This window comes from Peromyscus californicus, unplaced genomic scaffold (genome assembly GCF_007827085.1).
Source record: "Peromyscus californicus insignis strain IS unplaced genomic scaffold, ASM782708v3 Scaffold_4__1_contigs__length_199733344, whole genome shotgun sequence".
Lineage (NCBI taxonomy): Eukaryota > Metazoa > Chordata > Mammalia > Rodentia > Cricetidae > Peromyscus > Peromyscus californicus.
Genome location: NW_026294562.1, coordinates 84,767,394 through 84,836,258, shown reverse-complemented (window position 1 = coordinate 84,836,258; position 68,865 = coordinate 84,767,394). Strand labels below are relative to the sequence as shown.

Here is a 68,865-nt window from a genome sequence, read left to right as displayed (position 1 = left end):
TTTCTCTGGTACGGGCCTGAAATCCATTAATCTCTGCGACTAGAGAGGGAAGTAAGGTCACTTTTGCTTTTTATATTTAATTTCGGCTAAAAGTCTTTATCCTTGCTTCTACCTGATTTGAAAGCCTAACTGATTTCAAAACGATAGAATTTAAGAAGTAATTCTGGGCTGCAGCTCAATTGGTGAAGTGCTGGCCCAGCGTGCGTGAAGCCCTGGGTTTGGTCCCCAGGACCACATGAACTGGGTGCAGAGGTGCACACGTGTAATCTCAGCGCTAGGAGGCAGGAGGAGCTGGAGTTCAGGCTAATACTGAGCTATAGAACAAGGTGGATACTGACCAGAGATGTGAGACTCTGCTCACACTCATGTCCTTGTGTGCAAGCCTGTAAAGCACCCCACTGGGAGGATGAGGTGAGAACAGGAATGCGTAGGGGGGTGGGGGGGAGTGAGGGGAGATGGGGAGGTGGAGGGGGTGAGCTCAGCTTAGGAGGGAAGGTTCCTGCCTCTCAGAAACTTCTCATCTTGCTAATTTAGGTCTCCCGTCCATCTAAAATACCCGCTTTATCTTTAATGAGAAGGTCTCCCACAGGTGCTTTGTCTCAGTATTTTCCTCTCTCTCTCTCTCTTTTTTTTTTTTTTATATATATCACTTGAAAGTTAGAAAAATGAGGTCATCTCAGCTTCTGGTTTTGGTTTTGTTTGTTTTTTTGGTTTTGGTGTTGGTGTTTTGTTTTGTTTTAGAAACAAGGTTTTACTATGTAGTCCTGGCTGGCCTGGAACTCACTGTGTGCACCAGAGAGACAGGTCTTCAACTTGGGATCCTCCTGCTTCAGCCTCAGGAGTGAGTGGGATGACAGGTTGGCCAGGCCCAGCTGGTTGTCTTAGCTAATCTGTTTACCTTGGCCATTCTCAAACTCTTGGTGGGTTAGAAAGAGTGGTGATTTTGTCCCTGGAGGCTAGCTGGCAGTGCTTGAGACATGTTTTTGCCTGTTAAAATGGGGATTAGGTCCTTCTGGTGTTTGGTGGGAGAGGCTGCAGATACTGCTAAGCATCCACTGCACAGGCTTCCTCTCCACAACAAAGACTTGCATGACCCACATCAGTTGTACTGATATAGAGAAAACAGGATTTAACTGCACCTCATGCTGCAATTCTTGTGTCTGTGTGTCTGTGCATGTGAGTGCAGGTACCTGAAGACACCAGAAGCGAGCACTGGATGCCCTAGAGCTGCATTTACAGGCAGTTGTGAACCTCCTGACTGGGAACCAACTCAGGTTTCCTGCAAGAATAGTATGAGCTCTTTTTTTTTTTTTTAATTTATTTATTTATTATGTATACAGTGTCCTGCCTGCAGGCCAGAAGAGGGCACCAAATATCATTACAGATGGTTGTGAGCCACCATGTGGGTGCTGGGAATGGAACTCAGGACCTCTGGAAGAACAATCAGTGCTCTTAACCTCTGAGCCATCTCTCCAGCCCCTAGTATGAGCTCTTAACCATGAGCCATCTCTCCAGTTCTGAGTCTTGTCTGTCTGTTTCCTTCATGTGAGTTGCATAGGAAAGTAACTGACTGTCCTCTACAGGAAAGGAAGAGAGGTCAGTTGTGGGAAATCCTGATTGTCCTGGGAAGACCACGTAAAAATGAATAGACTACTAACCCACAGTGGTGGTAAATCAGTATGGCAACTTGGGGAACAGCTGAGTCATCCCCAGTGAGATGGAATATGCTCCATCCAAACAGCCCTGGAAGCCAGAGTTTGCTCCCTTCCTTACAGACATTTGCACAGCCCAAGGAGACTCATCTGGGGTGTACAGAGGTCACTGTGTAGAGTTGTGAAAATTGGGAGACAGCCCTGTGACCCAGAAGGAGGAGCAGGGATGAGTACAACAAAACATGATAACAAAATGAAATATATGAAGCCATTGAGACCAATAAGTTCTTATAGTGTGGCTTCCTAGCCTTAGCTGCTAGAACTAACAGCGGCCTTAGCTGCTAGAACTAACAGCGAGGGTGGATTTCCAACCCGGCTTACATTAAGCTAAAACATAGGTCATGGTGTTTTACATACGTGTAACACATATAATTTCTATTATATAGAGAATGAAATGTTTAAATACTGTTCACAAATAATGTACATCATGCAGTCATCCCCCAGTACCTGTGGAGGACTGGCTCTAGGACCCAGCTGACACCAAATGTGCAGATATTCACATCCCTTATATAAAATATCAGCATTTGCATAGAAGCTAGGTATATCCTGTATAATTTAAACCCTCTCTGAATTACTCATAGCACATAATACAATGTAAATGCTATATAAATGTTCTTACACTATACCTGAATAATAGTGATGAGTCTCTGCAGGCTTAGTCATGTGTGATTTCTCTCTTCAAATACTTTCCTTCAGTCAGTGGATACAGCCCCCACTCCTACCCCCAGGTGCAGAGGTCTGGCTGTAGTGCTTAATGCTTTTTCTTTCTAGTCTCCAGAATTCAGTGCAGTCTCCTGTTTTTTTGTTTTTTGTTTTGTTTTGTTTTGAAGTTTTTAAGAGAAAATAAACCCAGAAGGTATCTGAGCTTGCCTCGCACATACACACATGCTCCGTATCACAGGCTCTCCCCCTCATTTTGGGGCCCTTCATCTCTGCCTACAGTCAGGAAGCTTGGAATATTCAGGTGAGGCCAGCATCAGATTAGCGCCACTTATATCTACTTGTCACCCAGTTCCTAGAAGAAGCCATCCTAGCATCGCAGATGAAGGTAACCAAGAAGAACGCGTCACACATTTCAAGAGAAAGATTCTGCATGTTTTCACCATAAAGAAACAACTGACATTTAAGATGATGTTATGCTGTTGCTCTGAGTTGATCATTATCCAGTGCATACACAACCCCAGACATCATGTACCCCATGACTATATAAAATACGATATGTCAGTCAACAAAGTAAATTAATTTACAGACACCTGCTTCCTGGAAGCCGTGACGTCAGCAGCTCCCGACGAGATCTGTAGACTACGTTGTATTGGGCACAATTCCTATAAAATTCCTATAATTGTAGACACAGTGAGATAAGTAAGGGCTGAGAGGCAAGTTTCCATGGAGCTGAATATGATCAGTTAGTGGATTCTCCTTTCTCTTTAGGAAGGACATATAAAAATATTTTTATTTTGTACTTTCATTTTATGTGTGTTGGTGTTTTGCCTGCATTTATGTCTGGGCACCGTGTGCATGCTGTGCATTGGATCCGTTGGAACTGGAGTTACAGATGCTTGAGCTGCCATGTGGGTGCTGGTTATCGAATCCAGTTCTCTGCAAGAGCAGCTGGCGCGCTTAACTGCTGAGCCACCTCTCTAGTTTTCTCTTCAGGAAAGATTTTTTATTGGCACATAGTCATTGTTCTCAGTGATGGGTTTGGTAAGACATTGTACCAAATATATCATGTACTTTTACCATATTCACCACCATTCTCTCCTTTTTTTCCCCTTCTCCTTCTTCTAAGCCTCTTCCTTCCCCAGATCATCTTGCTTCTACTTCCATGCAGTGTGTGTGTGTGTGTGTGTGTGTGTGTGTGTGTGTGTGTGTGTGTGTGTGTGTAATTTTGTGTGTCTACATAAAACTCAAAACCTACAAATGGGAGAAAAATGTGATCTATCTACCTACCTATCTATTGAGAAAAGGTCTTACTATGTATTCCTGACTGGCTTGGAACTTGCTATGTAGACCAGGCTGGCCTTAACCTCACAGAGATCCTCCTGCCTCTGCCTCCTAAGTGCTGGGATTAAAGGTGTGTACCACTATGCTTTTATTTTCTTTTTAAATATTTATTTGTTTGTTTGCTTGCTTGTTTGCTTGAGACAGAGTCTCTCTACATAACCCTGGCTATCCTGGAACTCACTATGTAGATCAGGCTGGCCTAGAACTCACAGAGATCCACCTGCCTCTGCCTTCTGAGTGCTAGGATTAAATACCCAGATATTCCTTTCTTTATAAACATTTTCTTAATGTATGTAAGTGGTTTTGCCTACATGTATGTACGTGCACCAGGTGCATGCCTGGTGCCCACAGAGGCCAGAAAAGGACATCAGATCCCCTGGACCTGGGGTTATAAGTGATTGTAAGTTACCATGTAGGTCCTGGGAACTGGACCTGGGTCCTCTGGAAGAGCAGCAAGTGCTCTTAACCACAGAGCCATCTCTTTAACTCAGTGCTAGTTCTTTTGAGTCTGACTTCTTTTGCTTAATATGATGACCTCTGGTTGCATACATTTCTCTGTGGTTAGAAGAATTTCATTCATCATCAAGGCTGTATAAAACCATTGTAGAGATTCACACATCAGTGACCTAGAGGGAACCTTGGTGTCCCTTCAACTTTAGGCTCCTGAGATTGTCAGTCCCTGAGTGCTTTATATGTGACCTTGGCTGATGGTGTCACTCTGTTACCTGATCCCTCTGGAAGGTTCTCATAACTCTTGATTAGAAACTGATCCTCAGCAGCATGGCTGTCTTGCCAAGTTGACCTGCTTTCTGCTCACCTACCTCCCCTGCTCCTGTAACCTACCCTGTTTCTTTTAGTCTGGGCTAATAAGAAGCTTAAAGCAAATTTTAGTTCTAGGCTGGGCAAGGTGGTGCATGCCTATAATCCCAGTACTCAGGAGATGGAGGCAGAAAGGTCAGGAGTTCAAGGCTAGGCTTGACTGCATACTGTCTAGAAGCTAATCTGGATTACATATGACCCCATTTTACAAAACACACAAACAATTCTCTGTTGTTGTCACTATGACTACTTAGGAATTGTGTGGGATCACTTGTCTTCTGTCTCTTACAAGGGACTACCTACTTCTTTAATCATATCCTGGTCTAGTCCACGGCTCCTAATTCTTGTAGAAGTTGCCCAGGGCTCCATTATACATAAGCACCAACGTTGCTCACCAGGGACTTCTGTTCCCTGAAGGCTGCCTGGGGATGGTGCTAAGATGTTACTATTGGTGTCAGGTGGGTGTGCAAGCAGTTAGGTGCCCAGTCTAGCCAGCAAATGGGAACTAATGTCCTTCCTACCTGACGCCAAGTACTAGTGTTCCTAACCACTTTCATTTTAGTACCACATCAACAGTTAAGTCAGATAATACGTCCTGTCTTCACCTAGATTTTGTTTTTACTCATTCAGATTTTCTATGAATTAGATGCAAGAAAGTCAGAAGCATCTGTGAGCCCAAAACATTGGTGTATTATTTTATGGGTATAACTTCTGGTTTTGGTTTTCCTGGTATTTTCTTTCTTTCTTTCTTTCTTTCTTTCTTTCTTTCTTTCTTTCTTTCTTTCTTTCTTTCTTTCTTTCTTTCTTTCTCTTTCTTCCTTCCTTCCTTCCTTCCTTTCTTTCTTTCCTTCCTTCCTTCCTTCCTTCCTTCCTTCCTTCTTTTTTTTTGTTTTGAGAAAGTCTTGCTGGCTAGCCAAGGCTAACCTCAAACTCACAGTGTAGCCGAGGTTAGCCTGAAGCTTGTGATTTTCCTGTTTCTGCTACCATATCAAGCATCACAGTCCCCACACCTCCAGCCTTCATTTTCATTTTCAGTTTAAGAGTAATATATTGACAAATATGTACACAGGTCTTAAGTGTACAACTCAGCGGACATCTACACACACACACACACACACACACACACACACACACACACACACACACATACATCTCTATACCTCTAGGCATCCACTACCCAAGAATACAAGATCATAACCCAGCTCCTTAGGGATACCCTCGTGGAAGATCCGGCTCATTGTCGGGCTCTTTCCTTCTCGGTGTCCAGTATTCCCACTAAAATCAGCACATGTTACTCTTCTGCTCTTGAACTGGGATGGATTTATACAGCATATGCTCTGTTGTGTTCGACCCTTTTATCTGTGGAAGTCATCCACACTACCTCATGTACCAAAAGTTCAGTCTTCTTTATTACTGCATAGTGTTTCATGCTGTGAGCACACCATAATTCATTCTCTCTTTCTGCTCTGGAATGACATCTGAGTTTTCAATTTTTGAGGTGCCTTGATAAAAAGTTTCTATGACTTGTCATTTTTGGGTGGATATATTTATTTCTCGGCCTACATATATCTTTTTATTTCCTGAATATACTAGTCCTTACTTGGATGTAAGTTGAGACCTTGGCCTTATGTAGCGCTTGGGAGTTCCTAGCATAGACATGGTAATTGCTACAAGGCAACAAATGAGTTCCAAACCATGTTAGGAGAGATAATTTGCAGCAAAGCACAGCAGTAGGTCTTCATGGCACTCCAGTGTGTATAAATGTCCCTGCTTGCAAAGGTCATATTGTAGTCGAGATTCTTCTGTTTCATTGGCCAACAATCAGCAACTCGACCCTAAATTATGTCAAAAAGGGAAGGCAATGACGCAGGCATGTGGTGTTCACCTGCCTTGAGGTGTGCCTGGATCCAGCGGCTGCACGCACATCACCAGCACTCTTCTTTCTACATTTCTCTTGGCCCTGCTCTCTCTCTGTGGGCATCACTTTTAGCAAGCCTTCCCATTGGTGACTAGTGGAAGCTTCAGGCTGAAATTGCCTGGCTATGATTCCAGCAACACAAAGCTCCTAGGATTGACTCTCTAGTTCTGCTTGGGTGATTTGCCCTCTCCCTGGTCACATGATCTGGAAGAAGACAATCTCCACATCCAGCCCACAGGGGCTTGGTGTAGGGAGGGGTGCTACCCAAGGAGATGTGTTTCCACAGCAGAGAGCAACGGACACCAGGAAGGAAGAAAGGGGAGGAAAGCTGATTGATTCCTTGGTGCTGAGCAGAATCGAGTCAGCCCGTAAACGTTCCGAAGGCACAGTTGAGGGGAGAGAGTTAATATTTTCTTAAGCTTTGGTTATTCAAAGCTGAACCCATGTCATTTACACAGCAATAAACTTGTATAAGTTTGCCAAGCTTTAAAAATCTTATACTTCCTTCTTCGAAGGCATCCGCGTTTACCTAATCGTTCAGGCGTCAAACAGCAGAGGTGTGTTTGTGCTTTACTTTCCTTACTTCCCCCTGCAGGCTTAGCAACAAACCCTGTTGGCTCTTCTTGTGAACTTTCTCCTCTGTGTATTATTTTCTTCTTTACCCCCACTGACACCCCAACAGTAGCTCCAAGCTGAGCTGCTTACCTCCTTGGAAGAAGAGCATCTTCTCCTCAGCAAGCCCAGCCTAGATCCTTCAGAACTAATGGGATATGTGAGTCCACGCATTACTGAGCCAAAATCCTGTATCCAAAGAAATGGTGGATGCTGATTGGTAGGCTGGGGTTGCATGATCATTGTGTATTGTTGTACAATGCAGAGTTTCTGTATCACCTGCGCAAAGTGGGAGTGGGGAGAATTTCTAGGGGAAATCGAGGCATTGTTTCTAGAGAAGGGACATCTAGAGAAAACCTTGTCACTTGATTAGAGAGTGCTCCCCATCTGAAGAGCTCATAGAACTGATAAAGTCACATTTTCAAACAATAACGGATCCCAGCTGGTGTCCTCATCCTAGCCTTCTGTCTCGGTTCTGTAAACTAGTCTTCCTTTGCGCACGCAAGCTGATTTGTGCCTTTAACCCTAGAAACACAAGAGCAATCAAAAATGTTCAAGGTTAGATGCAGTGGTGCACACCTGTAACCCCAGCATTGGGAGACTGAGGCTAGAGGATTGTGAATTCCAGACCAGCCTGGGCTACACAGGGAGACTTGTTTCAAACAAACAAACAGCTCAAAGATGTTCTGGTTCCGAGGGCTGGGACGAAGCTCAGTTGGTAGAGTACTTGTCTAACTTGCACGAAGCCCCGCATGGCTTAAACGAGGCATGTTAGCACAAGTCTGTAATCCTTGACCTTGAGCACAAGGTCATCCTCTGCTACATAGTGTGCTCAAGGCCAGCCTGGGCTACATGAGACTCTGTCTTAAAAAATTATTTTGTTTTTTCTAATCTCTGGTTAAGGACCCCCCCCCCCCCCATCATACAGGCTAATTATTAAAGATACAACTGTGGTTATAGGTATCAATATCTTGAGAAAAGACACAGGTTTATTCTCTCCTCCATAGTAGTCTGAGCTCTGTGCTTTGCTCAGGGGAGTTGCCCACAACTCAACTCCCCATATATTATGCTATTGTTCCTACAGAGAGCACTGTCGTCCTCATGACCCAAGACCACCGTTCAACAGCTCTGTGCCGGCACACAGAAAGTAGAAAGCTGAGAAACAGGGGAATGACTTCAGTCCTCTAACAGTACGACCTGGAAGTTGTAGATAATGCTTCTGCTGGCCTGCCATTGAGCACTTTCAGAGCCTCCTCATAGGAGTGGGGAGGCTGCAAAATGGAGTCACTGTTCTTGGCACCTAAGCAGCTAATCATTAGACATTGGAAGAAACCCAGCAATTTATGCACGGGAGGAAGAAAAATAACTGACCTTTCCCTTCCTTTTTGGTTTTTTAGGTTAATAAAAAGGTCCCCGAGTTGCTCCAGAGGCGGTGATGCTTTAACACAACTGGCTGAAGACTCTACAGCATCATGTCTTCCTTTCACAGGAACAGCAGCTACAAGGGACGTGCTGACTACCCTGGCTATTCAGGGTCTCAAAACCATACACAGGATCATTTAGAATTTCCAGGTTCTCTGGACAATCCAGGCTTCCACCGTCCCAGGAACAACCCATATTCTTCGGGCTCTAGAACAAATCCAGACTACCCCAGCTCTCTAGCGGAAGCAGATTATCCTGGATCTCTGAGTAACACAGACTATCACAGCACCAGGAGTCCTTCATTCTCTGCACATTCCAGAACAAGGCCAGACTATCAGGAGTCTTTTCCTAAGCCAGACTATAATGACTTCCAGAACGATCCCTACGGCACAGGCTCATCCCCAGAGCCTCACTACCCCGGCTCTCAGCGCCATCCTGGTTTTGCAGGAGTCAGAAGGAGCATGAACTATGCAGGTTCCAGAACCAATCTAGGTTATTTGGGATCCTTGGAAGAACCAGACTACCCTGGGGCTCAGGGCAACTCTGACCATCCTGGCCCCAGAGCCAATTCCAACCTGCCAGGCTCCAGAAGAGATGTAGGTTATGCTGGTTCCAGAATCAATTCTTACCCAAACACCTTGGAGGAACCTGATTACCCAGGTGCTGAGAATCAGCCAAACTCTCCCCACTTTTATGGAGAACCAGACTATCCTGGTGCTGAGAACTCAAAGAATGCTCCAGACTTTTGGGGAGAACCTGATTATCCAGGTGCTGAAGAAGATCATGGTTATGGCTCTTCCAAACTGGGAGTCATCAGGAGGTAAGTTCAAGTCTATCCCCCACATTGGGGTAATCATCAAGGCAGTGGGAGTTGGTCCACTGGTTTCTGTTAGGGACATATATTGATTACCTTTGTGTCTAAAATGCCCAATGCAAACAAACAATGCCAACAATTCAAGCCCATGATGTCTTGGTACTATGCTCTTGGGCAGAACGTCATGTCCACAGGAATATGTGGCAGAGGAGAGCTGTTCCCATCCTGGTGTGAGTGTGTGTGGGGGGGTGGCAAAGAGAGTGAAACTGGGTGGATGGTTGGAGGTGAAGGGACAAAATTCCTCCCCCAAGGACCCACTTGCAGTGAGCTACTTCCTCCAGTCAGAGCTCATCTCCCAAAGTTTCCAGAAACCCCCAAATAGTGCCACTAGCTGAGGATCAAGCATTCAGCTCACCAGTCAGTGTAGGATAAAGGATTTTAACTTCTGGCATTTTTGGTCACTGTTATCTGGTATGGCTTTAGACCTTGACAGCATTATCTGGGTGCCACAGCTGGGCCAAACCTAATTTTCCTAGGCTCACTTTTCCAGAGGTCATGTTAACAACATACTTATTTTTTTGGTTAGTTTATTGTTGTTGTTAACCTATACATTTTGCCACATGACATTTTAACTGATACATGTCTTACTTTACATGTACCATTTCAATTATAATATTTATAAATTTGAGTTCTTAAAAATGGCTCTCTTAGAAGTGGTTCTACATTTCCATAATGTAAGCACTTGGGAGGCTGAGGCAGGAGGATTGTGACTTAAGGCCAGACTGGGTTATATAGTGAGACCCTTTCTTAAAACAAAGAAGGAAGAAAAAAAAGAAGGGAGAGGGGGTGGAGGGAACGAGGGAGGGAGGAAGAAAGGAAGGAAGGGAGGAAAGGAGGAAGAGAGGGAGAGGAGGGAGGGGGAGGAGAGGGAAGAAAACAGAAATAACAAGACTCCAGTGGCGTGCATTTATCTCCAGGAGCAAGGACACAGGACTTGATATGCAGCGATCAGATAAATGTCGTTAGGACCTAGATAGTGGATCTTCAGGACCAGGCCACAGATGTTACCTCTGGCCGCCTGAGTCACCGTTCCAAGAGCCACCCTGATCCCATCAGCCCTCTTTTCATCGTTCACGGATCCTCCTAACCTGGGAGCCAGGCTGTTCCCCTTCACTTATGGACTGAGGAACAGGAAGCTACACAGTGCCAACACAAGAGCAAGGTGCCAGCCCCAGAGCAGCTGGTCCTGCTCCTGTCCCCTCTCTACCTCAGAGCTGGGCTCCAAGTCACCTGACTTTAACTGTTCACTAGAATTGCTCTGCTAACTGGAGTCCTGTAAAAATAACAAAAGGAGGGTTAGAGCGATGGCTCAGCAGTGAAGCCACTGTAACAACAACAACAACAACAAATCAGACATAAACAAATTAAAGGAGAAAAGATGTATTTGGGCTCATGGTTTCAAAAGTTTCAGCCCATCGTGGAGCAGAGAGTGTGGTGAAGTAGAAGGCTTCACGTCATGGTAGCCAAGAAGCAGAGAGACAGGGAGAAGAAAAGAGAGGGGGGGACCGAGGGAGTGGGGGGATGGACGGGGAGGGAGGGAGAGAATACACATTCAGGTTTGTTTTTCTTGGTTCCGCTTTGATTTCATTTGGGGTCCCCTTATGGGCAGTGCTGCCCTCATTCAGGGAGGGTCTCCCCCCCTTAGATAATCCTCTCTGGAATGACCCTCATAGACATGGAGGTGTGCTTTATGAATTTCCTAGGCCTTTTCAATCCAGTCAAGGTGATAATAAGATGGACCAGCACAGATAGCCATCCTTTGGGTTCAGCAGAACATATTCAATGGGATCCCTATTTCCTGCAGGAGGAATGGCCCCTTGGGCATGCTAGGGAGAGAGAATGAAGACTACCCTGAAGGCATTGAAATGGCGTCCATGGTGATGGCAGGTCCACAGGGCCACTCTCCTAGAAATGGCTATGGTAAGTATGTGTTAAGGTGGCATTAGTGTCCCAGGAAGAAAGCAAAGGCAATGAATTAAGGCATGCCACAGCTGTGACATTGGCTCCTCCTCCCCTCACACGCCCTCCTTACGTGTAGAAACTAGAACCTGGTGTGCAGGAAGCCAGGTGCATCACTGAGAATCAAAGAGGAAGAGGGGAGGAGAGGGGAGAGGAGGAGAGGGGAGGGGAGGGAGGGGGCGAAGACAGAAAGGAGGCGGGGGAGGAAGAAGTGGAAGAGAGGGGGAAATGGAAGGCAGCAGAGAAGGACCATCTAAGAACAGCACAGGATGCTGGTGCTTGACACTCAGGCAGAAGGTTGATAGGCTGGAGCAGGTGCTGGGAATGGTTTTGAAGGCAGCAGAGGGGAAGGGATGGGGTGCATCTCTCTGTGAGTAGATGCTCCTGGACTTATGCTCTGTGTGAAAATACCACAAGTCAAAACTCATCGAATCCACTGTGGAACCTCCTCATTTAGCACCATGCTGCGCTGAAGAATGCTCTGAGCTGTTTCCCTTGGTGATGTGTGGGCTGCAGTTCACTGCCGCTACTCAGCATCATGGGCCAGGCAAATCTCTAGAGAGGACATTTTCAAGTTTAACAGGGTGAGGTGGGACACTTGTAATCCCAGCACTCTGTGGGGGTGGGCGGTGGGCAGGAGGATCAGGAGTTCAAAGTCACTCTCAATTACATAGTTTGAGGCCAGCCTGGGCTACAAGAGACTCTGTCTCAAAAATTAAAAAATAAATATAAAAAAAGGAAGGAAAAGAGAATGTTACATTTCAATTTTTTTTTTATGATGCTGAGTATTGAACCCAGGGCCTCACATATACTAGGAAAATATCCAGTTTCCTATATTGCTGAGCACATTCCCAGCCTTTAAAGTAACAAATTTGAAATCTGGGTGTGGTGGCTCACACCTTTGATTTCATCACTCCGAGGGCAGAGGCAGGTGGATCTCTGTGAGTCTGAGACCAGCCTGGTCTACATATTGAATTCCACAACAGCCAGGGCTACATAGAGAGACCCTGTCTCAAAGCACAATAAACAAACAGCTACAGTTCTGAAAGCTGATTTCTACTGAGTCCCTCCCGCATAAAGCTGAACAATCACAAGTGGAGTCGTGGTAATCCGGGGGCATCTGTACTACTGAGAACACTGACTGTCAAGAACTACGTCTGCAAAGGGCAGGGACACTAATTGTTCTGCCCAAGAATATCATAAACATGTGTACTTTGCATTCTCAGGAGGAGGGCAAGGGAGTTGATAGGTGCAGGGGGATCTTACTGTTTGGATGTCCTAAGCACAGGCACACACACAGCACGAGGCAGGTATCAAACACAGTTGTGACAATAAAATTTCACAGGAAGGACAGTGAGGGGGGAAAGATCTCCAACTTTGCTTAAGGGACAAACTGAGGCTCAGAAAGAAAATGCCAATGTCACTCAACCACTAATTTGGCAGCCAAGAGGAATCCAGGCTTACCCAGACCGTGACTCCCTGTTTCCCATGAAGTGCTGCTGGGTAGAGTCAGGGCAGACATGGGTGGATGTCTCACCATCCGGCTCTAGAGAACACTGGAAATTAAAATTCTTCAAAGACAAGTTAAGGACTTGGGGGAAGGTTTGATGGGTAAATTGCTTGCTGTGCAACCAAGAGGACGTGAGTTCAGATCCCCAGCAGCCATGTACAAACCAGGCATGGTGATGTACCTCCAGCAATGGGAGCGGGGCACAGGCAGATTCCTAGAGCTCCACAGCCAGCCGGGCTAGCTGAATAGATGAGCTCCAAGCTCAGAGAGACCCTGCCTCAAAGAATAGGGTGGAGGGGTGATTGAGGAAGACATCTGATGTCAATCTCTGAGCTTCACACACACACACACACACACACACACACACACACACACACACACACACTTAAAATGAAAAAAAAAAAGTCAATGGTGGCTTTCTACTCTGGGATCCTCTATAGGACAAAGGTCCCAGAGCCAGCCAACCCCTTCCCAGTGTCCCTCCATTGTGGTAAGCTATTCACTTCTGAAGAACTCAGAACCATCTGTGAGTCCTCCAAGGCTCTCGGTGATTTTCCTAGTGTCATGGTGCCTGGCAAACAGTGTATGTGGGAGAAATGCTAATTGAACTAGTAACAACTGTACCGAGTTGTATCTGCTACCTTTTGTGACAGGAATGCTCCATAACTAACAAACCCCCAAACCTAGAGGGTTGTTTTTTCATTTGATATTTTGGTGTTTTGTTTGTTTGTTTTGAGACAGGGTCTCACTATGTAGCTCTGGCTGTCCTAGAACTCACTTTGTAGTCCAGAGATCTGTATGTAGTTGGCATTTTCTTTGGGCTACCAACCAGCTCCCAAATAAAGACACAGAGACTTATTAATTATGAATGCTCTTTTAACATAATTTTACCTGTTTCTAGTCATCTACCTGCTGCCCAGGTGAGATGCAGGGCCTGCTCTCTTGAGTACTGGCCCTGGTGAGGGGCAGGATCAGCTCTCCCAAGTTCTGCAGGTAGTAAGAGGGGCGGAGGGGGCATCTTTCCCTCACCCACACCAGCACATGGCAGATGAGGGGAGCAGGGCCAGCTCACCCACACTCCTGAGAACAGGGTCAGCTCTGCTGTGTTGCCCAGGTGAGGTATAGGACCTGCTGTCCCTGTAGCTGCAGCTGGTGAGAGGCCAGGCCAGTTCTCCCTGGTGCTGCAGCCAGTGAGGGGAGGGACCAACTCTGCAGCAATGTCTCTTGGCCTTCAGTGGTAACAGGAGCCATGGACACCAACACAGACTGGGGCTGCAGCAGGGCCACAAACCCAGACATGGGCCTGTGCAGCAAGCAGCTCAGGCCCACATATCACCATGGCCCCAGGTGGTAAGCAGGCCTCCCACCTCAGCCTGCTCCTCACCACCTTCACCTTTTCAGATCTGCCTCTCTCCACAGGGCATGAACCATTCTCATTCTCTCTCTCTCTCTCTCTCTCTCTCTCTCTCTCTCTCTCTCTCTCTCAACCCACCATATATTTACTCACCATAATAGTGCCCAACCTTGTTGTGCCAGGCAGGCCCGTGTTTTCTCCCCATGGCAGGCCGCCAGGGGGAGGTGTGTGGGTCTCCCCCTGCTCCGTTTTAATGGCTTATTTCAGTGTCACATGTCTTAACAGATGGTTCCACCAGCAATCCTGTGTGAAAGTCAGATTGTTATCCCCATTTTACAGATTGTGACACTGAGGCTCAGAGGTGTTAAATGCCTGGGGCAAACAGCTGGCAGATAACAGGGCTGAGAATTACTCCCAAGCAAGGGGTTCTAGAACCTCTGACGGTGTCCCCTTCAAAAGTGCCCTTATTCTATGTTGAGTCTGCCTTTCATCTTTAATGCAGATTGCATAAACATATATTGGAATGTGACACTGTCCTACAGATGCAGAGAGTGGACTCTGTCCCAAGGAAAATCAGACCACACTTACTCCATGTGCGGTCACAAAACATTACAGCTTCAAGGAACCTTTGTGCTCACTTTTACAAGCAGTTTCAATGTGACCTATAACTTATTAACAAGTATAATCAGTTATAAAGTGAAATAGGCTTAAAATGTAAGTATATAAACTTAAGTCTATATGAAATACATTTTCATGAAATGTATTCAGTTACATAAGCATGTCTTAGTGCTAGATCACAAGTATTAATTTTACAAAATATTTTTTTGATATATATATAAGTGTTTTGTCTGCATGTATGTCTGTACACCATATTTGTGCAGTGCCCTCAGAGGCAAAAAGTGGGCACCAAATCCCCTAGAACTGGAGTTACAGGTGGTTGTGAGCTGCCATGTGTATTCTGGGATGCTGGGAACCAGACTCAGGTCCTCTGGAAGGGCAGCCAGTGCTCTTAACCACTGAGCCATCTCTCCAGCCCCTAACTAGTTATAATTGTATGGTTTTTGTATTTTAATCCTATTTTCTACCCAAGTTCTTAACCTCTGATCTTGTAGGACCTCAAAAGCAAAGTCTTAGTATGAGTCACCCTTCCTAGCCACTGTGAGTACATTCAGCCATCATGTGTTCCTCAGTGTCCAGTGGAGAAGGACTGACTAGCTATGTTCCCCTCCCCATTCCAGTGAATTCTGCTTACGAGAGAGGAAGTAGCCCTGCCTGTACAGATGGAAACCTGCTGCTATGTGAACGTGATTGGTACACATCACCCCAAGGTAAGTCTTATGAATCATCCCCAAAAAGTCATCCTTGGGAAAGGACTGGGCTCAGGGCAACCCAGGTACTGGAGATGGCCATGTCTTCAATGCTCTTGGCCTTCTAATGGATGCTAAGAACATCTTAATGCAACGTTAAGAACTTGATGCTTCATTTATCCCTAGGGTTTTCTCCCTGCCTCCCTCCCTCCACCTCTCCCTACCCACCTTCTTTCCCTCTTTTGCTGTGGGGATGAACCTGGGGTCTTATGAATGGGAAACACACACTTCATCCTTGAACCAGAGCCTCAGTGCTTAGTTTCCTGTTAGATGATGCATGCTTCCCAGCTAAGCATTAAGGGTATCTTCATTAGGAACCTTCTGGTTGTGGGCTGGGGAGATGGCCCAGTGGGTCAAGGCCTGCTGTGCAGCAGTGAAGACTTGAGTTTGAATTCCAAGAACTCACACACACACACACACACACACACACACACACACACACACACACACACACACACACAGAAGAAGCTGGCTATGATGTCAAGTGCCTGGAACTCAGTGCTGTGCTGTGGGGCAGAGACAGGTGGATCCTGGGAGCTCACTGGGTAACCAGTCTAGCCCAAATGACAAACTTCTGGTTCTGTTGAGACACCATATCTCAAAAAATAAGATGGAGAGTGACAGAGGAAAGGCATCCTAGCATCAGCCTCTGGCCTCCACACATGCCCACTCACACGGGTGAGTGCGCCCATGCACACACAGTTGCATACTTATTCACATACACACACATTTAAAAAAATCTTCTGGTTATAACGGAAACCCAGGTCAGATGGGCATTAGCGGGGAATTTATTGGCTTATGGAGGAAGGGTGTAGGAAAACTTTGCTGAATATAGAAACCACGGCCTTAGAGTCCGAAGCCAAGGCTGGGTCTGTTGGGCTTATTACTCATCCATCTCTCACCTTTGCTTGGCTCAGCCTCTCTTTAAACTTGACCTTCAAAGACGGCCACCAGACCCACAGATGCCCCTCAACATAGTTATCCTTTAGAGGGAAGGCTTTTCTTTCCTGTTAGCTGTCCAGTGCTATGAGGATCACATGCCCACACTGAAATCAATAATTTTTATCATAAGATAGGGCCATCTGTCTCATGGACAATGTTTGTGTTTCTGGGGCCAAAGTCCACTGATTAAAAAACTGGGAGATAATAAAGCAACTTGCATAATGTTGAGATGTGGAAGTATGTAGACCAGTGAAAGACAGAAAGCTTTGTTTTCTTTTCCTTATTTGTATATGTTTGTGTATATGATGTGAATATGTATATGAGCGTTTGGATGTGGTGTACGTGTGAGTGTGTATGTGTGTGTGTGTGTATGTGTGTGTGTGTGTGTGTACGTGTGTGTGCATGCACACACTTATGGAAGTCAGGGATTGACATCTTCCTCTATTGCTTCAACTTACATTTTGAGGCAAAGACCCCCACTCTTTAAAACTACATTTTGGCCAGATGTTGCCGCACATACCTTTAGTCCCAGTACTTTGGAGGCAGTGGTAGGTATGTCTGTGTGGGTTCAAAGCCAGTCTAGTCTACATTGCAAGTTCCAGGCTGGTCAGGGCAACATATTGAAACCTTGTCACAAAAGTAAATAATAATGTTTTTATGTATTTATTTACTTGTGTGTGTGTGTGTGTGTGTGTGTGTGTGTGTGTGTGTGTGTGTGTGTACACATATGGGGGTCAGAGGACAAACTTGGGGGAGTTGGTTCTCTCCTTCTACATTGTTGATGCCCAGGACTGAACTCAGGTCATCAAGCTGGGCTGAAAGCCACTTTAATTGCTGAGGTATGTTCCCTGGCCTCATCGAAGAGAGTTTTTGGGATTCCTAGATCCTATCTCTGCCTCCCAAGCCCTAGACTTACAGGAGGCAAGCATACTTAGCATTTAGCATGGATATTGGGATTTGAACTCAAGTCTTCAGGCTTACCTGATTGCATACATTGAATGATCTCTCCTGAAAGATTGAAGGTTTTGAAGAATTAGGAAACTCTAAATGTCCTGTTGTGTGGCAATGAGGGTTTTACTTGCAGACAGAGACCAATCCGCCCCATGGAAGCCATCAGAGAGACATCAAAGAATGCCATCACAACGGCAAGCCTGTGAATAAAGAGGACCAAACACACAGGGTTATTGCAGTACAAACTGAGGGACCCCCGCCCCCTCCCCCGCCCTGTGACTTAAAGCTATTTCTTTCTGTTAGTGCCATATCCTCCCAGCAGTCTCCAGACTCACCCTTCCAGAACTTTCTTAAGCTAAAGTGTAACTTTTACAAGAGACAGACACAGCAGCCTGGCAGGATGCTGTCAGTGAAGCAGAGATTGGCTTTAACTATTGGGGAAAGAATGCCATGACCATTAGACTGCTCTGTCTAGCCAGCATGAGGGTGGAAGAAGAGACCCTCAGAAGCAGAGAGGGGTGAAGAAATAGAAGACACAGCTTTTAATCTCCCTGCTTTCTGATTTTCAAATCACGTATCAGTTCATTAATAATGTGTCACTCTTATGGATTCTGGTAACTCCCTGGCACAGAGCAAGCGCTAGTAAGTACTCGCTAATTTATGAATGAGTGATGAATGAATACACGTTAGCACCTGTTCCAGGAGGGGGCAAAGGAGAAACACTCAAGCTCTGCTTTTCTGGGTTCAGACCACCTCAGCTGGACCTTTAGCTCCACTGCTTTCTGACATCTTAGCCTTAGGCAAAATCCTCCCCATTGAGCCTCAGTTTTCTTAGCTATGAAATGGGGCAGTTGTGAAAACTGAATATCGTACTCTGAAGTATCTGCCCTTGGTTAGGGCAGGTCTGGGTGACGCCACTGACCACTGTGGGAGGAGATAGGAAGTTCTTGTCTAGTGCTGACATTAAATAGGAGTCAGTGGAGCAAGTGTTTCCAATCCATCTCTCTGCCCTCAGTTTGGTCCACCGGAAAATGAGCAAATTGGTCCAGGTTACTTTTAAGTCGGGTCTGTACAGTAATTCTGTTCACATCTCTGTCACTGAGGCCGAACAATGGCTTAGTGACAAAGAACTTATTTTTCTTGAGGAATAGGAGGAGTGGAGGGAGCAGTTCAATAGGGAAGCTATCCCATGATGTCCTCAAGGACTGAGTCTCCCTCACTCTGCCCATCATCCTTAGCAAATGAATGTCGACTTAATCGTTTTCAAAACCAAAGGCACAAAGGCAGAAGGGTGGTGAAGAGCAAAAGCCAAGCAAACCAACTTTTTTAAAGCCCAGTCCTAAAAGCTGCTTTCTCATTGGCTAAAACCGGGTCACATGGCTACCCTTTTCTGCAAAGGAAGCTGGGAGAATCTTAACTGAGCACGGTGTCTGAACAGGAGCTGAGGCTTCTGCCAGCACAAGGAGGATGGCTATTAGAAGGCAGACCTGAGATGGTCAAGAGAGAATAATAATTATGAACTCACCTGGGTTCATATAGAAATACATTTAGTTATTGGTGTGTGCAGTCTCCTGTGTGGAAATCAAGGAGAAACTTGCAGAGATCGGTTCTGTCCTTCCACCGTGTGGGGATTAAACACAGGTCATTAGTTTTGGCAGCATGCACCTTGACTCACTGAGCCGTCTCGCTGCCCTAAAATGTGCATATCAGATGATGATTGTAAAACTGAGAAGAAAGCCTTGTCCTGTGATTACAAGTCATTTAGAAGACTCCCCACCTTCTGTTTCTAGAACCCCATTGTCTTTAATGAAGGGTTCTGTTTATAATTTATCACTTAGCTACCGAGGCAGAATTCTCTGTAGGGAAACATGTCTCCTCCTGAGGAAGCCCTCAGGGGATAGAGGCAGGAAGTCATATTGTAATTTGTGTGGTGCTCCTTGTGAATGGGGTATCCTTTCTCCAATGTCCCTGGCGGGCTCAACCATGCCAGTGTGAGTGCTTATGAGGCCTTTGATGGCCAATCCTGTGAAGCACAAGACTCATCAGAGGCCAGAAATGCTGTCAGATGACCAAGTAAATGAAATCATCATAGAAGTGGAGAATGTTCCATCGGGAGTCCAAAGACAAAAATCAAATCAGATTTTTCTAAGAAAGTCATCAGCAAACTCCACCTTTGACATGGTTTCATCATCAGTGGTGGACACCATAGACAGTCAGATCTTCAGCAATGGGAATGACAGAAAGCACCGGTTGTTGAGGTTTTCATCTCTGAATGAATCAATTTCTCAGAGCCATCATGGCCCAGAGTGCCTGGGCATGGATGAAACCTGTAGTTTCCATGAAACTGTTCAAGGTAGGGAACACTTGGGAAAAGTTATGGAAGTAGCTTTAAGGATGTCTACAGGTTATTGTTGTTTGTGTGTGTGTGTGTGTGTACGTGTACGTGTACATATGCATGTATGCATGTGTGGAGGTCAGAGGACAGCTTTGTGAAGTCAATCCTCTCTTACCTTTCCCTGGGGTCCAGCTTCTGGGGATTGAACTCAGGGCATCAGGCTTTCACAGCAAGGGCTTTTACCTGCTGAGTCATGCTGGCCTCTGCACTCTATTTTTTGAGACAGGGTCTTTCCCTGAATCTTCAGCCCCCGGAGTCAGCTAGACTGGCTGGCTAGTGAACCCCAGGGCCCCTTCTGTGTCTGCCTCCCCATCTCTGGGGTGATGAGTGTGTGGTGCTGTGCCCAGGTTTTTGCATGGCTTCTGGGGGTCCAAAGTCAGATACTCACACTCCTATGGCAAGCACTTGACCCACTAAGCCATCTCTCTAGCCTTTAAAAAGTTTTTAAAATATCAAGTCATTTTCAAGGGCACCGTCAGTAATCTAAAGGATGTTGGAGATGAAGAGTGTCACTTTGAGACCTGCCTACTGAGAGCTTCTTTGCCAGACAACCTTACCTCTTGTGCCTGAAGTTCAACCATCAAGTTTAGCTTTGTGAGGCACTGAATTTAGTTACATTTTTCTCACACTCTGCACCTTTGAGGCAGGGCTTAATGAGGAGGAGACTGAGGCTCAGGAAACGTCATTGTCACTTTGGATTCATGGGACAAGACAAGATGCCTCATGGCTAAGTTCATCCTGAGCCCTGATCTTAGCTGAGACCTTCTAGTCTCTGAGCTCCTGAGGCCAACACAAATGCCATTTCTCTTTCACCCCATAATACTTCAGACATAGGCCTGGGGCTGGGGCTCAGTTGGTGGAGTGTTTGCCTAGCATTTCAAAATCCCTGGGCTCTACCCCAGCACCATATGCTCAGGACATGGTGGTATATATCCATGGTCCTGGCACTCATGAGGTAAAGGAAGGAGGCTCAGAGTTCAGTGTCAGCTTCAGCTATGTAGGAAGTTTGAGAGCAGCTTGAGTTTCATGAGATCTTATACAAGAAATTCTTTTAATATTTTTGTTCTAGGTATAAAGTCTAGCCTGTGCCAGTAATTCCTAGGAGAAGGGGAGATGTACCCACACCCAACCCTTTACTAATGGTCAGGGCATCCTTGCTCACACTGCCTGCCCCTCCCCTGTTACTCTGCATTGTCCTTCCCCTCCCCTCCGTCTTACCTATCCTGCACAGGGAAGGCAAAAGCTCCTCTTTTTCACCAGAGTAAGTCGTTGCCTGTTGAGGAGCCCCCTTCCACCTCTATGAGCCCAGGGCTTCCTCTGAAGTTTTCTGGCTCCATGTTGTGTCTGAGCCTGAGGAGCAGCCTACACCTGCACCTCAGCAGGGCATCCAGCCAGCCAGTCCTACTCAGTGTTAGCAGATGGTCACAGCAGCTCGGAGCTACACCTGACACACGCTATCCAGAGGAAGAAAGGTGGTCTTTTGCCTGCTCCTTTTTTTTTTTTGTAGAAAAAAGAAATCCTTTCCAAGAAACTTTTCAGTTTCATCAGTACATCACACACCTCTAAGTCCCCTGCAAAGGGGATAAGGCCACTGGATTGCCTTAGACTCACTGAGACCCATCCTGTGTGCCTGGAGATGGTGTTTGCAGGGGAATCTCAGGTCTTGTGAGGGAAATGGGGCACAGTCTGAACTCAGCTGGAGTTCACAGTGAGTTAACAAAAGGGACAGCTTGGAGGCTTGAGACCAACAGCTTGACCATGTGGCTGAAAACAGGACGTGAGTTTGAGGGAGATTAAGAAGAGTTAAGAGCCATTGCAGCTGTCAGGGACCCAGAAAAAGGAAGGCACTGAGGCCTGGATTTCAGAAGCAAAGGAAACCATGTAGGACAAGCAAGTAAGAGATGTGAAGCAGGTAAGATCTGTTACTTTGCTCAGTGATTTTTTTTTTCTTTTTTTGATCTTGGGAAAAACAGAAGTATTGGATTAGAATAATCTAAATGTTTGTTTTGATTTTGAGCACACATGTATGCGCGCGCGCGCGCACACACACACACACACACACACACACACACACACACACACGTCTATTTGTGGCTTTTTTTTTTTTGAGACAGGGTCCCACTATGTAGCTCTAGCTGACCTGAAAGTCACTATGTAGAGCAGACTGGCCTTGAACTTACAGGGATCCACCTGCCTCTGCCTCCTGAGTGTGGGGATTAAAAGTTTTCACCCCTTCGACAAACCCCAATTGTGATTTTTGGAATCCCTGAGTCTATGTTATCACCTTTATCAGTCTATATGGTGCTGTGTGTCCATTGTTTGGCACTGGGAGACTGAGGGAACAGAACCACCAGCTCCAGGCCAATGTGGGCTATAGAGAGAGCAAGAGTCTGTCTCCAAATAAATCATGCTCTAGTTTCAATACCATAACTGACTGATTGATTAATTTGTTTATGGGAGTGTGCAAGACAGACTCTCACTGGGTCGCTTAGAAAAGAAGGCCTTTATTTGGGACTACGGTTCATGGGGTTAAGAGTCAGCTGTGGCAGGGAAGCATGACAGTAAGCAGCAGGCATGGCGACTGGGACAGGAAGCTGAGTGCTCACATCTGGAGCTGAGAGCAGGAAGTAGAGAGTGCTAACTGAGAATGGCTCAAGTCTTTCAGCTCTCAAAGCCTCCACCCACTCCATGGTGCACTTCCTTCAACAGGGCCACACCTCCTCAGCCTCCCCAAACAGTGTCACCAACTGGAGAACAAACATTCAAATGCCTGAAACTATGGGGAAGATCTCACTCAAACCTAGATTGGCCTTGAACTCACTATGGAGCCCAGGCTAGCTTGGCCATGAACTCACTGTGGAGCCCAGGCTAGCTTGGCCTTGAACTCACTGTGGAGCCCAGGCTAGCTTGGCCATGAACTCACTTTGGAGCCCAGGATAGCTCTGGGCTTTCTACCTTGCCTCCGCTTCCCAGTTCTGGGATTGTAGGCATGCACTGCCAAGTCTTGCTCCAGTTTCAGCTTTTAAAATGTTAAGACTGGGCCGGGCGGTGGTGGCGCACGCCTTTAATCCCAGCACTCGGGAGGCAGAGCCAGGCGGATCTCTGTGAGTTCGAGGCCAGCCTGGGCTACCAAGTGAGTTCCAGGAAAAGGTGCAAAGCTACACGGAGAAACCCTGTCTCGAAAAACCAAAAAAAAAAAAAAAAAAAAAAATGTTAAGACTGTGCTAAAGAAATAAGAGTCAGAACTCTGTTCATTTTCTTCTGCAGGACAAAAACTAATTGCATCCCTGGTTCCCATGACATCCAGAGACAGAATCAAAACCATCAGGAACCAGCCGAGGACCATGAAAGAGAAGAGAGAGCTTAGGTGCGGCCTTTGTTCTTACCCGGGAGACTCCGTCTACTGCTTTTATCCCATCTCAAAAAGATAAGAAATGAATAATACAGGAGTCAGTTCTTCTGTAAGAGAAAGCTTTACAGGGTGGAAACCTCCACCCCCACCCTGTAGGGTTTCTTATGTATAATTATCTGGCCTCAAATTCAGGATCCTCCTGCAACAGCCTTCAATGTGCAGAAATAAAGGTGTGTATCACACCCAGGTTTTTGCATTTTATTGGTATAGGCTCTATGGCCCAGACTGGCCTTGAATGTGCTATATAACCAAAGATTGTCCTGAACTTCTGATCCTCCTGCCCCTACTTCATGAGCGCTAGGATTAATAGACACATGCCTAGCCATGCACCGCTTCCTAAAGCCTGGGTCTTGACCTGTCTCCCTAGAGAGCGTGTGCACTGTGGTCCATGACTACTTCCAAAGAGGATTCTCTGGAGAAAAGCAAGTCTCCAGTGAGTTATAGTTACCACTGCCTGGGCCAGGTACTTGCTTAAGTTAGCTTCCCTAAAAGATAAGGCATGTTCTGAAAAGGGCAGTCGCCTCTTAAAGCCCAGACCCTAGGGTAACCAGAGAGATGCATCAGGCAAACCCTCTGAAATCTCTGACTCAAATGTCTTCATGTCACTAAAGGCAAGGAAAGTCTGAGAACCTGACACAGAGGAGAGGATTCTAAAGAGACAGGACAGCAAATGCAATGTGTGGGGCCTGGGCAGGCGGGGAGGAGAAACTGGGAAACCCCAAAGCAGACGTCTGGATTTAGGTATCAGAACACACATGTGCTGGCTTCGTTTTGACAAACCTACTGTATTAATTACCTTTCTATGGTTGTGATGAAACACCATGACTAGGCTACTCACAGAAGAGTTTATTTGGGATTGTGAGTCTAGAGGGTAAGGGTCATGATGGCAGATGGAAGGCATGGTGGCTGGAGCGGTAGCTGACAGCTCACATCTTGAACCACAAGAAAGCTGAGACAGCAAACTGAGAATGGCCTGAGACTTTGAAACCTCAGAGCCCACCCACAGTGATGTTCTTCGTTCAGCAAGGTCACACTTCCCAAAGCGTAGTGCTAACTGGGAACCAAATGTTCAAATGCCCCCCAGCCTCTGGGGAACATCTCATTCAAGCCAACACACCTACCATGGAAAGTTGGGAGCTGACAGGGCAACCTGGGAGAGGCCTGTGGGAACACTCTACATAGCCTAAAGACTTACTATAAATTTCAAACCACTCTAAATTTAAAAATTGCTAAGCGAGCACACAACAGAAACCAACCAACCAAATGAAAAAGGAACAGTTGGAAAATGATCACCATGCAAGCATGGCGACTGAACTTAGATCACCAGAACCCACGTAAAAGCTGACACAGTGACCGCTGTGTAATTCCCGCACTGGAGCCCTGGAGAGCCAGGATTAACTGATTCTGCTTTGGCCCCTGAGAGTCTGGAACTACAAGCAGGGGCCTTGGTGCCCAGCAGTGGCTGGTTTATTTTGTGGAAATGAATGACAATATTGACGTCCTTTATTTTCTCCTACCGTTTTCCACAGAAAAATAGTCGACAAAGAAAAGAGTAAACAGCGCCAGGGCGCCCTAGAGGCCAACTGCTGTGCTCAGTGTCTGAACTCCCTTTCGCTGGTAAGTCAACTTTTAAAAACATTTTTTTCACACCTTTATTCCCACACTTGGAAAGCAGAGGCAGGTAGGTCTCTGCGAGCTTGAAGGCCAGCCTGGTCTTCAGAGTGAGTTCCAGGTCATCCGGGGCCACATAGTGAAACCTGATCTTAGACAAATGGTTTTTTTCATTAACATAATTTGCATGTTACTGCTGTAACATGGGCTATTTCTGCACATACACACAACCTGTTTTAGGGTTTCTATTGCTGTGAAGAGACACCATGACCATGGCAACTCTGATAAAGAAAAGCATTTAATTGGGGCTGGCTTAAAGTTTTAGTCCATTGTCATCATGGTGGGAAGCATGGCGGCATGTAGGCAGACATGGTGTTGGAAAAGGAAATGAGAGTTCTACATCCAGATCAGCAGGCAGCAGAAAGAGAGAGAGAGACACTGGGCCTGGCTTGAGCATCTGAAACATCAAAGCCCACCCCCTAGTGACACAGTTCCTCTAACAAGGCCGCATCTACTCCAGCAAGGCCACACCTCCTGATAGTGCCACTCCCAACAAGCCTAGGGGAGCCTTTTTTTCCTCTTTTTTTTAAAAAAATTGCCTACTATTCCCTTTTTATTATTATTTTAAATGTATTTATTTATTTTACATCTCACAGATTATCCTCTATCCTCTCCTCCCAGTCTCCTCTCCCTTACTTCCTCTCTGCCCTCCTCCATCCACTCCTACTCTGTTTCTATTCAGAAAAGGGCAGGCCTCCCGTGAGTATCAACAACACACGGCATATCAAGTTGCAGTAAGACTAAGCACCTCCCCTTGTATTAAGGCTGGACACGGCAACCCAGTATGAGGAATAGGGTCCCAAAGGCCAGCAAAAGAGGCAGAGCCAGCCCCTGCTCCTAGTGTTAGGAGATCCACAAGAAGAGCAAGCTACACAGCTGTCACATACATGTGGAGGGTCTAGGTCAGTCCCATGCAGGCTTTAGGGAGCCATTTTCGTTCAAACCACCGCACAGCCTGCGTGGCTCAAGTCTGGTTAATTAGCATTTTCCTTTGCTGTACTTCTATCATGTGAACTTTTTCTAGGGAGACAGCAAACTTCTGTTCACTACAGACAAGGAACCAACTAGCTCGGCGAACCAGTCAGTGTTAGCGCAAGTTTCTGTACTGCCAGCAACTCCCAAGTACCCCGCAGCCACTTCCCACATAATTGACTCTGAGGCTTAATATTACTTATAAATGCTCAGCTGGTAGCTCAGGCTTACTAATGACTAGCTCTTACATTTAAATTAACCCATAATTCTTATCTATGTTTAGCCACATGGTTTGATACCTTTTCTCAGTGCAGCATTTTCATCTGGCTTCCTCTGTGTCTGGCTGGTGACTCCTGACTCCACCCTTCCTCTTCCCAGAATTCTCCTAGTCCGGTCACCCTGCCTATACTTCCTGCCTGGCTACTGGCCAGTCAGTGTTTTATTAAACCAATTAGAGTGACAAATCTTTATAGTATATCAGAGCATTATCCCGCAGCAAGTCAGTTCATAGAATTACCTGCAGGGCATGGGCAACTTGCAGGCTGCTACACCACTGAAGTTGTCTCTCTCCTCAGCAACCCTTCACTGCCTTGTGTGTGAGCCCCTCCCCCAGCAGCTGTTAACTGCCTACAAATCCAATGGAAGGAGCCAGGCTTCTTGAGTCCTTGCTCCCATCCACCGTGGAAAGTAAATGGCTCCAATTTCGCACAGATCTCCTTTGAGTACTCACGGGACTGAGAGAGTTTAAGAGGGCAATGGCCACATCACACCCAGAGGAAAGCATCCCACGTTTTCCTTCCTCACCTCTTCCTTCTTGCCTGCCTTCCATGCTTCCTTTTTCCTTCTTGCCTGCCTTCCATGCTTCCTTTCTTCCCTCATTCTGCCCCCTGTCCTTTCTTCTCAGTTGTGGGGGATTGAACCCAAGGCTGTACATGCTAAGCACACACTCTACTCCCCACGGCCCATGATGTCCTCTCTTCTAGATCCTTATAAAACACATACCAGGCTATTGTGAGCTACAGTCGTCGCACCATGAAATACCAGCACTCCTTCCTTCTTTATCCCAGTCCCTCTCTATCCTTCCTCCCCTCAATTCTTCCAAGCCTCTAATAATTACTACTCCACGTTCTTCCCCACATAAGAGGGAACACACAGTATTTGTTTTTCTGTATCTGTATTATTTCATTCTCACAATGTCCTCTAGTTCTATCCACATTTCAGCAAATGATAAGATTTCACTCTTTGTAGCTGATATTGGATAATAGTGTGTGTGAATATATATATATATGGTATTGTCTTTACCTGTCCATGCACTGAGGACTGCTAGATCAATTCTGGATCTTAGCTATGGTGCTACAGGATCTTCACTGGTATGCTGATTTCATTTCTTTTCATTATATACTGTGCTGGTTTATTTCTGTTGTTATTGTTATGATAAAGCTCCATAACCAAAATCAACCTGGGGAGGAAGAGTTTATTTGACTTATACTTTTGAGATCACAGTCCATGGTGAAGGGACTTCAGGGCAGGAACTCAAGGCAGGAACCTGGAGGCAGGAACTGAAGCAGAGGCCATGGAGGAGTGCTGCTTATTAGTTTATTCCTCATAGATTGCTCAGCCTGCTTTCCTATACCACTCAGGACCACCTGCTCAGGAGTGACCCAGCCTACAGTGAGCTGCCTCCCCACTTCAGTCACTCAGGAAAATGCCCTTACAGATTTGCCTATAGGCAATCTAATGGAGGCAGTTCCTCAACTGAGGACCCCACTTCCTAGATACATCTAGGTTTGTGTCAGTTTGACAAAAACTAACCAGTACACATACCTGGAAGGGGATGGCTGTATCATTTGGTGATTATTTTTTTATTTTTCTGTTCTGGGGCTCATCTGTATGGGTAAACTGATTTGTATCTCGTTGTAAATGGGATGAGCTCAGCAAGACAGTGACAGCAGCCAGTTCCAAGGGTCAGGAGTGGGAGGGGATGGAGGGAAGGAGAGCTCAGCAAGACAGTGACACCAGTGAGGTCAAGGGTCAGGAGTGGAAGAGGATGGAGGGAAGAGGAGCCAACATTCAGACTGTACAGGCCAGCACAGGTGTGGGAGTAAAAAGGTGGGCACAGGAAGGTAGGATGCTAATGGCCAGTTTGGCCATTGGAAGCACAACCTGGGAAGGTGGTAGATAGTAGGGGTACATGAGAGGGTTGTTGTGACCATGCACAAAGTCACCTTTGTAAATGCACCTCAAAGCTGCCTGGCTGAGAACAGGGCTTTTGGAGCAGGGCTGTTCGGCTATTATAACGCCCACTCAGCAGCCACTTGCTGAGAATCAAGGCTCCTCTTTGCCTCCGCACTCCAGGCTTCCCGCAGAACCAAGAGCAACCTTTCAGAGCTCCTCAATTACGTCAGCTTGTGGCAGAAGACATTCAAGGTCATCGGAGGCAAGTTCGGAACCAGTGTCCTGTCCTATTTCAGCTTCCTGAGGTGGCTTTTGAGGTTCAACATCTTCTCCTTTGTCATGAACTTCAGCTTTGTCATCATCCCGCAATTCACCGTGGCCGAGAGGAACACCCTCCAGTTCACTGGGTTGGAGTTTTTCACGGGGGCGGTAAGTTCTCCATCCTCTGCAAAAGTTCACCAGGGAATGCCTCACACTTACTCAGACCTCTCATTCTGCCTGATGGAGAAATGGCTGGTTCTTCCTCAGGTATTAAGTGCCTGACATTTCAGGGGTCAGGAGCCAGTGCTGTGGAGCTGTTTTAGCCACACCCCAGTTCTTTGCATGCTTGAACCATCTATGCATGAACAAATCATCCTTTTGTTTCTTATGAAAGATGAGTATCCTCACAGGCTGCCTACTGTTTGTTTTCTTTCCCTTAGCATTACTCAGTGGACACCTCAGGTTAGAAATCTGTTTTTTCTCTGTCTTTTTTTTTTTTCCTACAAAATATAATCAGTCCTCCGGAAAATCCCTACTACGGAAGAAAATGAAGGAAAGTCCATTTTCTCTTTCTTCTTTTGTTTAATTCTCCAAGCTGGGGTGTATCCCTTAAAATTTTTAGTATTTATATTTGTGTTTATATGTGTGTGTGTGTGTGTGTGTGTGAGTGTGTGTGCCATCTGTGTGAGTGTGTGTTCACGTGTGTGTGGGTACCTGTAGAGGTCAGAAAAGAGCTTCAGGTCCCCTGGAGCTGGAGTCATAGGTGTTCATGAGCTGCCCAGTGCGGATGCTAGGAACTGAGTACATAGCAGAGGCTGAACATGTCTGACTCTCTGGCTTTCAGGATGCTTGGCTTGATCTCCAAGTTCAGGTGCTCACAGTGGGTTCCTCAGCTGCAAAATCGGGTTGATTTGAAGCTCTCTCCAACTCTCGGAGCTTATTTCTAAAACACCTAGGTCCTTTTCTCAGCAAACTACAACTCCCCTTCTACACCCACGGGTTCTAAACTCTGATTCAATCAACCACAGGTGCATACTATGTTTTATCCCGAGGTGACTCAGGATAAGAACCCTTGCTACACAAACATGCAGGTCAGAGTTAGGATCCCCAGCAACTACATACAAAGCCAGGCGTGACTGTGTGCACCTGTAATATGAGCACTGAGGTGGGCAGAGACAGGAGGGTTATTGGACAGCCAGCGTGGCCTCCAAATAGCAATCTCTAAGTTCAGTGGGAGACCCTGTCTTAAGGGCATAAAGTGAGAATCATAGATCAGAACACTCATTTCTCACCAGCACACTCATGCACACACACACACACACACACACACACACACACACACACACACACTCACACACTCACTTATGAGTGCTTATATGTACACATTCACAAACATGATAAAGAATTGTGTCTATAAGCATGTAAACAGTCATGATCCTTGTCTTTATTCTCTAATCTACAGACTGTAACACCTATCTAGAGAACATTCATGTTGTATTAGGCATGTCATCTCAAGATGATTTAGGACATGGGAGGGTGAGCACATGTCCTGTGTGAACACTAGGCCAGCTGAGCACCTGCTATTGGTGGCATCTTCAGTGGCCCCAGGGCTGATCTCCTTGGATGCCAAGAAGTGACCATGAATGTCTAAAGAACTGCAGACAGGGACCTGGAATACATAGCCATTCACCCTTCTTAAGCAAGCTCTTTAACTTGGATCTCTTTGCTGTTCCCGTCAGGGTTATTTTAGGGACACAGTGATGTACTATGGGTTTTACACCAATTCCACAATTCGGCATGGGACGGGCGGACCATCTTACAACATGCAGCTGGCCTACATCTTCACAATCGGAGCCTGCCTGGTCATCTGCTTCTTCAGTCTGCTCTTCAGGTACAGATTCTGACCGGACTCTAAGGCTTATTTTATTTGCATGTGTGCAGTTGTATGTGCACTTGTGTACACGTTTGTGGGGTCAGAAGACAAGTTTGGGTATCATTCCTCAAGCAGTGTCTACCTTGTCTTTTATTTATTTATTTATTTATTTATTTATTTATTTATTTATTTGTTTGTTTGTTTGTTTGTTTGTTTGTTTTTAAGCAAGGTCTCTCTCTGGCTTGGAACTTGCCAAGTAGACTTGGCTGACTGGCTAATGAGCTCCAGGGACCCATCTGTCCCTGCTTCCCCAGTGCCAGGATTAAAAGTGTGCAGCACCATACCCAGGTTACTTTTTACATGGGTTCTAGTCATCAAACTTGTCCTTATTCTTGGATGGCAGATACTTTGCCAACTGAACTATCTCCCCAGCCTCTAAGGCTTATCTTAGACAAACTCCAAGGAACTCAAGCCGTAACCCAAGAAGCTGGGGTGTGATGGTGCACACCTGCCACCCTAGCACTTGGGATGGTGGGGAAGGAGGATTTTGAGTTCAAGGCCAGGCTGGGCTATGTAGTAAGACCTTGTCTCTAAGGAAACAATGTTAACGCAGAAGGCAGCTTCTCTGCCACGCTGTCCTACACTCCTTGTCCTGCAGTGTAGAATGTGGGCGGATGGAAGAAGAGAGGTGTTCACAGGACTTTAGGGAAACTGAGTGGTCAGTCTGAAAACAGACTCAGTAGCTGAGCAGTTCGACAGGCTAGACAAGGTGGAGGGACGACTGGCGAGGAGGTCCAGATGGGAAGTGAGCACAGGGGTGTGTCAGCCTCTTATTCATTTGCAGAGGACCCTGGCATGGATAGCTAAGACAGTCTCCTTGGCTTATAGAAAGCCATTGCTATAGTATGGCTCTAGGATATGAGAGGTGGGAGATCTCTGAGGGCCTGCACTCAAAGGGCATCGTGGGGCCCTGACCCCTTCTGCTCCTGCTTTCCCACTTCATGGCCATGAGCTGAGCAGATTTGTTCAGTGCCCCTCTGCCCGTCATGATGCATTGTTATGGGTCCAGAGCAGCACGGCCAACTAGACTTTTCCAGAAGCCTCTAAACCCATGGCTTCTCTCTTTATGAGCTGATACTCTTAGGTATGTGTTCCCATGATGGGAAGCCTCTAAACCCATGGCTTCTCTCTTTATGAGCTGATATTCAGGTATGTGTTACCTTGATGGGAAGCCTCTAAACCCATGGTTTCTCTCTTTACGAGCTGATGGTCTTAGGTATGTGTTAGCATGGCGGGAAGCCTCTAAATCCATGACTTCTCTCTTTCAAGTTGATACTCTTAGGTATGTGTTACCATGATGGGAAGCCTCTCAATCCATGACTTCTCTCTTTCAAGTTGATACTCTTAGGTATGTGTTACCATGATGGGAAGCCTCTCAATCCATGACTTCTCTCTTTCAAGTTGATACTCTTAGGTATGCGTTACCATGATGGGAAGCCTCTAAACCCATGACTTCTCTCTTTCAAGTTGATACTCTTAGGTATGTGTTACCATGATGGGAAGCCTCTAAACCCATGACTTCTCTCTTTCAAGTTGATACTCTTAGGTATGTGTTACCATGATGGGAAGCCTCTAAACCCATGGCTTCTCTCTTTATGAGCTGATGGTCTTAGGTGTGTGTTAGCATGGCGGGAAGCTGACCAGGACAGTCACTCTCGTCATGTTGTCTTCCACTGTGTCTGTCTGGCTCTCCTCACCTCTCCTCTCCACCCTCTTTCTTCCTCCTATCTCTTCTCTTCCTCCTCCTCTTCCTGATCTTCCTCTTCCTCTTCCTCCTCTCATTTTCTTTTGAAATTCTGGAGGGGAGCTGCATCCCAGGCCTAATTTCTTCTAATGAGAATGGCAGCATCTTTATTAGGTCCCACCCTGAGGTCTCATTATTTTAGTTGTCACTTTTTTAAAGACCTTGTCTCCTAATACAGTCGTATACTGATGTTACCAGGGCTTACAACTTTCACATCTGAATTTGGGGAATTCATAATTTAGCTCATATAACCTCCCTGCCAGCATCACTGTTCAAAGAAAAGTGGGATTTCATTGAAACTTATCAAACTAGAACATGTTCTTTCAGCTGTCACTCAGTGGCGATACATTGTGGGAGGGCAGTACTGGTTTCACTCTGCATGGACAACATGTCCAGCTGGGTGCCAAGGGAATCCTGGTCTGAGACACCCATTATCTCACAACAGAAGCTAATGAATGCCTCCTGCCATGACTCTTGTGGCTTTCTGAGTAATGTCTCCCCAGGATTCCCATTTCCAACTCGTAGCACCCATGAACATATCATTTTGTGAGGTGTATTCATCTCCATCACTGTGACAAAATTATTGCCACATACAACTCAGTCCATGGTCACTTGGACCCACAGTCCCTGGGCCAGGGTGAGGCAGGCTAGTTGGAGGAGCAAAGCTGCTTACCTCTCAGTAGCCTTCCTGACAACCTAGCAGAGAGCATCTCTGCACTGGCCAGCCTCCTCCTTCACTTTTGTCTCATCTGGGTCCCTACCGTGTTCCCACTTTCATGGTGACCCTTTCCCCTTTGATGATCATCTCTGGAGACAACCTCATGACACCCCGAGTGTGATTTAGTAATATGGGCATCTCTTAGTCTAATCGAGTTGACAAAGATTAACCATCACACAATGCGAAAGGGACTCTGGCCAGGGGGGTGGACACCTGTAATTCTGCAAAAAGACCTTTACAAGTTTGAGACTGGCCTGATCCACATAGTGAGTTCCAGGCTAGCTTGGGCTACAAGGAGATACCCTGTCTCCAAAACAATACAACACATGGGCCCTACAAATGTGAGTAAGGATCTTAAAAGTAGGGAGGGGTGTCTTGGATTGTCAAGTGGGTCCAATAAAATCACAGGGAGCCTGAGAGGTCGGAGGGAGGACAGAGGTCAGAGGGAGGGCAGAGGGCAGAGGGAGGGCAGAGGTCAGAGGAAAGAGAGAGGTCAGAGGGAGGGGAGAAGGGAGAGGGAGGAAGGAGGGGAGAGGGTGGAGGGAGGGGAGAGGGTGGAGGGAGGGCAGAGGTGGGAGGGAGGGGACAGGTAGGAGGGAGGGAAGGAACATGTTATTTTCTGGTCTTGAACATGGAGGAGGGGCTGCAAGTCTAGAATGGAGGGAAGCCTCTGGAAGCTGGAGAAGGCGAGAGAATGGGGTTAGTTCTAGACCCTTCGGAAGGAGGCCAGCCTGTGACATCTTCCCATCAGGCCTGCAACATCCATTTCCTGACTCTGTGTGTGTGTGTGTGTGTGTGTGTGTGTGTGTGTGTGTGTGTGTGTGTGTGAACCAGAGGACACCTTGGGTCTCTTCTTTGATGCTGTCTGTCTCTTTGAGACAGGGTTTCCACCACCCTGGGCTCACTGATTAACTAGGCTGATGGGCCAGTGAGGTTCAGGGATGGTCCTGCCTCTGGCTCCTTAGAGCGGGACTTTGAGCATGTGCTAGCACACTGGGCGTTTTTACATTGGCTCTGGGGATCCAGACTCAGGTCCTCATGTTCGCACAGCAAACATTTTACTGACTGGGCCATGACTCCAGCCCCCTCTTAACTTCTGACCCCAGAAATGTGAGATAACCCTGTGATGGATTAAGCCATAGCTTGCTGATCTTTTATTGAGGCAACATGGATGGTACTCTCATAATATCTCTGTGAGGTGGGTACTATTGTTATCCCTGTTATACAGATGTGAAAATTGAGGCTCAGAATACTTAATGGGGCAAAGATCTCGCTATTGGCAGAATGCAAACTTACAAGCCACGCCTGTCTGTTCCTGTCACTTATAGAACATTGTGCTGGTAATTCCCCTTCTCTGTGGGAAGAGTTTGGATTGTCCATGTTGCTTTTTATTATCAGTAAGAAACATGCCTGGTCCCTGTATGCCTCAACACCTTCATAATAATGCTTGGACGTTTTGGTTTCTGCCTTCCCCAGCATGGCCAAGTACTTCCGGAACAACTTCATCAACCCCCATATATACTCCAGGGGGATCGCTAAGCTTGTCTTCTGCTGGGACTTCACTGTCACCCATGACAAAGCTGTGAAGCTAAAACAGAAGAATCTGAGCACTGAGATCAGGGTAAGGCCCAGATCCAGAGTCCTCCCCACCAGCCTTCTCGCATCCCTGTGTTTCTATGGCTTTTTCCTCTCTACACTCTCCCTGCCCCCCCCCCCCCCCCCGGCCCCTTTCCTTCCCTTTCCCATTTCTCTTTCTCTTTCCTTTTGAGATAGGATTTCAGGTGGGCGGTGGTGGCACACACCTTTGATTCCAGCATTCGGGAGGCAGAGGCAGGTGGATCTCTGTGAGTTCGAGGCCAGCCTGGTCTACAGAGTGAGTTCTAGGACAGCCAGGGCTACAGAGTGAAAACCTGTCTCAAAAAAGAAACACACACACACACACACACACACACAGAGAGAGAGAGAGAGAGAGAGAGAGAGAGAGAGAGAGAGAGAGAGAGAGAGAGAGAGAAGAGAGAGAGTAGTAATCAATACCAATAAGAGGGCTTTGACGACAGCTTTCACTTCTTCCTCCATGTGGTACTTGCCCTTGGTCATCAAGAAAAGGCTCCTGTTGAGTGTTTTGGGGTGGTGTACACCTGCCATCCTGGGGCGGCAGCGACTGGAGGGTTCTGTGTTTAAGGGTAGGCTAAGCTATATAGTAAGACCTTTGTTTTCCAAAATGCAAAGATCAAAGAGAAGGAAGGCAGGAAGGGAGTGACTGAGGGAGGGAGAATGGAGGGAGGGAGGGAGTAAGGGGAAGGAAAGAAAGAAGAAAAGAGAAAGAAAGAGCAGATGGGGAAGCAAAATAAAAAACACATTGTGACCCTAGGCTACTGCATCTCTCTGGTCCCCTAAGATGGAAATGCAGTTTGAAGCTTCTCTGCTGTCCTGAGATTCCCCTTGGTCTCCCATGATCCACCTTGGTCACAGACTTACCCTCTAGCTCCTGTGTGGTCTAGGCTGGCCCTATGATCCTGGGGATCTCTGCTGAGGTGGGGAAGGGCCAGTGGGTCCACTTGACTGTCTGGCACTTGCAGGAGAACCTGTCTGAGATCCGCCAGGAGAACGACAGACTCACGCTCCACCAGCAGCTGACCCGCTTTTCTGCTCACATAGCCGCCTGGCTGGTCTCTACTGGAGTGGCTGCAGCCTGCTGTGCCGCTGTGTACTACTTGGCTGAGTATAACTCTGAGGTAACCCTTAGGGCGGGAGCAGAAAGAGCCCGGGAGGAGTGGGATGCTGCTGCGGAAGATGCAGAGCTGAGGCCTCCAGCTGGGCCCCATGGCCAGCAGCAGCCCTACCCACAGAGGCTTGCTTCAAACTGCAGAACCGCCTATTTTCCCATGACCACAGACTCAGACCCACAGGTCGGACGGAGTTCCTGGTGGTGTCGTGACATCACAGGGAAAGGGGCACTGGGCTCCTGTGGAGATGGGACGTTGGCAGAGAACTGGGATCAGATTCTCATTTCTGCTGTTTTTTCATTCTGTTTTTTTTTGTTTGTTTTGTTTTTTGAAACAAAGTCTTGTTTTACAACGGAGGCTAGCCTGGAACTCCTGATCTTCCTGCTTCAGTCTCCCAAGTGATGAGATTATAGACACTTATCATTCTTCGTTATTCTGTCCCCAGGCCCCCACAACACCTTGACAGAGTAGATGCTCAGTAACTCCCCTGCGTGGCTTAATCTTTTCTGGCCCCTGGGTTCCACCTCTGGTCTACAAACAATGAGTGTGGGATCACACACACTTGAAGGGTTGCGTTGGCCGTAGTAAAGTCTGACTTTAAAGAGGAGAACTGAATCAGTCTTTAGGGGCCTGCCATTGACCACATGGGGTGTAAGCTGTGGTTGGGCATTTGCAGGTAGAGAGGCTTTGCCTCCTGCATTTGCCTACTGAGGCACAGACATCTCAGAACCATCCCCTGGCCCAGGCACCTTCGCTGGGCTGAGCAGGATCTACGATTGGCATAACCCCAGTGGCTGTCAATCACTGGTAAGCACAGCTTCCGTGACTGGCCTTGGCCTTATTTCATCTCACTGGATTCTAGTTAGTCCCTGTGGCTTGAGGGATGCTCCCCTGGCTCAGAGACGCCTGTCACCCAGGTTTCCCCTCAGCTGCTCAGTATGGGGCAGAGAGGCAGCATTAGGACCCAGACATGTTGGTTAATTTCCTCAGAGTTGTGACAGAGACAGTGCCAGGGGGGAAGGAGTTACCTTGGCTCACAATTTCAGGGGAAGACGTGGTGGCTGGGCATGGCTAGCATAGATCTGAGTGGGTGAACCGTCTTGATGGGTTAAGAAGCAGAGCATATGGGAGGCACCAGAGACTAGGCTTTGCCCTTCAAAAGCTGGCCCCCTGTGATACATTTTCTGCAGCCATGCTTTCTGCCCCAATGTTTCACAGCCTTCCAAAACTGTGCTACCAGCTGGGGACCAAGTATTTAAACACACAGGCCTGTAACTTTACATCCTACGCACGCCACGATATGAGGGTTCCAAAAGGTATACCAAGAGGTCACAGGTGCTTTCAAGGCCTCTAGGAGTGGATACAGGTAGGGTTGTGCCCCAGGAGAAGGAGAATGGAACATGAATATAATATATATGTAGAACAGCAATTTTAAAAAGGCCATGAATTTGAAAGAGAGCAGGGTGGGGTATACACAGGAGAGGAGTGAGAAAGAGGAAAGGGAAGAGAGAAAATACTGTAGCTATATTTTAGTTTCAAAAAATAAATAAAAAATGGGGGCCAGGCATGGTAGCACATGGCCTTTAATCCTAGCACTCGGGAGGCAGAGTCAGACGGATTTCTGTGAGTTTGAACCCAGCTTGATCTACATAATGAGTTCCAAGGATAGCCAAGGCTACATAAGAAGACGTTGTCTCACCCCCCCAATGATGATGATGATGATGATGATGATGATGATGATGATGATGAAATAATAATAATAGAGTCGCAGGAGAAATCCCATGGTGTTTAGTTCCCTTGCACCATGGCTAAAATAGACTTTGTTTCCACAACAAGAGAACTCCATTTCCTAGCCCAAGGCATCTTGGTAAGGAGAGCCAAGTCCCAGCAGAGCTGTTTGAGTTCCGGTCACCGACTATTTCCACTTTGTTGCTGTGATAAAATATTCTGACCAAAACCAACCTGGAGAGGAAAAGGCTTATTTGGCTTATACTTCCAGGTCACGGTCCATCACTTGGGGGGAGTCAGGCCAGGAACTCAAGCAGGAAGCTGGAGGCAGGGCATGGGTAAACAGTGTTTGCTGGCTTCCTCAAGGCTCATGATCAGCTAGCTTCTTAGACAGCCCAGGAACACCTGTCTAGGGCTGGTGCTGCCTACCGTGAGCTTGGCCCTTCTGCATCAATTACCAGTCAAGACAGTGCCCCATATGTATAACCACAGGTCATTCCGATCTAGGCGGTTCCTCAGTTGAGGTTCCCCCTTAGCACTTGACTCTTGGTAGTATCAAGCTGACAAGAAAAACTAACTGGCGCTGATCTGATTGAATGCTTCCTTGCTGGGTGACCTTGGGAAGACGGATTTACCTCTCTGAGATTCAGTATGCCTCATAGGAACTGTGTGTGGGGTTCTCTACTTCAGACCCTCTGATTGTGTGGAGAGGGTCCACAGCTCCACAGACCTCTAAGGCTTATCCTCCAACCCTGCAGTTCTTGAAGACGCACAGGAACCCTGGGGCGGTGCTGTTATTACCGTTTGTCGTGTCCTGCATCAACCTGGCTGTGCCTCGCTTCTACTCCATGTTCCGCCTGGTGGAGAGGTACGAGGTACCAAGACAGGAAGTCTACGTCCTCCTGATCCGGTAGGTGTGTTACACCTGATTATAGCTCATTTCCAGGAGCTGGAAGGAGTTCCATTCAAGTGTCGAATGTTCCTGAAGGAAGGCATTCCAGGAATGAAGTCTCATGTGATGGGTTAACAGTTGTCTTAGTTAGAGTTTTTATTGCTGTGATGAAACACCCTGGTCAAAAGCAAGTTGGGGAGGAAAGATGTACACTTCCACATGGCTGTTCATCACTGAAGGAAGTCAAGACAGGAACTCAACTGAGGCAGGGACCTGGAGGCAGGAGCTGATGCAGAGGCCATGGAGGGGTGCTACTTACTGGCTTGCTCCCCATGGCTTGCTCAGCCTGCTTTCTTATAGAATCCAGGACCAACAGCCCAGGGGTGGCCCCACCTACAATGGGCTGTGCTCCCCCATCAACCATGAATTAAGAAAATGTCCTACAGGCTTGCCTGCAGCCCAGTCCTAGAGAGGCATTTTCTTAATTGAGGTTCCCTAATATCAGATGACGTTAGCTTGTGTCACATTGACGTAAAACTATCCAGCACAACAGCCTTCAAAGAACCCTGGAAAATGTGATTATTGAGTATGGATGCTTTTTTACTAGATGGTGGCTTACCTTTTCGATGGCTGCTGGCCTGAGAATTAACCTAATTCTCAAGTGTCACTGCACAGATGGACAAGTATTGTGCAAGGGTTCCTGACTAAGGAGCCCTGGTACCCACTGCCTCATGCAGGAGGAGAAGGCATATTTTTTAAATTCATCCACACAAACAGAAAGGAGGATGTTCTTAGTGACTCCTTGGCTCAAAGTTGACACCCCTTTCTATGTACAAGAGATGCAGCCAAAGTTTAATACACAAAAACCAAAGCTACCCAGTTTCTGTCCTTGCAGCCTCTTCCTGGCTGATTCTCTTGCTGACTCCTGGCTCTGACCATGGATCTGCACAATTCATAGTGTCCTCACAGATCACCTCCGGAGTCCCTCCTCTCTGTGGCCTTGGAAATCTGACCCAAGGTCCATGGGCCAGCCTATGTTCTGTCTTTCTCCTCATTATGCTCCTTACTGGGCTCCCAAGTGTTCTCAGACATGTCTAACTCCATACCTGCCTCTGCTCTGGCTGCTCTCTTTGCCTGAAAGTCTCTTCCTACATATGGCCCTGGGGCTTGTTTCCTGACTTCATTTCAGCTTCTCTTAAGTGTTGTCCTTTCTCAGTGTCTTCCCTCACACTCTTATTCCTTACATTATAATTTCCTTCCACTTCTTAGCATTTTAGTTATTATCTCCCCCAGCATACACACACACACACACACACACACACACACACACACACACACACACACACACGAGTAAGGGGAAATTGTTTTCTTGCTCACAGTGCCTGGGACATTCCAGATGCTCAAGAATAATTAGTGAGTGAATGGATCAATAAATCAGTGAGTTGATTATTTTCAATTTATGCTATGAAAAATTCTAACCATAGATGATTCTCGTGCCATCATCATTCCTCCCAATCCACCCACTGGGCCAGGCTTCCACTTTCTTAGGTGTGATGGCTGATATTGATTGTCAACTCAATAGGCTCTCTAATTATTTAGCAGACAAATCTCCAGGCAAGTCTGGGAGTTTCCAGACTGGGTGAGTTGAAGTGGGAAGACCCACTCTAGCTGTGGACAGCACCGGGTCCTGTGGGCCAGGATCCAGGCTGAATGAAAAGCAAAAAAAAAAAAAAAAAAAGCTGAGCACCAGATCCATCTCTCTTTGTTTCCTGTGTATGAAATGTGACCAACTGCTCATGTTTCTATTGCCATGTCTGCTCTTACAGGATAGGCTTCATCCTCAAACTGTGAGCCAACAAAACAAACAAAAGCCTCTTTAACTCACTTCTTAACAGGTCACAGCAATGAGAAAATTAACTAATGCATTAGGTATGCATAGAGAGGTAAATATGAGGGATTGCTGTCACACTTGAAGTTTGGGAAAGATGAGTGTAACATACCACCTGTGGTAGAATTATACGGGTTGAGATGATTTAACTAGCGACTCAGTACAGCATCTTGGGTGGGCATTCAATAAATAAATATTAAGCACATTTCTTATTACTCTAGTGGGCTTTAATGGGAGAGAAACTGGTTCATTTGCAGGGTCAACAGAAGAGAGTGTATTAGTCAGAATGGATTAAATTTTTGCTGCAGTAGCAAGCCTCCCCAATCTCAGTGGCATGAGACACAAAAATTTACTTCTTGGTAGTGTTACACGTACATTGTGGACTGGAGAGAAGGTTGTGTGCATGCTAGTCCCCAAGGAACCCAGGCTGAGGCATCAACGCACATCTGAGACAGTGCTGACTGCCCTTGTAAAGAAGGGCAGTGGGTTCTGGAGGGTCTCAGAGTGATGTGCAGTGCTCACGGCTAGAACGGACACATGGCGTTTCTGCTCATAGTTCACCTGCTAGAACTTGTCTTATGGGCATATCCAGGCTCGGAGGGCAGGCAGAGATGTCTGTCCTACTGCATGCCTACAGGGAACACTGACCAACAGCACAGAAGTCTGCCAATGAGCGTGACCAGAGCCATTTCCCCTTCTGTTATTTAGAAACATCCTTCTGAAGATCTCCATCGTTGGAATTCTTTGTTACTACTGGCTCAACATCGTGGCCCTGTCTGGTGAAGAGGTGAGATTTATGTGATGTTCTGCCTTGAGTTTGTTTCTTGGCCTTTAGTTTCCTGAGAGCTGTCATACTTCCCTTTTGAAAGAGGAGAGGAAAGAAGCTGGTCTGGGAAGCAGCTTAAAGCAGGAGGTCTTCGTGGAAAAGCTGAGATGCCAATCAAAATCACTCAGTCTCTTTAGCCTCAGTCTTTGTATCTGTAAGATGGGCACTATTCAGTATCAGGGGTAGTGTGAGTACTGTGACCAGCCTATGGTGGGCATACAATAGACAGCATTTCTGAGGCTAATCTGTTCAAATAGCCTGAGGTTGAGCACAGATCCTTCTTGAGCTTTGATGTTCCATTTTGTCCTACCCCAGACACCATGGGCTCTGCTGATCCCCAGACATGTAGCTCATCTGGCTATCACTCACATCCTGACCCTGACTGTCCCCGGCTCTCCCACACTCACCATGGCTTTTCACCTTCTCTTGCCTCAGAGCATGGGTTTCTGGTCCTTGCACTCTGACAGTGGTGCCCCATAAGGCCTCAAAAGAAAGATAACCTCATTGGTTCCAAGGCCCTCTCCTTGGAATATCTCTGCTTCTACCACTAGTTTCCCCATGACAAAAAAACCTCTGTATCATACACTTTCTCCCCTTTTGTCCAGTGACAGTGTAAGAGATCCCTTATTTCTTTGACTCCACTTCCCGTGCTAGGACACACTGGTCCCTGAGGGACCATACTGGCCAAAATAACATTGCTAAGTCTGGACTCAAATTATTTGTCTTAACACAGTATCTTCACCAAATCCTAATCATCAAAGATGTTCAAAACCAACTTTCTTTCTTTTTTTTTTTGTTTTTTGTTTTTTTTGAGACAGGGTTTCTCTGTGTAGTTTTGGTGCCTGTCCTGGATCTCGTTCTGTAGACCAGGCTGGCTTTGAACTCACAGAGATTCACCTGGTTCTGCCTCCTGAGTGCTGGGATCAAAGGCGTGCACCACCACCACCTGGCCCCAAACCAGCTTTCTAAGTAAGGATATTAGAGAACATATCATGTTATAGCTACCCATTTATTCTTCTGTCCATCTATTCATTTATTTATGTATCCATCCATCCAGTCATTTAATCTAGTCATTCACTTATTCAACTATCATCTATCCACCCATTCACCCATCCACTTATCCACCTATCCATGTGTCTTTCCATGTATCCATTTACCCAGTCATTTTCCCATCCACCCATTTATCCACCCATCTTCCCATTCACCCATCCATCTACCCCTATTTCTCTCTGCATCTACCAGCTATCCATTCTTGTACTCATGTATCTACTCATCTATCCATCCATGAGTCCATGGGCTATATACGGAAACCTTCCTTCTTCTTCAGCCAGATCTGAAAGCTGCCAGTACGTCCTCTCATGGCTCTGACTTCCTGTGGGGGTCGCTGTCCACCAGCTTACACCAACTTGTAAAAACCTCTAGTCACTTTTTAAAATAATACTTTTATTACTTGTAAGTTCCATACATTTATACAATGTAGAAGTCAATAAATAGAAAGAGGAGGAATGTTGTTAGTCCTCCATGCTTCTTAGTCTCCTGAGGAAAATGCTTAGTCCTGGTGGGGAAATGGGGTCTAGAAGGGACAGGGCAGAGATGAAATATCTTAGAAGTAGCGGTGATAAGATGGGGAAATTTTTGTACATGTGAGCTGTGAGCCTTATGGGGTAGAAAGAGAAGTGCAGAAAGAGAATATGCACACACACACACACACATACACAGACATACACACGAGCACACACCACACACACACACACACACACACAAACACACCACACACACACACATACACACGAGCACACACCACACACACACACATACACACGAGCACACACCACACACACACACACCACACACACACACACAGACATACACACGAGCACACACCACACACACATACACACACAAGAGCACACACACACACACACACACACAAGAGCACACACACACACACACACACACACACACACACTGGCTGTTTTTACAGATTAAGTCTGCTTTTCTGGGTACACAGGGTGTGATCAAACTGTGCCCACATGAGCTGAGCAGGGCCACCAGCCCTGCCTGACCCTGACTCCTGTCTGCCTTCCAGTGCTGGGAGACGCTCATTGGCCAGGACATCTACCGGCTCCTTCTCATGGACTTCGTGTTCTCATTGGCTGATTCCTTACTGGGGGAGTTTCTGAGGAGGTAACAGTCAGTTGTGAGTGGCTCTGCAACCAGAGAAAGTGTGGGTTCCTGCCACGTCTGCTGTGTGTGTCTAATCCGCCCATTGTCCTTCAGGGTGCTGTTCTCTTCTAACTTAACTACATTCCACCTCAACCTGACAGCTCACAGGGTTTAGGTTGACTCTACCCAACCTTCTAGTTGGACAAAAATTCCAGAAATAAAACAGAAACCGAGCTACTTGGAATCTGTCTCTCCCTTTCTCTCATTCTCTCCTGTCTGTGACGTGGGAATGGAACCTGGGACCTCAGACATGCTGGGCAACCACTGCACCACTGAGCTGGGTCTCCAACCACATGTGTATTATTTTTCAAGATTTTTTACTTGTTTATTGTTGTGTGTGTATGTATGTGTGAGTGTATGTGCACCATGTGCACATGTACATTCAGCCACCCAAGGAGGACGTCAAATCCTCTGCAACTGGAGTTAACAGGCAGTTGTGAGACACTCAGTGAGGGTCCTGGGAACTGAACTTGGGTCTTCTGCAGTAGCAGCCAGTGCTCTTAACACCTAGGCCATATCTCCAGCCCACACTAAAATCCTTATCTACTATAGATAGTTTTAATATATATATACCTCCATATTTGTGGGGTTGTTGTTATTGTTTGTTCCTTTTGAGGCAGAGACTTGCTACATAGCACAGGCCAGCCTCAGACTCCTAACAAACCTCCTGCCTCAGCCTTCAAGTGCTGGAATTGTAGGTGTGTACCACCACACCCAGCTTGACCCTCCCCCTCCTCCAATTTCTCTACATACACATTACCACATGTGTGCATACTGTACCATACTCTATAGTCTCCGAAAAGTACAGTCAAATGGTTTTGCTGCACAGAACACGGATCCTCGTTTCAGGTTAGAGGGATCCTTGCAGACGATGTTTTTACGCAGCAGACCGTGGTCTTTATTTTGGATGCAGATGTACAGGACTGAGGGAGGCACTGTGACTACTGGGCAGATGTGGTTCTTTTTTATTTATATTTTTTTTTTGCAGTGCTGGGGTGGGGAGAGACACAAGACCTTGTGGTGCTAAGTAAGCACTCTCTGCTGAGCCTGTGGGGGATCTGTTCTGTTTTTATTCACTCACTTTGTAGTGATTTGATGTGCACTTCTTCTTTCTGGGCATTGCTTTTGCTGAGGCTGTAACCCAGGGCCTGAGACTTGTAAATTCTTTATCACCCAGCTACACTCTGGCTTCTCTAGAGTGAGATGCCATGATATAGTGCCACGTTTTCTCCATGCCAGTTTCATCAGTTCTGTCCAGGCTTGCTTCTATTCCAGCCTCTGTCCAGCGCCTGAATGGAAAGGGGAGAAGCATTTTTATTAACAGAAATTTCGGGGGAGGTGGAAACTTCCCTGTATAAAGAAATCTGGCTGAGGAGACGGCTCAGTGAGTGAAGGTTTTATCATACAAGCATGGGGCCTGAGTTTGAATCCCCAGAACCCACATAAAGCCAGTTGTGGTAGGCATATCTATCATCCCAGTGCTCCTAATGGGAGACAGGAGAAGCTCCCAAAACTAACTCACCAAAAGACCCTGCCTCAAGCAAGGTAGGAGAACTAACACCAAGATGGCCCTGTGATTTCCATATGCACACTGTGCCATGTGTGCACACACATGAATGTGCAGACACACGCAGACACACATCAGACACACCAACAAAGAGTCAGAAAAATAATAGTAAGAAAGGAGAAAAGAAAATGTCATTAAAGAATGATGTAAGCCCTGGTCGGTCAACCACACGCCAGGGCAGGTGTGTTCCCAAGAGCAGCTGGGCAACACACACTGGACTTGACAGCAAGGGAGAAGAGTTCCAAGTCGGGTGGGTAAGGAGGTGATGGTGGAGAGGGTGGAGGTGGGGGAGGGAGGGTGGATACGATCAAAACGCATTGTGTGATATTCTCCAAGAATTAACAAAAACAATATTTAAGAGAGCAAGAAAAAGAAATAAAGTTTCCCCAAAGTATATAGAGAGCTTGTTTTCTTCCTTAGGGAACACAGAGCATCACTGGCTCTAAGGCAGTAACCGTATGTGTGGCTTAGTTGGCTCAGTGGTAGAGGGCACACTTAGCATATACAAGGCCCCGGGTTCCATCCTCAGCACCAAAAATAGTTTTTAAAAATGCATGTGGGTTGGGAGGCGCTTGGCTTATTTGCTTCATGGGAAAAAAAAATGTAATAAAGAATGGGATCAACCAGAAAGTAGGTTGGCTGATTTAAATGAGGGCGGCCAACATCCTCTAGAATTGTTTACAATCATCATAGTAGCTCCCTACTTGACTGCATTGCAATAATCCCACATCTCCCCGGTTTCCTCCACTACTAGAGAAACTGCTCTAGGACCTGCAGCTTCATTCTTAACTATTGAGGGTCTCTGCTGCTGTTTGTACTGGTCACGGGGGTGCTCTGAATTGTCGTTTGAGCACTAAATGTAGTATGTTTTCACAGGTTCATTGGGATGAAATTCCTCACAAGTCTCAGCTTACAGGAGTTTGACATTGCCAGGAATGTTCTAGAACTGATCTATGCCCAGACTCTGACCTGGTAAGTTTTGCAGTGCAGCAGACTACTCCCGTCAGTTCCCACCTTGGAGTGGACTTGGGAGTTTGGGTTGTAGGTCCCTGATCTGTTGTTTAAAAATCTGAGTGGGTGGCTGGGCATGGTGGCTCACACCTTTAATCCCAGCCCTCGGGAGGCAGAGGCAGGTGGATCTGTATGAGTTTGACGCCAACCTGGTCTACAGATCGAGTTCCAGGACAGCCAGGGCTACACAGAAACCCTGTCTCGAAAAAACAAAACAAAAAGTCTGCGTGGGTGGTAGCAAGCACAGCTAGTCTGAAAGCTGGGAATTTAGCATGTGTTCTAGAATATTCTTTGCTTTCAGGAGACCTTGAGGATGTCAGATAGGGCAAGGTAGCAACCTGGAGACCCACAGACCATAGACAGCCACAGGCCTGGTTTGTTTACCACCCCTCTTATATGCCTACCCTTTCCACCCCTACCCCTCCCTTCTACCCCTGCCACAGTGCTTTTTCTACAACTCCAGTTTACCCCCAATAGTGTTGAATGCTTGCTCTACCTAAAGTGCTTTCTCTGTGTGTGTTTGCACACACGTGTGTGAACTTGTTCATTGTGTGTAGATGCATATGTGTGTGCATGCATGCGGAGGCCAAAGAACAATCTTGTTGTGTCTCAGAAACTGTTCATTCTTTAATTTTTTTTTTCTTTCTTTTTTTTTTTTTAATTATTTATTTGTCGTGTATACAGTGAGTGTTCAGCCTGCAGGCCAGAAGAGGGCGCCAGGTCTCATTACAAGATGGTTGTGAGGCACCATGTGGTTGCTGGGAATTGAACTCAGGACCTTTGGAAGAGGAGCCAGTGCTCTAATTTTTTTTTTAAAGGGAGGGTCTTCCACTGGAACTCACCTAGCGGGCTGAGCAGGCCTGAGAGCCCCTGAGAGCCCTTGACTCCGCCTACCAGGTCTAGCATCATAGCACATGCCACCGTGCTTGGCTTTTTAAATGTGGGCTCTAGTGATGGAACACAGGTCCTCATTTACTTACCAGACAGGCGCTTTACCCATTAAGCTGTGACCCCAGCCCCATGCAATTTATACATTGAAACAGAATCACCAGTGTGATAGTATTCGGAGAAGATTTGGTCTTAAAGTGGAGACACCATTAGTGGGATTAGTCCCCTTATAAAAGGGGGCCAAGAGAGGCTTCTGGACCCTTCTACCATGTGAGGATAGTGAGAAGGTCTGTCCATGAACCAGCAAGTGAGCTTCACCACACACTGAATTTGTCAGCTGCTTAGTCTTGGACTTTTGGCCTCTTAAATTGTGAGCAACAAACCTATGTTGTTCTAAAGTTAATGAGCTAAAGGTGTTTTGTCATAGTATTCCAAATGAGTAATACAATCACCAACACTTTCATTTTATTTTACATGTACGGGTGTTTTTCCTACATGTATGTCTGTGCATCATGTGTGTGCATTGCCTGCAGAGGGCATAAGAGGGCATCAGAAGCCCTGGAACTGGAGTTACAGATGGTTATCAGCAGCCACGTAGGTACTGGAAATTGAATCTGGGTCCTCTGAAAGAGCAGTCAGTATTCTTAACCACTGAGCCATTTCTCCAGCCTATATATTTGTTTGTTTGTTTCTTTGTTTGAGGCAGCTTAAAGCATGGTAGTTCTGTGTAGCCCTGACTGGCCTAGAACTCACTATATAAACCAGGTTGACCTGGAACTCACAGAGATCCACCTGCCTCTGCTTCCCAAGTGCTGGGATTAGGCATGCATCACCATGCCCAGTCCAATCACCAATACTTAAAACACAAGAGATCATGTAGAATTCTCCTCTCTGTCTCTGTCTCTCTGTCTCTCTGTCTCTGTCTCTGTCTCTCTGTCTCTCTCTCTCTCCCCTTCTCCCTCACGCCCCACCCCTCTTGTTTTTCAGAATGGCCAGGATGGCCAGGTAGTTGTATCATGTAATTTCATTTTGCTTTATTTCTGGGGTGGTACTGGGGAACAAGCCCAGGTTCTCATGCATGATAGCCAAGTGTTTCACCACTGAGATACCCCACCCTAGCTCCTGGTATCTGTCCTTTCATACAGGCTCACCTAGAAACCTTAGACCAGCCCATGAGTCTTCCCTTACTTATTTTTACTCAATGGAGTCAATGCCAGAGTTGACAAAGGGGTTTTGTCAGCTCATGGGCCCAAGTTCTATCTGTTGGAAAACTGCTAATTACAAAGCAATGCATTGGGAGTTGAATAAACCTGGGACTAGCCCTGCCACTCACTGAGGTCCCTGACTTCTCAGAGCCTCAGTTTCCTGGAACTTGCACATAAATAGTAGCTGCTTTCAAATTACATTGAGGATGAAATTTGACAGTACATGAACAGGGCTTTGCAAACTCCAGTAGGTCAGGCAACTGACAAGTATCTCATTATTTTATCTCGTTAAAATTGCTCCAGGTGGCCTGGCTGTCAGCAGGTAACTCTGTCTTTGAACAGATTTTCCAGCAAGGGAGGACTTTTCTTTGGTATTTAAGTGATGGTGTGTCTGCAATGCCAGGCCACAGGCTGGCTTCCAAGGTTATCCACCTACATTATTTCAACAACCAGGGACCTTCAGGGAGGGTAAAGGGTTGAGATAATAGTTGCTGTGGGAGATTTAGAAGATTAAAGGAAAATGATGTGTCTGCTCACTGAGAGTCTGGCTCAGACCCACTTTGTCAGCGGGAGTCCTACAGCTGTTTCTCTATGAGCGCTCTTCTGAGTGTTCATTAACAGTGCATAACTGGGCCGGGTGGTGGTGGCACACGCCTTTAATCCCAGCACTCGGGAGGCAGAGCCAGGTGGATGTCTGTGAGTTTGAGGCCAACCTTGGCTACCAAGTGAGTTCCAGGAAAGGCACAAAGCTACACAGAGAAACCCTGTCTCGAAAAAACCAAAACAAACAAACAAACAAAACAAAACAAAAAGCAGTGCATAACTGGGCTGGGGAGACGGCTTGCCTCACAAGCATGAAGACCTGAGCTTGACCCCCAGTACCAATATAAAAGCCGAGTGTGGTGGTGTGTGTCTGTAACCCCCACACTGGAGAGGTGGAGAAAGGAGGATCGAGCCCTGGGGATTGCTAGTCAGCCAGTCAAGTCAAATAACCCAGCCCCAGGTCAGTGAGAGACCCTGCCATAAAAAATAAGATGGAGAGTAAAGGAAGGAACATGTGCATACACATGCACCAGATAATGCCCAACAAAGTTGGGCATTTTGTGGTGCATGGACTGCAATCCCAACACTGAGAGACTGAGTCAGGAAGGTTACAAGTTCAAGGCTAACCTGGGCTGAATAATAAGACCTTGTCTCAAACAACAGAAATACATAACAAGAGTCATCATGTGGCTGTGTAATTCATCTTCTGAACTTTTCATTTTGTGAAATTGAAACGCTACGTCCATTAAACCACTCCCCACTCCCCACTCTCCCCAGCCCCCGGCAACCAGCATTCTACTTTCTAGTTCTATGCTCTGACTACCCTAGATACAGCCTAAGAGTGGCAATGTGTGTCTTTTTGTGTCTGGCTTATTTCCCTTATTTGTAGCGTTTCCTTTTTAAGCACATTCAACACCTCATTGTGTATGTCGGACCACACTTTGTTTGTCCATTCATTTGTCTGAACATTCTGGTGGCTTCCATCGTATCAATCACTGTGAACACGGGTAGACACCTCTGGGAGATTCTGCTTTCAGTTGTTCGGCTATCTACCCACAAACAGACTGGCCAGGTCACAGCATTTGTGAGCACTCTTAAATTATTTTGTGATTTAAAAACAAGGGGACTAGCTGGCACATGCCTTTAATCCCAACGCTCAGGAGGCAGAGGCAGGCCGATCTCTGTGAGTTCAAGGCCAGCGTGGTCTACAGAGTGAATTCCAGGACAGCCAGGGCTACATAGTGAGACCCTGTCTTGGGAGGGGAAAAAGAACACAACAACAACAGAAAACAAAACAAACAAAAAGACAAAACAAAACAAAAACCCACACTGGGGTAGCCCCAGTTCTTCCTTTAGGATGGAGCTGCCATCTTGTGGTAATTTGCCTAAATGACAAATAAAAAGAGAGTTGAGAGGCACCCAATACACACTCTCTAGGGCTTTTAGGAAACATGAATTATTCCTCGGACCACACATATGTCAGTCTAGAAGAAGGATGATGCTGTAGATATCAAGCAAGTAGGTTCTTGCTTCTTCTAGTTTGATCTCAGTAGCGACAAACGCCATGACCAGAAGCAACCTGGAGAGGAAAAAGAGGTTTTGTCTTACACTTCCTGGTTACAGTCCATTACTGAGGGAAGAAACCTGGAGGCAGAAATGATACAAGAATGCTGTTGGCCCTGGCTTGCCCACTGGCGGATGCATAGCTAGCTTTCCTTTTTATTTTTATTTTGTTTTTTTGCAATTATAATTTAATTCCATTTTCCCCTTCCCTTTCCTCCCTGCAGACCCTCCCATATGCTGTTCCCTGCTCTCCTTCAAATTTATAGCCTCTTTTTTCACTAATGGTTTATTGCATGCATACATACATGTACTAACCTGTGTGTATGTTTTCGGGGCTGACCCTTTGGCACTGGGCAACCCATTGGTGTGCTCTTCTTTGGGGAAGGCCACCTCTCCTGCTCCTCCTACATTTCCTCAGTGTAAACAACTGAGACAGACCAACTATAAATAGTTCTTTGTGTAGGTTTGAGGCCTGGTGGGCTTCTCTCTATCCAGTTTGGTAGTCCATTGGTGTCAGCTTTGTTCAGCTCACATTTCAGTAGTCGCATCAGTGAGACTTTACAGTGTAGCTTCTGATATTATGAGGAGACACAGTATCAGAGCAAATCCCTTGATCCTTTGGCTGTTACAATCTTTCTGCCCCCTCTTTTGCAACATACCCTGAGCCTTAGGTGTGGGAGTGTTTTGTAGACACATCCACTGGGACTGGGCTCCACAGCTCTGCATTCTGATTAATTGCAGTTTTCTGTAGTGGTCTCCATCTGTTGCAAAAAGAAGTTTCTTTGATGAAGGGTAAAGACTACACTTATCAATGGGTATAAGAACAAATGTTTATAGATTGTTGTAAAGGATTATCATAGCTAGCTTTCTTATACAGCCCAGGACCGCCCACCTAGGGATAGTACTGCTTATAGTGGGCTGGACCCTCCTGCATCAGTTACCAATCAAGACAGTCCCACACAGGCCAAACTGATCGCCGACAATTCTTTAATTGAGGGTCCTCTCAGATGACCCCAGGCTGTGTCAAGTTGACAATTAAGGCTCCTCATGATGTACTCTTCAAAAGAGAGCACCCCACAAATGTTACCATGGCAAAACCAGGAGCACCTCAAAGTTGCCCAGCATGAAGTTGGCGTTGTTGTCAAAAAAGCCAGGGCAGGGTTCTTGACAAGGGAATTAATGTGTGTGTTGAACATATTAAGCACTCTGAAATCAGGAAGAATTTCCTGAAGTGGGTGAAGAAAAATGTAAGAAAAGGAAAGAAAGAACTCAAAGAGAAGAACCCAAGTTCATGTGAGGTGCCAGCCTGTGCTGTCAGAAGAGGGGGAAGTGGGGGAGAAGGCTGTACTGCTGGAGCTCATGCCTATCCATTCCTGGAATAGCAGGTGTTTAAAACAAAACAGAACAAAAACGAACAAAAAACTCTACTGAAAAATAATAATGGTAGTAAATTACCCAATCTGGGTAAAAATAATATAGAGCCATTTCAGGAGTGTTTACTTTGGCCCAGCTTTCAAATCTTAGGCCTGGGCTCTCCTACTGCCAACCATTTGAAGACATTCCAAGAGGAAATGTAAGTGGCAAGCAAGGAACGGTGTATTAAAAAAAATGGCCAGGTGAGAGATCTTGCCTTAAACAAAAGGTAGATGTCTGAAGACAAGGCCTGACGTTGTCCTCTGACCTCCACATATGTGCTCTGTGTCCACACACACCTGTATCCCCAACAAATGCACAAACACACACACAAGCTTGAGCATACAGCCATATGTGCATGGGTGCATGCATGTGCATGTGTACATGCGCATACATACACTGGTTGTTCCAATTTATTTGTTTATATTATGTTTTGAGACAATGTCTTACTTTGTAGCCCTGGCTAGTCTGGAACTGACTATGTTATCAAGTTGTCCTCAGACTCACAGAGATCCACCTGCCTCTGCCTCCTGAGTGCTGGGATTAAAGGTGTGTATCACCATGCCTGGACTCAGAGCTTTTGAGCTGACTATTGTTAAGCACAGTTGAAAACATGGTGTCTTTTTCTTTCTCTATACAAATTACAGATAGGCTTTCTAGATTTTAGGATATCCTCCTCATCCCACCCCCATTTTTTTATTCCAATATTGAAATCAAACCCAGGACCCTGTGCTTGCTAGGCAAAGGCTCTACTTCTGAGCTATATCCCCAACTGTAAAAATTGTCTTTGATGATGAGTTTTTTAAAGAAAACAATGTAATACCCCAAAAGGTGTGTGTTCTGGGGGTGGTGGCCAAGGTAAGGAAAATGTGCTTCCCAAACCTCAGCCTTTGCACAGCACTGCCCACCTACCAGCCTGTTAGCACACCTACATATTATCTAAACCATTATCTATTTAATTTTCTTTAAAATGTTTTGCTTCTTTTTTTTTTTTTTTTTTTTTTTTTTTTTTTTTTTTTTTTGGTTTTTCGAGACAGGGTTTCTCTGTGTAGCTTTGCGCCTTTCCTGGAACTCACTTGGTAGCCCAGGCTATGTTTTGCTTCTTTTTATCCAAATATATAAAATATTTGTATTAATTCTTTGAGAATTTCATACATTGTACTTTGATAATATTTACCTTCTTCCCCCATCTCCTTTCAGATATAACCCCTATTCCACACCTACCCAACTTTGTGTTCTTATTTTTTTAAGAAAAAAAAATCAAGTCCTATTAGGGCCGCCTATATATACTTGGGTGCATGGCCAACCACTGGAGTATGTTAGACCTCCCAGGGACCACACCCTTAAAGAAAGTTGACTCTCCATCTCCTGGCAGCTGTCAATTTCCATTAGCTCCCCAGCTAGGAGTGACTTTGTGCCCACCTCCCCTCTCCATGCTGGGGTTTTGTCTGGCTTGAGCTTGTGCAGGTCTTGTGCATGCTGGAACAACTAGTGTGTTCCCAAACCACTGTTTCTTAGTCATCCACTGCTCCCAGCTCTTACAGTCTTTCTACCCCTTGAATACCATGATCCCTGAGCCTTAGCAGGGAGGGGAGTGATACAGATGTCCCATTGAGGGTTAAGCACTCTGTGGTCTTCTCTGCATCCTGACCAATTGTGGGTCGCTGTTAATCACCATCAACTGCAAAAAGAAGCTGCCCTGCTGACGTTTGAGAGATGCACAGGTTATGACTGTAACAGGAAGTCATTAGGAGTCAGCTCAATACTATGCCCATTTAGCAGAGTAGTACCGGTAGGACCTATGTGACCTGTCTAGTCACAGGTTCTCAGCCAGGGATGGGTTTCATCTCATAAGGCAGGCAGGCCTTAAGTTTAAGCAGTAAGTGGTTGGTTACGCCTATAACACCAGTGCCACTGTTGCACCAAAGGGCACGTCTTGACAGGCCCGTCATTGTTGTAGCTTCCAGGGTCCACACTTGGGTGAGACTGGTGATTACTTTTCTCCTCCAGTAGTGTACATAGTACTTTCTAGCACTATGAAAGCTACCTAGTAAGGATAAAGCTTCCAGATGAGCACCAGGCTGGTTTCTCCATGTTCTATGACATCTTCAGCAGTAGGACCTTACCATCAAGCCCTGGAATGTAACCAGGAGCAATGACGATAGCCTTTAATGTTGGGGGTCCTATAGGACCTCCCTAGTCAAAGACTCTCACAGAAGTAACCCATTCCTGGCACTGGGCTTTTTATTTGTTATCTTATGGTGTCTAGTAGAGGCATTGCCACCCCATTAGAAGGTAATTCCCTTTCAACTCTTTTAATAATGTGTGCGCGTATAGCTTCTGCAGTAGAGGGCGTTCGTATGACTCGTTCAGAAAGTCTTTATGTTGATTCTTACTCTCCTTACTCCTTCCTCTACCCTGTCCTCCCACCTCTCACTCACCACATTTAACCTTTCTTGTTCCATTAGTTCCCTTCCCCCTTCTATCACTGCTTTCGATTTCCCTTTCCTTGAAAGCCCCCCTCCCCACGGTGTTAGCTTTGAATCTTTAGATACATGCTTCATTTAGAATCCCCACACAAGTCAGGAAATTACTCAAATACATTTTAAAAGCATCTTTACTTTACTATCCTAAGTAGAAAACCAGTGCCCACTGATATAAATCATAAGTTATTGGAAAAATGGAAGCAATCCTGTCCCAGACAATCCTTAGACTCTGGCTATATGTTCCTGTCTTCTGAGACTGTCAATTGAAAGCTTTCTCCTTGAAGCAGGGGTGGGGTGCAGTGGGTAAGAATGCTTTTGCTGTGCATGCATGAGGACCTGAGTTCAGATCTCACCACATAAAAGCCACTGTGCTGGGAGGCCCTGCTGGTTGGAGGTTGTAGTCTACCATGGCCTGGGGCAGCTCTCTCCAAGCTTGGCAACATGGATAACTACCCCCATACCCCAGTGGAAGGCACCCTGTTCTCTACTTGACCTTATTTAGAGACTGTCTCTAGGTCCAGATGCCTGACTTATCCCTAGTGTGACCTTGAATGCAGTTCCCTGCAGAAGTTTTCCCCCTGCTGCCCGTATGGTAGTTAGACATTGGAACATTACGACAGGACTGTGCTTCCACAGATGATAACTAAGACTGTACTAGGATCCTTATGATAGGAGCATGCTGTTAATGCAAATTAGGTGGTTCCCTAGCTACCATCCCCAATCCTATATAGTCCTGTACTCTGGAACAAAGTTGAGCTGATTATGGCCAGGCAATGGTGGTGCACGCCTTTAATCCCAGCACTCGGGAGGCAGAGCCAGGCGGATCTCTGTGAGTTTGAGGCCAGCCTGGACTACCAAGTGAGTTCCAGGAAAGGCACAAGCTACACAGAGAAACCCTGTCTCGAAAAACCAAAAAAAAAAAAAAAAAAAAAAAAAAAAAAAAAAAAAAGGCTGAGCTGATTAAGTTATTTCCTGGAGGGCTATCTCCATCGTTCTCACAGGCTGGATGAAGACCTGCTTACTGCTTCTGCCCCCTTTGTCCCTGTAGCCCAGTGGCCAATGGACCATAGGGGAGGAGGGGCCCACACCACTGTGGCCACATGTGTCCCTGTAACCCCAGTGCTATGTGTGGGAGAGACAGGAGGATTACTAGGGATATTGCTGGCCACCAGTCTAGCCCCATGTTTGGTGAGAGACATTCCCCCCAACTCCAAAGAGTAAGGTGAAGAGAAATAGAGCAGGACACCCAAAGTCCTTCTTTGACTCTGCACACATATGTGTGCATTCATTGCACACACGTACACTATACATGCAGAGATTAAAAAATTTAATTTAGAGTATGAGGGTTGGCAGGTGTTGGGCATTAAAGCCATTCTGGCCCCAAGCTTCCTCAGGAATACTGTAAGAGAGTTGGAAAGTGAGATTTTCTTACCTGTAACTTAGTGTGCTTATTGTCTCGTCCCTGCAGGCCTCCTCAAGTACCAGGGGAAGGATGGGAGCTATGTGTACCTCATATTTGGAACATGCTAGATTAGAGGTTCTGATGGTTTAGTGGCTCTGTGGCAACATGGGGTGGGGGGTTTCTCTCTCTCTTTGCAAAGTCTTCCCAGATCTGGGGAGGAAGCAGCCGTGGTGGGAATTCTCTGGTCTGAGGTTATTCAAGAAACCCCCCTCTGCATGAGATGACACTACACATTTAAAGGCACGCTTTACCATCATGAAGGACCACCGTCACAGTGTTGACAAGCTGGTTCCTTCCAAAGCCCACAAGGTCAGGGTCTGTCCCGGGCTTCCCTTCCTGGTTTACAGCTGGCCGTGTCTTCCCTGTGTCCTCACACAGTTTTCCTTCTGTTTGTGTCCCCCTCGCTTCTTTTAAGGACATCGCTCACGCTGAATTAGAGCCTAATGTAGTGACTGTGAGCCTACCCCATTCTAACTTAATTACCATTTTAAGAACTCTACCTCTAAATCCAGTCATGTTTTGAGGTACCGTGTGTGTGTGTGTGTGTGTGTGTGTGTGTGTGTGTGTGTGTGTGTGTATACAATTCTCTCCCTCACCTCTCCCCCTGTACGCCTTGTTTTCCCCCGTCTCTGACACTCTGTTTTCCTCACAGGCTTGGAATTTTCTTCTGCCCTCTGCTGCCTTTTATCCAAATGATCACTCTCTTCATTATGTTCTATGTCAAAAATGTGAGTTGGACCCAAGTTGCAACCGATTACTTTCCTTTGTTAACTTAGGACCTGGTGGGGATCCAAGCTGGGAAAGGGTTGTGGGGAGGGGTCAGGAAGCTGTAAGTCAGTGGCTGGAGTGTGGGTACTTGGTGGGGTCCTGAGGGCTGCTCCTTGGGCACAGGTGGAAAGGTTCCATCTCTCTCCTCAGATCAGCCTGATGATGAACTTCCAACCTCCAAGCAAGGCCTGGCGGGCCTCCCAGATGATAACGTTCTTCATCTTCTTGCTCTTCTTCCCATCCTTCACGGGCGTGTTGTGCACCCTGGCCATCACCATCTGGAGGTAGGGACGGTGGCTTTGGCTGAGGTTGTAGTGGTGGGGTGGATAGATGTCTGCTTTCAAATGTGGGTTTTATTCTCCAGATGTGGAGACAGTTGCCATTGAAATCATAGTTTGTTACTCACAGTTCCCAAGAAAGGAAGGCTCCCCATGCCATGCGGGGCCACATGAGGAAAATGTAGAGGTTGTCAGGAAGAAGGGGGAGTGAGGGACAAAAGCCTTTATTGCAGTTTCCAAGGTAAGGAACAGATGAGGCAGGGCAACCGGGCTAGGACTGGCCACTTTGAGTCTTTTCAGAAGGTCCTGCAATCCTGGGAGCTGTTGTGGGTTGTTGAGATCATGACCTTGGGGTGACTGGGGTCTGGGACCATGCTCCAACTATGAGAGCCTGTTAAAAGAGATGCCTGTGCTGCAGACTCCCTGTCAGGGGGTTGTCGGCGTGTGAAGTCATGCTTCCTAGGCTAGTCCTGGGAAGGGAAGTCTCCCCAGAGTCCACAAGACTCTCAGATGGCAGACATCAGAATAAAACCTGTGCTTAATACAGAGCTCAGTCCATGTTCCTAGGGTAGCCAGCAAATACAAGGACCAAGGGAGGAGATGAATCCTACCCTGGATTTATTCTATACATCCTACACCATAGTTGGGAGCCATTTCCTAATTTCTGCCAAGTGTTTAAGCTTCTCAGACTGAGAGAGGTCACTTCTACATTGAGAGGAAACTTGACTGAAGGGAACCAGTCCTCATCTGGCCTGGCTCTTCCTCCTTTGGCTCTACCTCTCTGCAGCCCTGAAGCTTTTCTTCCATGTCTAGGTTCCAGCAGGTCCCTTTCTATGTGGTCAGGCTCCTCTCTGTGAAGGGGTCTCCCCATTCCCTCCAAGTCTCAGCTCCAAGGTCAGTTTTTGGCCTGAGCATCCTAGTCACCCCTGGATGCTGTTGACTACTTACCCCTTTCCTTTCTCAGGCCCACATTCAACCCAGCATTCCATGACTCACAGTTTATGTGTATGAGCTTCCTTTCATGTATGTATGGGCATCATGTGTTTGCCTGGTACCTGTAGGGAACAGAAGAGAACATTGTAGATGGTTGTGAGCCACTGTGTGGGTGCTGGGAACTGAACCCGGCTCCTCTTACAAGAGTAGGGAGTGTTCTGAACCTCTGAGACATTTCTCCTGCCCCAGTCTCTTGTGTCATCTTATCCCTACCCTCTCTCTTCCTAATCTTCCAGTGTCTACTCATTTGTAATAGCTGACAACACATGCTCACAATGTCACACCTGGCTTCCACAGCTAACAAGCCTCCCACTTGGTGTATCTTAAGTCACATTCTCAAGAAAGACTTTCTGACCGCTCCTAAGATACAGCTAGATTGTTGCCTAGATTCTGGATTGGCCACTGTGGCAGGTGATAGCACTCTAAGAGCTGGTCCTCAGACCGCAGGTGACACCAGACAAGGTGAGAGCTCTTCCCTTGGAAGCAGAGTATGGGAAGAGCAGGCAAGATTCTCTGTGTCTGGAGCCTGAGTCCAGAAGGGATCCCTTGATTCTGGAAAACCTACATCTGAGTCTCAGGCAGCAGATGGTCTTCTGCTTCTTGTTTTCAGGTTGAAACCTTCAGCTGACTGTGGCCCCTTCCGAGGTCTGCCTTCCTTCATTCAGTCCATCTATAGCTGGATCGACACCCTGAGCAGAAGGTCTGGCTACCTGTGGGTCGTCTGGATCTACCAGAACCTCATTGGAAGTGTGCACTTCTTCTTCATCCTCACCCTCATTGTGCTGTGAGTGGTCTTTCCTGAGAAACTAAAGGGAGGAGAAGCCAAGAGTTCTTGGGGACCCTTTCATTGACACGAGACTGTCCCGGGGTCGCTCATTTGGGACCCAAAGCAATGAGTACAGAGAAGTGAGTACAGGATGCTCTCAACTCCACCCGCAAAGAGAGTTTCTGTAAAATGTTGTTTAACGCTCTCCTAGCTAAGCTTTTTTTTTTTTTGAATGCTCTACAAAGAAAGTATTCTTATTTTCTTCCTTTTTGCTGGGGATATAGCTCAGTGGTAGAGTACTAGCCTAGCATGTGCACGGCCCTGGGTTTAATCCTCAGTAATGGGGAAATAAGGAAACAAGAATATTAAAATACGGAGAATATTAAAATAAGAATATTTAAATATTAAAATAAAATAAGGAGAATATTAAAATAAAATATATTAAAATAATTTTTTTAAAGAGTTAAAATGTGTGAGAATTCTTAGAAAAATTCCTCTGGAGACTGCAAAATATAAAACTGGCCCAGGTGTCATTGACATTTTAGAGTATTGCATTTTAATTTTTAAAAATATCCATTTCTGACTTCTTATGAAGATTAATCAACATTGGGTTCGTTTTCCTGTATGGAAGAATTGGCTGGTCAACGTACAGTGCTCTGTGTTTCACAGCTTAGGCCCCACAGCATTAGACAGGGCTGCTCCTTGTCGGGAGACAAGGGACTCAAGGACTCAGACTATTGGAGCCAGCCATGGTGTACAGAACAATGTCTGTGCTTTGTAGATGAGAGTGACAAGTCAGAGACAGGACAGTTCCAAAACAGCTTCTATGCTGCACAGTCTGATAGTGGAGGAAGAGGCTAGAAGCCAGGTCTCCTGGCTTGCCATGATGTTCTCTCCCCCAATCACCAGCAGCAACTGTTGTCAGCACTTTAGAATGGTAATCTGGTCTCCACCAGGCTTCTCATTCACTGGCTCTGCTTGTACTTCTGACACCAAATATGTGTATGAAAGGGAAGTTTCCCTTAAACTAAGCAATCCTTCAACACCACTGGCACCAAGTTGGTAACCTACCCTTTCAGTTAGTTCTGATCCTGGACCTGCATGGCATCAACTTCACAAGTTAGGGGCAGGGTCCTGCAAAGCCCAGTTTAGAAGCTGGATATGGCAGGGCACATCTGTAACCTCAACACTAGGTGGGGCAGACACAGGTGGATGATCCCTGGAGCTCAGTGGCCAGCCAGCCTACCAGCTGATGAGTACCCGGCTCAATGAGAGTCTGAAAAACAAAATGAGATGGAGTAACACAGCAGGCTGCTAGACTTTTAACTCTGACTTCCATGCGTGCATTCACAGGAACATGTGCGCATGCACACACACACAATGCAGTTTCTCAAGTTCTACTAAACCTAACCAGGTATTTGAAAAAAGAAAAATTGGAGAAATATACATCGCTTCAAGTTTGAACAGCACTTGTGCAAATTACAGAATCTTGCTACATATTCAAATTGTGTTTTTAAAACGTGGATGCCTGGCCCTTGCCCAGAGAACGTATGCTTGCTTGAGCTAAGGACCAGCCATGATGTGGGGCTTATTTCTACCCCCCAGGTGACTCCACGTGCAGCCAAGTTGAGAAAATACTGTTCTAAGACAGCGGTTCTCAACCTTCCCAATGACAGGACTCTTTAATACAGTTCCTCATGTTGTGACCCCCCCAACCATAAAATTATTTTCATTGCTGCTTCATAACTGTAATTTTGCTACTGTTATGAATCATAATATAAATGTCTATGTTTTCTAATGATTTTTAGTTGACCCCTGTGGAAGGGGTTGGGGGGTCATGATTCACAGGTTGCGAACCACTGCTCTAAAGCACTAGGCCTGCTACCCTGTTTTGACTTTTCAGGGGCACACTTGGGTCAAAACCCATTTGCCAGCAAATATTCCAGTCCCTCTGTACCCTACTGAACATGGAGCTCAAAGCACTGTCACGATGTCTGTCTGCCACTTCCTTTTCTTTCAGAATCATCACCTATCTCTACTGGCAGATCACAGAGGGGAGGAAGATCATGATCCGGCTGCTCCATGAACAGATCATTAACGTAAGGCTCTCCTGTACCCTCCCCTGTAATGACCCCTGCCCCCACTCCTCTCAACAGAGTTTAATAAAAATTTCCAAACATACTCCAAAATAGAGAGAATAGATAGTACAATGAATTTCCAGTCCCCATCACCCAACGTGTGTGCGTGTGTGTGTACTTGTGTGTGCAGACACACATGTAAGTATATGCACATCTGTGTTGAAGGCCAGAGGACAACCTTGGGTGTCATTCCTCAGACTCCGCCCGTATTTTTAAAAAGATAAGACAAGATCTCTCGTTGGCCTGGAATTTGCCAAGAAGGTCTGGCAGGCTGGCCCGTGAGCTCCAGAGACCGGCCTGTCTTCATTTCCTCCCCGCTGGAATTATGAGCACATGCCACCAGGCATGTCTTTTTATATAGGTTCTAGACATCAAACCTGCTTGTGAGCACTTCACTGACAGACGTCACTTCAGCCATCATGGACATTTATATACTCTCATCTCATCCCTGCAAGTCTTTGCATTATCTTAAATACTCTTGAGGCTTATGAGTTAACAACTACCTCTCTCATCACTGTGATGCAATGCTTGACGCGGGAAGTCTTTATTTTGGCTCACCTGTCAGTCCATCACGGTAAGGAAGGCAGGGTAGAGTTCATTGGCAGGCGCATGAGGTAGAGACCAGTCACATGTTGGCAGATCAGGGGGCAGAGAAGTCGGGCTAGAACCAGAAGCAGGTACCACCTCCAAGGCCCACCCCCGGAAGCCCACTTCTGCTGGTTAGACCACAGTCCTGCCGGTTCCATGACCACCTGAGAGAGTATCATTCCTGGGCGCAGTTCCTTGGGGAAGTCCAGTTGGTGAGTGTAGAAGTAATGAGGGAAATAGAGGGTGAACTTGAAGCAGAGGCCACAGAAATATTAGTGTGAGCAGTAGTTACACAGTAGTGGTGGCTGGGATAATTATTACAAGCAGCATGCTAAAGTCAGGGGCTCACTTTTGAAGCATTATTTTTGCATCTGTGGATGATGCCCCAGGAGTGACAGCTAATGTTTTCCTTTGCTGCTGTTCATTGTTGAACCAATAAAGTAGTAAACTCTGAAAAAAAATTGTCAGGGGTTCACAGTTTAAGGAGAAACAGGCATGAAGTTGGGACAACCATGCCTGTGTGAAGTTGGATGATAGTGCCTGTGTGACGTTGGGGTAACCATGCCTGTGTGAAGTTGCGGTGACTGTGTGAAACATAGATGACTGTGCCTGTGTGACGTTGGGGTGACAGTACCTGTATAGAGGATACAGTGATGCTCACCTGGCTCCCTACACAGGTAGAGTAGTTCACGCCTTCCTGCTGCAGGGTTCATGAGGAAGTGATCCAGCCTCCTGGGAGAAGGGATATTCCCGCTGTTTTCCTTTGAACTGTTGAATCACAGATCTCAGCCGACACGGATAACCTTGAACCTTTTTAATTATTATTAAATTGTGTGTGTGTGTGTGTGTGTGTGTGTGTGTGTGTGTGTGTGTGTGTGTGTGGTGAGTGTAGGCATGTGTGTCCTTTGTCATGTGTAGGACATTAGAGGGCAACTTGCAGGACTCAATTCTCTCTCCTCTTGACATGGGTTCCAAGAATGGAACTCGGGTCGTCTTCCGGCTTTTGTAGCAAACACTTTTACCTGCTGAGCAGTCTCACCTGCCCACGTACAACTCTGATGGCTGAATCGTTGTTGATGTCCTTAGGAGTGGAGCTCTAAGCTTTGGCGTCTCAGTAGGAGGATTGGGAAGACCCAGGCAAGACTAGTTCATAGAACAAGGGCTGGGACAGGGAGCCTGCAGGTAGGGCTTCTGAAGGTCTGCGTTCTAAGCCTTCAGACAGTGCCATGGAAGTCGTATCTACAATCAAGCAAGCAGAGGCTCTACTCCAGCCTACTGGGGATGGGAGGGGGGGTCACTTAGAGGAACCTATGGCAATGCAGGAGAATTCTGGGGCTCATTGTCTTTGCTCTGAAATGTTTCTTCTCTTTCATCAGAAGAAAACATAGCGGACATCTCCTCTGGACTTGTGCCCCCCCCCTTTTTATGCATGCCTTCTGCACCCTGCGCCAGTATACATCTTCCATGCCTTACTTTTATTTTTCCTTCTTGTCAGGAAGGCAAAGACAAGATGTTCCTGATAGAAAAGTTGACCAAGCTACAGGATATGGAGAAGAGAGCCAACCCCAATGCACTTATCCTGGAAAGGAGAGAGGTGGAGGTGAGGCCACAGCTACCTTGGGGCCAGAGAACACACTCTCACGTTCTTGTGACAAGTGTATTGGGAAGCAGACACTTTCTAGGGTTTTTTGTTTGTTTCTTTGTTTGTTTATTGGTTTCTGTGCAATGGGGTCTTGCTGTATAACCCAGGCTGGCTCCTGTTCTAGCCTCTTGAATTCTGGGATTACAGGTGAACTTAACGCCTCCTGTCTATGATCCTTCACTTTTCTGCCCTAAGCATTACTGTACTTTTAATTAAAAGAAAAAAAAATCATTGTTCACTTAACATCTGCATGCCTGGCTGTGGTCCAGGTGTTGTGTTGCTGTGAATTAAAGAACGTTCTGGCCTCATAGAGTTCACACTTGTTTTAAATCACCCAGTAATACACAAGTATATCCCACTGAATAGTTAACACTATTTTTCCAGATCTTTCCCTAAGACATCAACAGTCACACCTGAATCTCCCCAGACTTTGATAAATGGATTATGAAAGTAGGGCTTTCATAATTTTATAACCATAGCATAATATCCAAATACTATCATAGCTTTCTTCTTACTGAACACTGTATCCTGAACATGGTTTCTTTCTGGATATGTTTGGACATTTGAGTTTTGGGGCTTTTTAAATACTAAAGTTGGTATTGAATGAAACATTGTATTAAAAACTGTAGTATTAATACATTAATAGTCATTATTTTGTGGTGCTGTGGATGGAAACCAGAACCTTGTGCATGCCAGGCAAGTGGTCTACTTCTGAACTACACCGCTAGTCCTATTTATTATAAGTATTTTATGTAGTTCTGCTCCAAGGACATGTACACTTGCCCTCATAACATGTTGTTAATAGGTATTCTTTCATGAAGCTCATTAAAAAGTTTTTTTTGGTCTCCTGAAACACACCAGTAAACTGTTCTCCTTAACTGAGAACATTGACAACATGATTTGTTATCTGTGTAAAGTAATGCTGTCAGTGTTGCCCATCTCAAATCCCCAGAAGCCAGATACCTCTGTCACCCCACGCACTAACATATTACCTGGCATGTCATAAATGCTCAGTAAATATCCATGGAATGAATGCAATATCTGTTGCTAAAAAGCTAGACATGCTGGATATTTCTGTGGCTGACTCTTGGTCTCAACCATTACCCCTTCATTTTAAAATAGTGGTGGGCTCACAGATTGTACCAACTGTGCAACACACCCAGCGTTTGCATCCCTCCCTCTGGTGACATGGCTGTATGTTTTCTTCATTTTCAGCAACAAAACCCTTTGCATGTGGAGGAACTCAATGCTGCTCCTGGTGCGTACCAGAACTGCCAGAGACAGAGGCGTGCGGTGACGTAGCCCAAGGTGGAGGGTGTTCAGTCGCTCTTCAGCTGCAAGCCTGACCTCAGATGAACTTGCTTTTGGTCTGGTCTACTGCAGAAGCTCACAGTGTCACTAGAACCTGGTTTCTGTCTGTTCAGGTCACATGTTAGCTCTTTACACAAACAGCCACCTTGTAATGATGGCCAAACAGCATTCACCAACACCTCACATCTTTTCAGGTTCAATCGAGTGAGAAAGAGTTAGGGAATCTAGAATTTTCACATCAGCTTCATTCAGTCTAATGTGTTCCTCCACAAACCCATTTCTGTGACCATGAAAATATGACAGTATCTGTGGCTGTAACCAAGCCACGTGCTTCAGCTACGGTACTGATGGTATAACCGTACAGATCACAGGAAGTGAGAGCAGGCAGTTCTGCCTCCCAGGTCAGGGGCTGAAGCCAGAAAGGGAATGGGTGCTGGGGAGGAAACAAAGAAGCCTACTCACTTCTTTAGACTAGTCATTTGATATTTTTGTGTGTGCATGCTTGTGTGTGTGCCTGTGTGTGTACATGGAGGCCAGAAGAGGGCGCTGAGTATCCTCCATCACTCTGCCTATTTCTCTGAGGCAGGAGCTCTCCCTGAACCTGGATCTAGTGTCTTCTTGGCTAGTCTGGAAGCCAGCAAACTTCAGTGATCCTCCTGCCTCTGTCCCAATTCTATCAGGGTTTACAGGCATGTGTGGGATACCTGGCTTGGTACATAATAGGTTCTGGGATTCCACAACAAGCACTCTGACCACTGAGCCACCTCTCCAATCCTGCGCTTGTTTTTAAAATAGAATTTACTGACAACAGCCAATAATGGGAGGTCAAGGAGAGAGTCTAGAAACTGAAAAAGGAGGCAGGAAGAAAGGCTTGCGAAGTGCTGGGCTCTTTCTGGCCACGTTGATCTTCCCCTTGAGGAGATGGGACTGTGTGTGCCTACATTGACTTCTCTTTCCTATGTCAAACCCAGACCTGCGGTTGAGACGATCAGCGCACGACGAGAATCCGGAAGTCTGATGACTGTTGAGTGCTGTGGCTGCCGATGCCGGTCAAAAGGGGGAAAGAAGATAAAAAAATGAGACAACCTCCATGACAGCTGGGCCTCGGGAGCTTCCCAGGGGTGGAATCCAAGCCTGAGGCCAAGAGAAATCTCACCCACCGTGCAAATGGCTCTGTGAAAGAGGGCACACTTTACTTCCCTTCCAACCCAGATTGCTGATTTTTTCCAAAACAAAGTACTTGGAATTTTCCAGTTAAAACTGTTAAAATATTGGAATTATCCCACAAATAGCTGGGACGAGGGAACCTGGAAATGTTGCATTTTTATCTTTAACTTTAAAATATTTAATTTTAAAATACAAGTCTGCATGATGGGGCCTTTAAGAATCTCTCTTCCCGGACCTGGCAATGGTTTAGAAACTGGTGCTAAGAAAAGTGGTCCACAATGAATAAAAATGTGATCCTCAATCCGGGATACAAAAACCTCTGAATGGTGTGACTTGCATTTGCTCTGGCTTTAAACTGGAAACAGCCCCATGTTGTCCAAAGCTGAAATGTAATGAAAGGTCTTGTAGCTGAACTTCATGTCTTTACTGAGTATTAGAGTCTTGGGGTTGGACCAGAAATAGGGGAGGTGGAAGAAGAGAACCAGACTCTGTCTCTATGCATGGTCATTGTCGTGGTTTGAATCTGAAGTGTCTTCTGCAGGCTTGTGTTTTGACTGCTTGTTCTCTGGCTGGTGACACTATTTGGGGAGGCTGTGGGACTTTTAGGAGGCAGACCCTTGATGGAGAAAGCAGGCTATTAGAGGCAGACTGGCCTTTCAAGGATATTCCTGGCCCCTACTTCCTGCTTTACTCTTCTTCTTGGTCAGCCATGATGTGAACATTTGCCACACCCTCCTGCTGCCACAAACCACAAACTGCAATGTCTTACCAAAGCCGTCCTTAGCACGATGGACTCAAACTATAAACCAAAATAGATAATTCCCTAAAGTGCTTCTGTCAGGCATTCTGTTTCAGCAAAGCTGTAGCACGAATCTAAAATGGTCTTATTAATAAGAACAAATGCGGGAGCCAGGTATTGGGGTAAATTCTGAAAGATCAGAGAAACACAACAAGCCATATCCAACCTCACCTTGCCAACTTCTCAGCTGATCTTGTCTCCTCAGACTGGAAGCTTCTGAATCTCATCTGAATGGATCTCAGCTGAACTGCTGCTAAAAGCCTAAAAGCTTAAAAAGCCTAAAAAAACCTTTAGTTCCTGGTCCTCACACCTTATATACCTTTCTGTTTCCTGCTATCACTTCCTGGGATTAAAGGCATGTGTCTTTTCAAAGCAAGACATAAGATCTCAAGTCCTGGGATTAAAGGTGTGTGCCACCATGTCTGGCTTCTATGTCTATCTAGTGGCTGTTCTGTTCTCTGACCCCAGATAAGATAATATACTTTATTAGGGTGCACAATATATTGGGGGACACAATATCACCACAGAAAGCCAGCACGATACAGCCATTGGAGTCTTGCAAGCCAAACAAGAAATCAGGGGTGACACAGAGAATCTGAGTGTGCACATGAGATGAGTATGTACATGAGTGTGGAGAAGTTCTTGCAAATCTGCCAAATGATTCAGAAGGCTTGTAACTGTCCTTAAAACTGGAGGCTGCACTTGGCCCGTTCCTGAAGCGCCACCACTTCCCAACAGTGCACGACTGAGGACCAGGCCTTGAGACGTGTGTCCTGGAGTGGGGAGACACCTACCCAATCATTGCACTTCCAACCCAAAGGCTGGAGAACCATGGCTTAAGGCTGGAAACAGCTTCTTTTGAATCTCTGCAAGGTCTCACCCCTTCGTGGCTGCAGCACACACCCAATTCATGTCTTAGGAGGCAATGATTTATGGTAAAGTTCAGGTATAAAAGGAGAAGCTAGCCAGGCGGTGGTGGCTCATGCCTTTAATCCCAGCACTTGGGAGGCAGAGCCAGGTGGATCTCTGTGAGATCGAGGCCAGCCTGGTCTACAGAGTGAGTTCCAGGACAGGCTCCACAGCTACACAGAGAAACCTGTCTCGAAAAAAATAAAAGTTAAAAAAAAAAAAGGAGAAGCTAAGATAGTCTACAACTTGCCCATGTCTTTATAGTCTTTGACTCGAAGACACGTGGAAAGAATTGAACTCATTAGTGTGGTGGCAGGGAGCACTAACATCTCCCTGAATTCTCACAGCTGGAGCGTCTGCATGACATTTAAGTGAGACAGAGATGGGGACAGGGTGCCCCAGTGCCCTTGTTCTGTCACGATTTCACCTGTGTACAAGAGCAAGGCTTTATTCCTGTGTCGTATAACAGCGTCCCATGCCACCCATGCTGTAGCTTTTGCCTTTAGTTACCCAGTGTTCTAGGTGTCATACGGAACCTGATTTGTGAGATTGGGGGTGGGGTCCTGGAGCTTGCACAGGGCTTCATGTCTGAGGCCCACACTCCGAGCAGTCTGTTAGAGCCCTTCTGCTCCCCCTCCCTTATTCGTTCCCTTCTTAAGCAGTATGACACTTCACTGTTTTGGGGGGAACATTCCACAGCTCATTTGAACCTTATTGTATTATCTCTGTGGCACAATGAAGTAGGGCAAATTGTGTGACTACCATTTGGCATGTGATGGGAACTCACACTGGTTTTGATTTGCATGCAGCCTCATGGCTAGTTAGGGACAGAACTGAGCATAGCATTGGCTACCCGAATCCTCACATCCTTGCCAACACCCGTCATCTGTTTTCTTGGTGATAGCTATGCCAATAGGCGAGACAAAATCACAAGACAATTTTAGTTTGTACTTCCCTGATGGTGAAGGAGATTGAACATCTTTTTAATTTATTTGCAGTGTTGAGGAATGGGGTCCAGAGGCTCATGTGTGCTGGGCAAGTATATGATCACTGAGCTGTCTAGCAGCCCTTTAGCACTATTTGGAGAGGTTTTTAGAGCTCTTTATATTTATCCTTGCAGTTCTGACAAATCCCCCCTTGGCCTTCTCACCAGCTAAGGGGAGATGAGGCATTGGTCTGCTCTCTTGTTATCCCCTGCCCTTTGTCTGGGTAGTTATGTCACCATGTCTTCTCCATTTTACAGCTTCCTACTCCCCATCCTGAGTGCTAGCAGGTATATACTACCATGCCTGGTTTATGCATTCTTGGGGTTGAACCCAGGGCTTCCTGCATGCCTGGCATGCACTGTACCAACTGAGCCACATCTCCAGTCTTGTGCATGCTGGGATGACAAAAGGCGTCTCAGACACCTTTGCTAGTGTTAAGCTGGTTGAACACGGTCAGGGCCTTGGATTTTCTGTTAACATGTCAGGATGTTGCCACAGTCAGTGGTACAGGAATAACTGCTAGCACTTTGATTACTGTACTGTCCCTGATTGAAGCACTTTAGATATGGTCATTTAACCAGCTCACTGGCTTTATCAAACAGGAATTACCCCCACTTTACAGAAGAGGGATCTGAAGTCCAGGAGGTGTGCCACTTGCCAGGGTCATGCACAGCCTAAGTGACTGAACTGGGAGGCATACCCAGTCTGCTCCAGCACATAAGCTTCATCATAAAGCCAATGAGACAGCACACAGTAACAGAAGGGCTGTGTCTGGGGGCCTGGATGTACTACCACCCATTAATATGTATTAAGTCTCCAAAACATTTCTGCATGTAACAAATTGTACACCCATAACTGACCTCCATATATCTGCCATCTCTTCAGCTAGCTCTTATTTTCTTCCTGTATTTAATACTCTTATGTATGTTCTTTTTTGCATATGTGTGTGTCATGTGAGTGCTTATGCATGTTCACATATGAATGGGCACAAGTGTGAGTGGGGGTACACATACACATTTTGTGTGCATTCAAGTAGAGATGGGAAGTTGATATCGAGTGTCTTCCCCATCCCTTTCCACCTTATATATTGGGTCAGGGTCTCTCCCCAGACCTGGAGCTCACCCCTTTGGCTTGTCTACCTAGCCAGCTTGCCCTGGGGATTTCCCATCTGGGATTGCTAGCAGGCCATCACACCCACCCAGCTTTTATGTGGGTTCTGGGAATCCATCTCCCTCATTCTACTCACTTTCAACCAGCATTCCTGGGCTGAAGTAAAGAGACAACATTGATTTGAAGTTGGAAGTCTTGATTTCTGGGGTCCTGTTTGTCCCTCGTCAGGTCAGTGATCTTAGCAAGTTCTTTGCCATCCCT

General features: G+C 46.3%; 1 protein-coding gene across 2 annotated transcripts; it reads left to right on the top strand.

The window, feature by feature from the left end:
- The first annotated feature begins 8,491 nt into the window (after positions 1 to 8,491).
- On the top strand, positions 8,492 to 64,942 carry Tmc5 (transmembrane channel like 5). 2 transcript variants are annotated; one of them, XM_052711949.1, is made up of 20 exons: positions 8,492 to 9,201; positions 9,256 to 9,307; positions 11,166 to 11,281; positions 15,423 to 15,512; positions 23,107 to 23,206; positions 24,781 to 24,868; positions 28,250 to 28,498; positions 30,070 to 30,221; positions 34,202 to 34,346; positions 35,305 to 35,460; positions 37,938 to 38,089; positions 40,668 to 40,746; positions 42,875 to 42,972; positions 45,455 to 45,550; positions 55,802 to 55,877; positions 56,068 to 56,201; positions 57,799 to 57,972; positions 59,975 to 60,053; positions 62,176 to 62,280; positions 63,538 to 64,942. In XM_052711949.1, exons 1-20 carry the CDS (start codon positions 8,538 to 8,540, stop codon positions 63,622 to 63,624), a joined length of 2,892 nt encoding a protein of 963 aa, XP_052567909.1. In that variant the 5' UTR covers positions 8,492 to 8,537; the 3' UTR covers positions 63,625 to 64,942. The 2 variants fall into 2 exon arrangements, with proteins under 2 accessions (XP_052567909.1, XP_052567908.1); XM_052711948.1 differs by lacking the exons at positions 8,492 to 9,201; positions 9,256 to 9,307; positions 11,166 to 11,281; positions 15,423 to 15,512 and adding an exon at positions 19,500 to 19,797 and having other exon boundaries at positions 63,538 to 63,580; positions 64,605 to 64,942.
- Positions 64,943 to 68,865: the final 3,923 nt, after the last annotated feature.

Coding starts and splice junctions, on each gene's coding strand:
- Tmc5 (XM_052711949.1), top strand. CDS start 8,538: ATGTCTTCCTTTCACAGGAACAGCAGCTACAAGGGACGTGCTGACTAC. Junction 28,499..30,069: donor TGGAGTTTTTCACGGGGGCG/GTAAGTTCTCCA, acceptor TGTTCCCGTCAG/GGTTATTTTAGGGACACAGT. Junction 38,090..40,667: donor GTCTACGTCCTCCTGATCCG/GTAGGTGTGTTA, acceptor TCTGTTATTTAG/AAACATCCTTCTGAAGATCT.